Raw genomic sequence first — 68,041 nt, 5'->3', positions numbered from 1 at the left:
TGGTTACAACCGGGGAGGTTATTAATCCAAGGTAAGTGTAGTACTAAATACTCCTTCAGCCGGAGAAACCTCGTACAACAATGAATCGCAGAAACAGAAGCTTAACTCTAAACAAAAGCACACAAGTGTTGGATTACAATTCGTGAGTTCGTTGAAAAGCTTCTGGACCAAGGCTGTATTTATAGCCTTGGTCGGGGCGCCCCGAAGGGTTCCAAGCGCCCTGGGGGGATAAAACTTTATCTCCAACGTTCAGATCGAATCAAATCTCGATCTAGTCAAATATCGACTTCCGGGCGCCCCGGAGGGAAAAGTCAAACTCGTTGACTTTTCCAGCCCTGGGTCTTCTGCTTCGGCTCTGTTCGCTTGGGTGATCTCTGTCATCTAGAAAAGGGCTCACCCGAACCCAAGTTCCGATCTTATCGAGCAGGCTTCTGCTCCAGCTTCTCGTCCCTCGGAATCGTTGCATGCTTCCTTCTCATCCGCCAGCGTACTCATCCGCAATCTTCGTCCCTCAGTTGCACCCCGTGCCGACCTTCTCGCTAGCTGCGTCTCTTTCTCCCCGAGCAATCTTCCGCTCCGGCTTTCGTCTCTCGGAACCACCGCACGCTTCCTTCTCGTCCGCCGGTGTAGTCTTCTGCAGCACCTCGTCCCTCGGACGCACCTCATGTCGTCCTTCTCGCTAGCTGCGTCTTCCGCTCGAGTACCTGTGCTCCTAAGCTCCTGCACACTTAGACACAAGATAAAAAACACACAATACCTAACTTAACTTGTTGATCACACCAAAACAACCTTGAGGTTCCAACAATCTCCCCTTTTTTGATGTGATCAACCCAAGTTAAGTTAGGGTAAAAATAGACATGAAAATTAAACAATTTATATTGTAATAACGTGCAACAAGATAGAAAAATTAAATTTTTAAAAATTTTCAATTTTCTACCTTTTCTATCTCCCCCTAGACTTATATTTTTTCTTCTTCCCCTTTGATCACATAAAAAAATTGGAGTTGTAAGAAAAATCTAAGGGTTGACACTAAAAAAAATCTATTTCAATGATTTTCTGGAAAATATTTCTAAGTCAAGGAAAATTTGTAAGTTAAAAATAACTTTTGAAAATTTTCTAAGTTTTTGCAATCAAAATTACTCCTTTTTTTATTTTAACAATTGCTAAGTTTTCATCATAATTAAGAACTTTTTAAGCAGAAAACTTTATGCAAGAAAAATATTTTTGAGAAAATTTAGAAGAGAATCAAAAACTTTCTAAGTATTTATTATATATATATATAATTCTAATGCTATTATCAAAAAGTTTTAAATTTCTATTTTAATTTATTATAACTTTTCAAATCACACTTTTTCATATTTAAAGCGACCAATATTAAACATGCAAAAAATTGTATCATGTTAATTTCTATTATTAGTTTGTCCAGATTCTTTAATCGACAAGCTATTTCTTTTAACTTAATATTTTTTGTTATATTTTGAATTTCTAATTCACAAAAATATTTTGATAATATAAATTCTAACTTGATAAAATTTTTCGACAATATAATTTGTAAAACATCTTTCGGCAATGTTTTCTACTTTGCAAAATTCGTTCGAATAAATATTTTGTAATTCACAGAAATATTTTGTCATAAATTCTAATTTGCAAAAATCTGTTGATAGTAGATTTTCTAATTCGAAAAACTCTTTCGATGATATTTTGATTGAATCACTCAATTGATCAGAAGTTGAAGTCTATACCTGACTTACCTTCTTGGTCGTTGATTCTCCCCCTATTGAATTGCTTTCTTCCGAAGATTCTTCCCCTTTATTGATGCTTATTGAAGAAAAGCTTTCTATATCCTTGGGATGAAATTCGGTTGTTGGGGCTGTCGCGACACTTACCTCGGTTTCAGACTCTTCTGACGATGGATCGATGTTGGATTCAACTTTGACTTGTTCTTCGTAGAGCTTTAAGAACTTTTCCCAAAATTCTTTTGCACTTTTATATTCGCCAACTCTATCGAGATCTTCATTTGGTATTACGCTTAGAATGTGAAATTCTGCCCGGGCGTTTGCCATATACTCGTTACGTTGCTTCTCGTTCCAGAGGCGTTTATCGAGTTCTTCTCCATTCGTTGTCTTTGGTGCTTCAAAACCAGATTTCATTATTAAACAACTACCAAAATCAGTGTTTAGATATACCTCCATTTGTTTCTTCCATAAAGAAAACTCCCCCTCGAATGCTGGTGGATAGATACTATCTCCGGCCATCGTTTTGTTGCTTCAAACGGCGGTTAGTCCTTCTGAGGCGTCTTGGCTCTGATACCACTTGTAGGACCGTTGAGTCGGTTTGAAAGGGGGTTGAATAGCCTGCAAACACAAAAACAAAACCAACCATTCTCGAACTCTTAAACTAACACTTATAAAATAAAGTAAGCAGAAAGTAAATCATAAAAACGAGGCACACGATATTTACTTGGTTACAACCGAGAAGGTTGTTAATCCAAGGCAAGTGTAGTACTAAATACTCCTTCAGACGGAGAAGCCTCGTACAATAATGAAGCGCAGAAACAGAAGCTTAACTCTAAACTCAAGCACACAAGTGTTGGAATTACAATTCGTGAGTTTGTTGAAAAGCTTCTGGACCAAGGCTGTATTTATAGCCTTGGTCGGGGGCACTCCGAAGGGTTCCGGGTGCCCTGGGGGGGATAAAACTTTATCCCCAACGTTCAGATCGAGTCAAATCTCGATCTGGTCAAATATCGACTTCCGGGCGCCTCGGTACGTTCCAGGCGCCCCGGTACATTCCGGGCGCCCCGGTCAGCTCCAGGCACCCCGGAGGGAAAAGTCAACCCCATTGACTTTTTCCAACCCCAGGTCTTCTGCTCTGGCTCCGTTCGCTTGGGTGATCTCTGCCATCTGGAAAAGGGCTCACCCAAACCCAAGTTCCGGTCTTCTCGAACAGGCTTCCGCTCCAGCTTCTCGTCCCTCGGAATCGCTGCGTGCTTCCTTCTCGTCCGCCAGCGTACTCATCTGCAGTCTTCATCCCTCGGTCGCACCCCGTGCCGACCTTCTCGCTAGCTGCATCTTTTGCTCTCCGAGCAATCTTCTGCTCCGGCTTTCATCCCTCGAAACCACCGCACGATTCCTTGTCGTCCGTCGGTGTACTCTTCCGCAGCGCCTCGTCCCTCAGACGCACCGCGTGCCGTCCTTCTCACTAGCTGCATCTTCCGCTCGAGTACCTGTGCTCCTAAGCTCCTGCACACTTAGACACAAGGTAAAAAATACACATGACCTAACTTAACTTGTTGATCACACCAAAACAAACTTGGGTTTCCAACAGGGCGCGTTCCCTGAAAAGAGAACAGTAGGTATCAGTTCGACCTAGAGTTTATGTGAAATCCGAAAGTCAAACCCAGACAGTCTGGAGACTGTCAAAATTATATTTTATACTATTTGTCTATTTATTTAACTCTGTTTTACAGGAAACTAATAGTTTGCAAGTTGAATTTTACGGCCTTGATAGGCCAACTGAACCTCCGGATCAGTCGACCGAACCCTGGAGATCAGATCAGCTTCCGGCTAGGATTCGACTAAGGGATCGGTTTACTGAACCTCGGGTTCAGTCAACCAAAAGATAGATAGGAGCTGACTCAATCGGACCGGGTTAATCAGACTAGATAAACCAGCGAGGAAAGCGGGATCGATCGACCGAATGGCGGGATCGGTCGACCGAACGAAGGCTCTATCCGAAGCGACAGAATCTGGACAAGAACCTGGGCAGGTCTAGAAGGTTTGATTGACCAAACACTTGGATCAGTCAACTATCAGCGTCGAGTCAAAGACTGATCCCGAGATTAGTGGATCTGGATCAGGTCTAGCTCGGCTATAAAATGAGGTTCGACCAACAACTTCAAATAACCGAAACTGAACAACTTCTATGCTCTTGTGCATTGCTCCGAGACGATTCGACGACATCCAAATACTACTCTGACAATGAGGAATAACTGCTAATCCTTTGTTGTCGGTAAATTTTGTTGTTAATTTCAATACTTGTAATTGTTATATCTGTAAAGATTTCTCGAGCTTATAGTGATTTCCCAACGAAAACAATCAACGATCGCGGACTTTAGAGTAGAAGTCGTGACAGACTCCGAACCAAGTAAAATCCTTGGTGTCCTTGTGTTTTCTATTTTGTTTATTTTTTTCTATGTCTTACTTTGTGATTTATGAAAAACGAACGAAAATATCCATGAGTGTTATTCACCCCTCCTCTAGTACGCATCGATCCTACAATTACTATCAGAGCGGGGTTGCTTTGAATCGGTACAACTACCGTTCGAGCATTTTTTTCGTTGCTTTTTCGTCCAATTTTTTTAAAAAATAAATTCTTATGCTTTTTTTTCATTTTCAAAATTTTATTTTAAGTCAAGATTGGTCTAATAACCTCTCTTGACAAATTTACCGATTCGTCGAATTTTGTCTTGAAATTGGTGTAGCACCATTCAAACCAGTTTTTTGCTTTATTTTCCTACTGCACTACTAATCCAAGACTAAGTCTTGGAACAAGTGTCATTATTTTTGTCTTTGCAAGAACCTTTTTCTAAATGACCCACCAAGAATGTTACAACACCGCTCGTCCACCTCTTTACTTTGGTGAAGACTTCAAGTACCGGAAAAGTCAGATGGAGTACCGTCTCAAGACCCAAGTGGAAATGTAGATCATAATCCAAACCAGATTCACATTTCTCATAGAAGACAGAGCACTCATCCCCTGTGATAAGTGGGGCACACCAACAAGAAAGAAGATCGAGGCGGATGTAAAAGTAACATGTACTCTACAATGCGGACTAACCAAAGAAGAGTTGAACTGAGTCGGCCCATTTTCAAGCGCTAAAGACTTATGGGAGAAGCTAATCGAACTACATGAAAGGACCTTCGATACTAAGATAAGTAAAAGAGATTTGATTCTAAATAAATTGTATAATATAAAAATACAGGAGGGAGAGACGGCGAGCCAACTACACGCACGCATCCAAGACATTCTCAACGGTCTCCACACAATTGGCCAAAAGGTCAAAAATCACAATGTCATCAGGTATGCGCTAAATGTCTTTCCTAGGAATACCTTGTGGACATCAATGGTAGATGCTTACAAAGTTTCTAAGGACTTTTTCTTAATTAGATTATATGAATTATTTTCTGAATTTGAACTTCATAAACAGGATAATGCACTGCCAATCAAGAAAGGTATTACTTTGGTCATAGGTACAAATAGAACAAGGGAACTAAAAGCCAAGCACCGGACCAAACTCGAGTCCAAAGATGAATCAAACTTAGAAGAAAAAAAAATTACCACCGAACTAGTTAAAGTAGTTTGGAAAACACTTAAGAAGAAGAAGGTGACTCAATCGAACACGAAAGCCAAGTCTGGAGTTACCTACTATGGCTGCAACCAGAAGGGACACTAGAAGACGAAGTGTCCAAACTAGAAGCAAAGAAGAAGGAAGGCCTTGAAAGCAACGTGGTTTGAATCCTCGAAAGATTCTGATGAAGAACACGAGCAAACAATCTTCCTTGCTCTATTAACACAAGCGTACGTTGTCGAAATAGAGTTCGAATATGAAGCCGGAGCCGAATCAAAAATAGAGTTTGAAAGAAGCCATGGATCTGTATCCATTTCCAAGGGATCAAATAATATTGTAAGTTCTTTGATTGTTGTTACTCAAGTCGATGATTTACAAAATTTAATTTCATATCTATTAAGGAAGTTGGCCAAATCCAATATCCGGGTTAAGTCACTCCAAAAGGAGGTAACAACCTTTAAGGAAGTGACTAATTCAAGCTCCTTAACTGAATTGATTCAGACTGGAACTTCAACTCAAGTCCAACAACTTGAGTAAGAAAATTCAGTCTGAAAAGTCAAGTCAAGGAACTGAATGATACATTGGAACGACTCACTTTAGTTTCCAAGAATCTTGATATGATTCTGGAAAATAAAGAGTCATATACAGTCGATCCGGACTTGGGTATAAGGCTAAACATAAATTTAGATTTTACTTATCTCTTATAAATTGATCAAATAAAAACTTAGTGCAAGCATGGGCCCCCAAGTCTAACCTGATTAATCAAGTTGGACTTGATCAATATTGGATCCCCAAGGATCAAATCCACTACATTTATAGACCTTATCGAGGCTATGATCCAGAGGGAGCCAATAGAAAGACTATTTTCATTAGATAAACTTGATTAATGCTTATTTACTGCTTTTTCTTTATACATGCTTAGAATAGGATAGATAAGAACATAGACTTGATTTACACTTGACTAGTTAGAGCTAGGATTTTCAGGAATAAAATTAAATATTCGATTTCTTTAAAAGACTTTGTCTAGAAGTGGTTAATGAGCCAATACCTAAGAAGGCTCAGTATCTCGCCATAGCCTAGAAGCCAATTATTGAAATGAATATTTAATTGACTAACTATCAAATCTTAGTCTAACTCAACTGTAAATCAATCCTTAGATATTAATTAAAATTGAATAAAATTAACCTTTTCATAAAATAGATAAAGTTCCCTGATTGACAATCTAGAAAAAGGGTGAGATGGATTTAGATTTAAAATTAGTCAATCAAGCTTAAACCTAACTTAATCTTTAAATCAAAGCAAATTCAATCCAAATTTAAATTCAAACTTAAACATTTTAAATTTTAAATTTAATATTTTTAAAATTCAAATTTAACTTAAATTCAAACTTAAATATTCTTCAATATTTTTTTTCAAAGTCAGATATAAAACTAACTTAACTTCATCTCACACAAATTTATAAGCTGAATATGTTTGATAATATAGAATGGGTGAGATGAAAAATTAGGAAAATAAATAATTACTTTTATATTATTAAACTTATGTTTTTCATACTTGGACTCTAGGGTCGTAGTTATTAATCAAGACATTAATTAAATTATTTAAGCTCACTATCTCCTACAAATTACTTAAACTTTTTAAGAGAGAGAGAAATAGAGAGTTAATTTTTTAAGTTTTCTTGTGGTGTGCTATTTCAAAAGAAAATTTATAAATTAAAATCAAATACTTCTTCAAAAGTTTATCAAAGCTAAGTCTTTAGCTAATTTTTTTTTCAAAGCTAAGTATTTAGCTAAGTTTTTTTTTAAAAAAAAAGATTTTTTTTTCAAAGCTAAGTATTTAACTAAGTTTTTTTATAAAAAATCTTTTCAAAGCTAAGTATTTAGCTAAGTTTTTTTTTTTCAAAGCTAAGTGTTTAATTAAGTTTTTTTTTAAAAAAAAAGAACTCTTTTTAATTCTAAGTATTTAGCTAAGTTTTTTTAAAAGAAAATATTTTCAAAGCTAAGTATTTTTCAAAAGCATCTTTTTCAAAGCTAAGTATTTTTTAAAGACATCCTTTTCAAAGGTAAATATCTAATAAGTTTTTCTAAAAAATTCTTTAAATACTAAATATATTTTTTTTAAAAGAAGAGTAAAGTGCTATTTTTAGGGGAGTTTAAAAAAAATTAAAAAAATTAACTTCTCAGTTAAATCAAATGCCCTTTTTAATCCATATTGTAGCCTTTATTTTTTAAAACTTATCAAAATAATATTTCATCTGAAATATCCTCCGGTCTGTCATCTTGAAGCAATTTTGATTAAAATTACTTTTCACTTTAGAGTAACTTTAATTAAAATTACTTAAGATTTTAGATGATGCATCCACTACACAAAAAAAAAAAAAAACTGTAATTTAGCGACAAAAATTATTCGTCCCAAATTTGTGACAACTTCTGTGACAAAAAAAAAACTTGTCGCAAATTAACAACAAGATTTGTGACAAAAATAATTTGATTGCCAATTAGCAACAAAATAATATTTGTCACAAAATTTATTGGAAATTACCGACAAACGAAAAAATTTGTCGCAGAAATTGCGACAAAATTAAGAATCATCCAATTTTTGTGACGAACTCAGGATTCGTCGCAAAAAATCATTTGTTTCCCAAGTAGCGTCAGAAATTTCAAATTTTTATATTTAAAAAAACTCAAATCTGCGACGAATGCTGAAAATCATCATAGAATTGTATTTTTTATATATAAAATTAAACTTTTCAGGACTGGTTGAGGTACTTAGAGAGCTCGAAATGAGATGAAACCAGATCCTATGGGTTCTAAAAATCCCCTAATCATGGAAATGCCATCAAAAAAAAAAAATTACCCATTATATTTATTTCTAATTTGGTAAATCAATTATGAGCACGTAAGACTTAGTTAAATTTTTTATACGAATATGTGGATTTACAAGTCACACATATTTTGAAATATCCGAAGACGACTAAGGTACCTAGAGAGGTCAGAATGAGATGAAACTAGTTCTTATAGATTTCTATAAATTTCCTGATTTTATAAGTGTCCACAACCTCCAATTTTATGACACCGGTGATATTTTTACGTTGAAGATGTCCGGAAAATGTTATTCACCTTCATAAGACCAATACTATCAATTTATTGGATAAAATTTATATTTGAGGGCATCTCCTTCAATTAATATCGATGAGCATAGACGCAGAATAATACATATTTAACTCTTCTACTAATTTTTAACTCTCTCAATAGTTTTTTAATCTGCCACTATTTTATTATTTCTAATCCTTCTTTTAGACCAAAGATATGGGGAAAGAATCTTCATTCATTGAAACTTTCACCAAAACTTTTACAAAAAAGGGCAAGTCTTGGAGCGGGGCTAGAGCAAAAGCAATAAATGTTTGGATTAATTAAAAATATGTGTTTCTAAATTATTGTTACAATAAATTTATTTTAATTTTATAATTATAATACAGGACAAATACGATGAGCTCGAGATAGCACATAGAAGTTCATGTGCTAGTGAGGAAATTGAGTCATCTGTCGGTAATAATTTGGATTTATGGTTGGAGGCTAGTAGGGGACAGAAAGGGGAAAGGATATTGGGAATGTGTTCTTTAAGCAAAAATCATAGAGTTTCCAGTAAATCCTTTTCCACCCAACAACAATCACGACTCAGATCAATTCCTTGACTGAAGAGGTTTCATATTTAAAAGGCATAATATTAGAAAGAGATGAAGAAAGAAGAGTTAGAGATGCAGAAATGAGAGCTAGCCAGGAGAAATGAGAGCTCTGCGCCAACAACAAAATTTAATTATGAAACATCTGTTGAGACTTTCGGGCCGCAAAAACCGATTTTTGCATTGTGGAAACCCCGAAGTCTTGCCACTGGATCCATGCGAAGATTAAAATAAATTCATGTACATGTTTGTTATCCTAGATCTACCTTAGATCTACATGATAAGAGATATACCTTTGAAGCAAAGCCCTTCGCAAATCCTGCTCGTCTAAGGTTCTTCGGATCTCAAGTGTACACACCTCTAGAAGTATCCACACGGGACAAGAGATGGAAGGAAAAACACCTAGAGTGTGTTAGCACTCTTGGATGTTTCGGCCAAGGAGGATGAGAGGGAGAGAAGAGAAGAGAGGAGGAAGAAGAAGGAATGAATGAGCACACAATGCTCTTTATTCCTCAATTAAAGTAGTCGGCCACTTATTGGAAGGTTATAAACCTCCATGGAATATCAAGAGTCAAGGCTCTTGATCTCCCTCATTAGGTGGCACACCTTGATGATGTGGAACATCATGATTGGCCGGCCTATGCCAAGTGGTTTTGGTCAAGTCAAACTTGACCAATGAAGTGGCATTTGGTCAAGTCAAACTTGACCCTTCACCTTCCCTCTCAAGTCAAGTCAAACTTGACCCATTTATCTCCCATGGTTGATCAAATCCAACCATAGATTCAAGTCAATTTGATTTAATGAATCTCTAGTCATTAAATTAAATTGATTCAATGAGTCATAATCTAAATTAGATTCATTGGACACATGAATCAAATTGAGTTCAACTCAATTACTTTAATTTGGATTACTCTTAATCCAATTTGATTCATCACACGAACCTAATCCTCTTGGTTCATCATATGAATTTATTTTCCATCTAATTGCCCTTTGTGTATGACCCTATAGGTTCTTGTAACGTTAACAATGCTCCTAAACCCATTTAGAAGAATAAGTAATGAGCGGTATCTAGTAACACATCATTACTACCCAAATTATAAGAATGTTGAGATCCAACATCACCTTGTGACTACTAATTGTGACCCTTCACAATATATGATAATGTCCTTCTATCCTTGACATCTAGATTGATCAATGTAAGGCATAGACCGTGTCATCCTCTAATCAATCTAAATCTTGAACTCCAAGTAGACTCACTCTAATCAAATGAGCTCAATATCTCATATTGACTCATTTGGGCATGGTCATGCACTTAGTGGTCTCACTCTATCAAGAATAATGATGTCACTACCGTCATATAGGAGGAATAGATCTCATCTACATCACTCACATCCCTCCGCATAATTTGTTACATACCCAGTAATCGCCTTTATGGTCCACCCAGTTACGGGTGACGTTTGACGAAGTCAAAGTATGCAACTCCTTATGTAGGGAACCATGGTGACTTCAGGTCCAAGAACTGAGTCATACTAATAGTCACATGAGAAAGTATATGACACTCATATAACGATCCATGATACTTTCTCATGGCCGGTCATTCAGCATACATTCTCCAATGCATACACATGTGTCAACTTGATATCTCTATATCCATGACTTGTGAGATCAAGTCATCGAGTTGACCTACATGCTAGTCTCATCGCATTAACATTATTCCTGAATGTTAATACTTGACTAGGAATAATTAAGAGTAGTATTCTCTATATCATCTCACTATCAATTTAACCAATCAGAATCTTCTACTCAAGGACGTTATTATACTTAGTTATTTGGCACCAATACAAGTAAGTATAATAACCATAAAGAAATGTCTTTATCTATATACAAGAATATGATACAACGAGTCCATACAACAATCATCATATGATTAACTCTAGGGCTCTAGCTAACAATCTCCCACTAGTACTAGTGTCAATCAGTGTAGGCTCTAAGGCCTAATGACCTAGTGTGACCATCATGCTTTCTCTGTGCCAAAGCCTTGGTCAAGGGATCTGCGATGTTAGCCTTTGTGGGTACTCTGCAAATCTTCACATCTCCTCTATCGATGATCTCTCGAATGAGATAGAAGCGCCGTAGTATGTGTTTGATCTGCTAGTGTGAGCGAGGTTCCTTAGCCTGCGCAATTGCTCCATTGTTGTCACAATAGAGTTCAATAGGATCTACAATGCTAGGAACCACCCCAAGCTCAGTAATGAACTTGCGGATCCAAACTACCTCCTTTGCTGCTTCTAATATAGCAATATACTCGGTCTCTGTTGTAGAATCAGCAACTATGTCCTGCTTCAAACTCTTCCAGCTCACAGCACCACCATTCAAGCAAAACACGAACCCAGACTGCGATCTATAATCATCCTGGTCAGTTTGGAAGCTGGCATCACTGTAACCCTTTACAGCTAGCTCGTCATCGCCTCCATATATCAAGAAATATTCTTTAGTCCTTCTCAAGTACTTAAGAATATTCTTGACCGCTATCCAGTGACACTCACCTGGATCTGACTTGTATCTGCTCGTCATGCTTAAAGTATACGAAACATCATGATGAGTACATAGCATGACGTACATGATAGATCATATGGCTGAAGCATAAGGGATCTTATCCATGTGTCTCTCTCCTCTCTAGAAGAGGGACTTTGAGTCTTCGAAAGACTTACACCATGTGACATCGGTAGAAATCCTTTCTTGGAATTCTGCATGGCAAACCGCAGTAATACCTTGTCAACATATGTACTCTGACTTAGGCAAAGCAATCTCTTAGATCTATCTCTATAGATCTTTATGCCTAGAATACAGGCTGCTTCACCTAAGTCCTTCATTGAGAAATAATTCCCCAGCCAAGTCTTTACAGACTGTAGCAAAGGGATGTTGTTCCCAATGAGTAGTATGTCATCCACATACAATACAAGGAAGACAACTGTGTTCTCAACAACCTTCTTGTAGACACAGGGTTTATCTTCATTCTTGATGAAACCAAACTGTTTGATCGCATCATCAAATCGAAGATTCCAGCTCCGATAAGCTTGCTTTAGTCCATAAATGGACTTATGCAGCTTGCATACTCTCCAGTATGCTGTGGATCTACAAAACCCTCAGGTTGTGTCATGTACACATCCTCGAGCAAGTTTCCATTCAGAAACGCGGTTTTTACATCCATCTGCCAGATCTCATAATCATGGTATGCTGCAATAGCAAGCATGATCCGAATGGACTTAAACATTACTACTGGAGAAAAGGTTTCATCATAGTCAATACCATGAATTTGCTTGAAACCTCTAGCTACCAAACGACCATTATATATAAGTTCATCCATGTTAGTCTTTCTTTTAAAGACCCACTTACACCCAATGGGTTTGACCCCTTCAAGTGGATCAATCAAAGTCCATACTTGGTTGGTGTACATGGATTCCATCTCGGATCTCATGGCTTCTAGCCATTTCTCAGAATTTAGTCTCATCACAGCTTCCTGATAGGAGATAGGCTCATTCTCAACGAGCATAACGTCATCATGGTCAGACAAGAGAAATGAGTATCTCTCAAGCTAACGACATACCCTATCAGACCTGAGGTAGGTCTACTTGAACTGATTGTTGTTCCTCAACTCCTTGTGGAACAATCTCATCATCCACAACACTTTGTGGTTCCAGTTCAAGTTCCATCAAGGCTTCAGTGCTATGATCCATATCTTGAACTTCTTCAAGATTGAACGTACTCCCACTAGTTGTGAGATCTCGGAAAATTTAATTAATAGGGTTATTTGGAAATAGCCTTATAAAATTTTTTGGAATTTTTAGAGATTTTCTAGGAATTTTTCAGAGCTCGTATGGAGGGTTTTGAGGGGATCGATCGGCGGGCATGGATAAAGCCTGTTTGGGATACCCGTTTAAGTGAGGAAAAGTTTTAAATATAAATACTTTTCTTTTTCTTATTCTTTTCCCTAAACCAATCGCCGATCCCATTCCTCTCCTCACCCGAGCTCTTTCCCGTCCTTCTCTGTTCTCTCTCGCGGACAAGCGGCGCCGAAGGGATTAGGGCTTTCAGCTCCGGCGATCTTCCTCTACCGACATTGGCGGCCGTTGAGCTCAGATCCGGGCGGCGCTATTCCTCTCTGGATCATGGACACGGCGTTGCGTCTTCTCTAGTCGGCAGCCGACCTTTCTTCCCCGATCCGACGAACCGTGCCCTAGGTTCGTCGCCGGTGCAGATCGGAGCTCGGTTCTTCGTTCTTCTTCCCTTTTTCTTGAATTACCGTGCTTAGATCCCTTCAGTCGGATCCGATCAGTGGTCGCGACGACAAGCCGTGCCCTAGCAGCGATCCTTAAGGTAAGGCGTCGTCGAATTTCGATTGATTAAACTCTATTTCGTGTAGATCTTTCTTGTCAGGTTTAGGGAAAAGGGTGGGATCAGGTTCTTGCTGTTTCCCCCTGATCGGATTTTGATCCTCTTCTTTGTGGCTGATTTAGTTTACGGGATTGATTTCCAGTGAGGTTCTGTGTTCTGTGAAGGTGATCTGGGGTCTCCTCTTCCTTGTTGCTAACTGAGGTTCCGGTTGAAGGTGAGTTCTAGTTGGAATTATGTGTTGCTTGATTAGAGATCACCATTTCATGTTGATATGTGATCTTTGCTTGATTCCTTCTTGATCCGGGTGATCCAGCAGGTTGAGTACTGAGGGGTTTTTGGTTGGTGGTCAGTAGTTGCATCCGGGCAGAGAGGTAGATTCCAGCAGCTCATTCGGCAGGACCTCTTTCCGGTAACCCTCTTATTGGTTGAACTTCAGGTATTATATATTGATTGATACATGATTAGTGTAATTAGTTGTTGATCATGTGTAGATTAGTTAGGTTTATGTGTTGAATTGGAGATGTTATGGATTACTAGATGGTTAGTATATCACTAGTTGATATATGATTAGTGGATTAGATTTAATTGCTTAGATTAATTTAATGGAATGATTGGGGTTAGGGTAATTAACCCTAATCAACTGGTGGATTTAATTTAGGTTAGGATTACTAATCTATTGGTGGTTAGGGATTAGGTAACTAACCCTAATTAACCGTTAGATTTAATTAGGTAGGTTGAGATTGTATGGATTAGGGTTTTGCCCTAATTTAGTTTAGGGATTTTATTTAGCTATTCATTTGGATTTAGCTAAATAAAATATATATATTGTTTGATTGACACAGGACTCTGATTAGAGACAGGCGTCTCGACCTTGGATTGCTTGATTGTACCTTCTATTTGAGGCGGGTACCCTTTGACTTATCTTTTCGATATTGTCTTATGATATGTATAGTTTATATATGATTACTAGTGATTGGTAGATTATCACTTCCCCGGTTATAGTGTATTTGATATCTATAGGCGGTTATTAGTGATTGGTAGTTTATCATTTTCCCTGGATGTAGTTTAGTTGATACCTGATACATGCTTCTATTGATAACTGTTATACATTAGTCTGACATGCTTTTCTTTCTGGCTATGTTTATCTGTGTTCATAGAGATAGATGTTTTTATTGTGCTTCCCTCTATACTGGATTAGATGATAGATATGTTGGATATGTGATATTGGATTCATGCTGTTTATTATCCTTGTTATATATGTGTTTATCTTTTTGGCACCTACACATATGGAGGAGGATATGTCCAGGTATGACATACTGTAGCCGCATGCACCATATTGCATGATTGCATGCTGGGCGATTGACGACTCCATTATTGTTGAGCTCGTCGGCCGGCTACATGAGGGCCTACACACAACGTGACCACTGCATGGGTAGTGGCACAGCACTCAGGGTGTGTATGGCAGGTTGCTCGGTGGTGCACCGCTGGGGTGCTCATGGGTAGCACTATACAGCGGGGTTGCAGCCGAGATCCCTCCCCGTCATCGCGTACCGGGAGTTGAGAGCATTGCGCTCCCTCACTATGTTTGAGGTAGGAGGATAGGTGTACTCCGACAGCATCCCGTCCACTCGGTTAGTGACGGCAGAGTGCACGGTGTCACAGCCCTACCCACGCGGTCTCACCATTGTGTGTGAGATACTGACTGGCGTCAGGGGTGACCATGTCATATTGCATCATATGCACAGATTACATTTATTGTGATTGTTGCATATTGGATGATGCACTTGGGTGACTGCATATGATTGACATGCATACAGGATACATGCGTATTTGTTCTGACTATCTTTATCTGTGTATGTCCACAGTCATTCACCCAAGCCTCGCAGGTGAGTACAGTTTATTTCAGCTATGCATTTCTTATTATTCTTGCTGTAAACTGTATTACATGCTTCTGGTTACTCATTACAGTTTATTCAGCTATGCATACCTGTTATATTGTTAGGAGACTGTACTGTAGGTCCTATGGTTTAGGAGACTGTACCTTAGGATATTACTGGTAGTTATATGTTGCTGTACATATCTATTGGATTACCTGCTGAGTTCTTTGAACTCACCCCGTTGTTACTATTTTTCAGGTTGAGGCCGTCAGGAGAGATTCCAGTCGCTAGCCCCTTTATCGCGAGGATTTCTAGATATCGGTTTCTATATTCGCTTTTATACGTGTACTTGTGATGTGGGTTTGTATTGTGGACTTTATATCGAACATTCGGGTTTGTTACTTCGTTTTCCGCTGCGAATATTTCATTACTTCGTGGATTTCGTTTCTTCGTTGTAGTGGAGTAGGATGTGTACGTATATCTTTGTTGATTTCTATATCATCTTTTCGTTATATAACTGCGTGGATTGTTCATATTATATCTGTGTAGAAATGTTGAATATAACTGCGTGGATTGTTTACTATTTGTGTGTATTGTTCCGGCCGATGTGGCCGAGGTATAGATATATGTATACTGAGATCCATATTGTCACCCGTACAGGGGAGATGCTACCGAAATTTCTTCGGACAGGAACTACCTGGGGCGTGACACTAGTTTTTCTAGAAACAAAGTCTCTTTCTAGAAATACCCCAGTCTTAGCCACAACTACTTTGTGTTGATTAGGAATGTAGAAGTAATATCCCTTCGTATCCTTGGGATATCCTATGAAATAACACTTATCGGATTTAGGTCTTAGTTTGTCCGAGACTTGACGTCGAACGTAAGTCTCACAACCCCAAATCCTCATAAAAGACACCTGGGCATCTCTCCCAGTTCATATCTTATATGGTGTCTTTATCACAGCCTTGGATGGAACATGGTTAAGTATGAAGGTTGTTGTGTCTAGAGCATAGCCCCAAAGAGATATAGTAAGATCTGTGTGACTCATCATAAACCGTACCATATCTAATAGGATACGACTCCTCCTTTCGGATACACCATTTCACTGTGGTGTTCCAGGAGGAGTGAGTTGGGATAGAATCCCACACTCAGCTAGATAGTCATGAAACTCATGACTAAGGTATTCATAACCTCGATCTGATCAAAGTATCTTAATACTCTTGCCAAGCTGATTTTGTACTTCATTCTTGAATTCTTTGAACTTTTCAAAGGATTCTGACTTATGTGTCATCAGATACACATAACCATACCTACTGAAATCATTAGTAAATGTAATGATGTACCTATAACCACCTCTGGCAGCGACATTAAAAGGGTCACATACATCACTATATATAAGTCTTAACAAGTCAGTCGCTCTCTCGCTGTGTCCACTAAAGGGAGTCTTGGTCATCTTGCTTAGTAGGCATGACTCGCATGTCTCATATGATTCAAAATCAAATGAGTCTGGCAAACCATCTTTATGGAGCTGAGATAAGCGTTTGCCATTTATATGACCTAAGCAACAATGCCAAAGATAGGTTTCGTTAATTGCATTTGATTTGAACCTTTTGGTATTTATGTTATAGATGGGGTTCTCTAAGTCTAGAATATAGAGTCCGTTCATCAGAGGTGCACTACAATATAACATATCATTTAAATAAACTGAACAACATTTGTTCTTTATTATAAACGAAAAACCTTGCTTGTCCAAACAAGAAACTGATATAATGTTCTTAGTAAGAGCAGGCACATAACAACATTCATATAATTCTAGTACAAGCCCAGAGGGCAGAGATAGATAGTAAGTCCCTACAACAATAGCAGCAACCCGTGCTCCATTGCCTACTCGTAGGTCCATCTCGCCCTTCATCAATGTCATGCTACTTCTCAACGCCTGCACATTAGTACAAATATGAGAAGTACATCCGGTATCTAATACCCATAATGAAGAAATAGAGAGATTAACTTCTATAACATATATACATGAAGTAGAAGTCTCACTTCTCTTCTTCTTAAAAATCTTCTAGGTAAACTTTGCAATTCCTCTTCCAATGTCCGGTCTGACCGCAGTGGAAGCAGGTAGCATCCTTGGCGACCCCTCCTTTGGGTTTCAGTGTCTTGCGTTTGCCCTTGGCTTGGGACTTTCCCTTACCTTTAGACTTGTCCTTGCCTTTGTGCCTTTGCACCATCAAAATGGAGTTGGGCTTAACCTTCTTAAGGTTGAGCTCAGCAATTCTCAACATACTCAGAAGCTCAGACAGTGGCTTGTCAATTTCGTTCATGTTGTAATTCATGACAAATTGACTGTAGCTTTCTGACAAGGATTGCAAGATCAAGTCAGTGGCCAGCTCTTGGCCAAGTGGGAATCCCAACCTCTGTAGGTTCTCTATGTACCCAATCATCTTGAGTACATATGGGCCTACGGGAGTCCCGTCTTGCATCTTGCACTGAAATAGTGCCTTAGAGATCTCGAATCTCTCATGTCTTGCTTGTCCTTGATATAGTTGACGAAGATGTTCAACCATATCATAAGCACCCATCAACTCGTGTTGCTTCTAAAGCTCAGAGTTCATGGTTACGAGCATAAGACATGATACAACTAATGCGTCATCTTGATGCTTCTTATAAGCATCTCTGTCAACTCGCGTGGCAGCGGCAGGAGGTGCCTCGAGAATGGGTTGCTCCAGGACGTACAGTTTTCTTTCTTGAGTGAGAACTATTCTCAGATTCCTGTACCAGTCTAGGAAATTAGCTTCATTGAGCTTGTCCTTATCAAGGACAGAACGCAGAGAGAAGGTGTTCGTGTTTATCGACATGACAATCTACAACAGAAAAATGCAGAAAACAAATATCATATTCCACTAATCATTTAATTAAACCTTTAATTAAACGATGCTCCCACTAAATTATAGAGCTTTTGTAGAATCGAGTCATGGATGTGGTCAAACCACATTCACTAGATTCTAACCAACTAGCTATAATTCTTGTGGGACAAGATCCACATCATACTATGCCTTGAGTTAGCTTTGGCTAATTTGCCCAAGACTTAGTATGATCGGTAGGTAACTAATTACCAATTACATCTCTATGCAACTCTTGTTTATAGGATTAAGATCCGCATGTATATTAAAACTTGAGTTAGCTTTGGCTAAATCGTCCAAGAGTTAATATAAATGTGATTTTGACCTATCTTCCAACCATTGGAAAAATGTCTATAGTTAAACCCGATTCAATTGAGTTAACTAGTTTTACTCAATCTAATTGAGTTTGTACTCACCCAAGTTTTGATAGGCGGGACCAAGATTGTCCCTTCGCACTCTACCAAGATAATATGCGTTGCTCTGCTTTAGCAGATTCAACAACAACATGTGATCAAGGTAGTGATGAGTATCAAAACGTGGTAGGCATTTCGAGTTGACGCGATTAAGATCTAATCTAATCGTTAATGTATATCATATACGCGATTAATATTTAATCCAATCGTTAAGATGTATCATATATGTGATTAAGATATAATCTAATCGTTAAGGCACTAATTAATTACTCTACTCTAGCATGCATCACATACACACAAACAATTAATTAAATTTTGATTAGGTCATGGCCCTACTACGATCTTCTCAAGCCAATGAGAAAATCGGACGGTCAACCTAGGGTCATCAGCTTCTCCAAGCTCCTCCCTTTGACCACCATGTGTTGCTCGCACCCTCCTCGTAACTCCGTCTCGGGTGGACCTTCCACCGCTTCATTTTTTTTATACATTACAAATTTGAAACTCGAGTTACATTCGAGTCTAAAATCTATTTACAACAAGAATTAAATTAGAAAGGCACGACGCGTAGGTCGCGTATCAAATATAACACACACAATCACACAAAAAATGGCACGACTAATTTAAATATAACACGCACAATCACACGCATGCCAAAAACCTGTTTAATTTAAATTTAGACTTAGCATTTTCAGCAAGGAAATTAAACGACTAATTTCATTATGAGGCTTTGTCTAAGGAAGTGGTTGCTACTCCAATAACCAAGAAGGCGTAGTGCCTCGTCACGACCTGGAAGCCAAGTATCGAAATGAAAAGTTTAATTGACTAACTGAAAAAGCATTAATTTAATTTACCTTATGCTTTAAAAGAGTTATTCAATTTGTGTTAGAAAAATATTTAAAATTAATTTATAATTTTTTAAAAAAATTTAGAAAATAAATTTTTTTTTACTTAGAAAATTTCTGAAAATTATTGACTTAGATATTAACTTAGAAATTTTTCTATGAATATTGTCTTATACATTTTCCTTTGAAAATTGCCTTAGAAATCTTTTATGAAAACTAACTTAAAAATTTTCTGAATATTGACTTAGAATTTTTATGAAAATTCACTTAAAATTTTGTTTACCTTAGACTTGTTTAAAGAACCCCTATTTTTAATGTGATCAAAGGGGGAGAAGAATGTTAAGTCTAGGGGGAGGTACTATAATTTTTCAATTGAAAAATATTTGGACTTATTGGAATATAAATTGTTTTTATTGCATATGGCTACCCTAACTTAACTTGGGTTGCTCACATCAAAAAGGGGGAGATTGTTGGAACCCCAAGGTGTGTTGATGTGATCAAACAAGCTAAGTTAGGTCCTGCGTTTGTTTAACCCTTGTGTCTAAGTGTGCAGGAGCTTAGGAACACAGGAAGTCGAGCGGAAGACGCGGCTAACGAGAAGGACGGCACGGGGAGAAAGCCGACGGGCTCGGTGCGTCCGAGGGACGAGATGACCGCGGAAGAGTACACCGGTGGACGAGAAGAACGTGCGCGGCGTTCGAGGGACGAGAAACCGGGAAGGAAGGCTGCTCGAGGAGAAGACCGGAACATGGGTTCGGGTGAGCCCTATTCCGGAATGCCGAGATCACCCAAGCAAACGGAGCCGGAGCGAACAGACCCGGACCGAGATGAGCTGGATCGAGACGAGCTGAACCGGAGTCGAAAAGTCAACTTATGTTGACCTTAGGGCTCCGGGCGCCCGGAATCGACTTTTCAACAGGATCGAGTTTTGACTCGATCCGACCGTTGGGGGATAAAATTTATCCCCCCCCAGGGCGCCCGGAACCCTTCCAGGCGCCCCGACCAAGGCTATAAATATAGCCTTGGTCCAGAAGCAATTATCAATTAAGAACAACTACTTGTAATCCAGTGCTTTCATTTGTGTTATTTCTTTCTGTGCTTTCAACGCTGTAAGAGGCTACTCCGCCCAAAGGAGAATCAATTAGTGCGCCTTCTTTGCCTTGGATTAGCAATCCTCTGATTGCAAACCAAGTAATTCCTCTGTGTCTACTTTCTGTCTTAATTAGTCTTTGTCGTTTTAATTACAAGTTCTTTTAAGTTAGTTGAATATCCGAGAAGGGTTTTTGGTTTTATTTTATAGGGCAATTCACCCCTCCCCTCTTGCCGGCCTCCAAAGGGACCTACAAGTTCATCATATGAACATATTCTCCATCTAATTGTCATTTGTGTGTGACCCTATAGGTTCTTGTAACGTTGGCAATGCTCCTAAACCCATTTAGAAGCATAAGTAATGAGAGGTATCTAGTAACACATCATTACTACCCAAGTTACAAGAATGTTGAGATCCAACATCACCTTGTGACTACTAATTGTGACCCTTCACAATATATGATAATGGCCTTCTATCCTTGACATCTAGATTGATCAATGTAAGGCATAGACTGTGTCATCCTCTAATCAATCTAAATCTTGAACTCCAAGTAGACTCACTCTAATCAAATGAGCTCAATATCTCATATTGACTCATTTGGGCATGGTCATGCACTCAGTGGTCTCACTCTATCAAGAATAATGATGTCACTCCCGTCATATAGGAGGGATATATCCCATCTACATCACTCACATCCCTCCGCATAATTTGTTACATACCCAGTAATCGCCTTTATGGTCCACCCAGTTACAGGTGACGTTTGACGAAGCCAAAGTATGTAACTCCTTATATAGGGAACCATGGTGACTTCAGGTCCAAGGACTGAGTCATACTAATAGTCACATGAGAAAGTATATGACACTCATATAACAATCCATGATAATTTCTCATGGCGGGTAATTCAGTATACATTCTCCAATGCATACACATGTGTCAACTTGATATCTCTATATCCATGACTTGTGAGATCAAGTCATCGAGTTGACCTACATGCTAGTCTCATCGCATTAACATTGTTCCTGAATGTTAATACTTGACTAGGAATGATTAAGAGTAGTGTTCTCTATATCATCTCACTACCGATTCAACCAATCGATTGATATAGATAAGAATCTTCTACTCAAGGACGCTATTATACTAAGTTATTTGACACCAATACAAGTAAGTATAATAACCATAAAGAAATGTCTTTATCTATATACAAGAATATAATACAACGAGTCCATACAACAATCATCATATGATTGGCTCTAGGGCTCTAACTAACAACATCTTCAGTTAAGTTTCGCTCCTTTCGGTTTTGATGATATTGGCAACGATGGTGACAATGGTGGCGATGGATCTTCTTGTATGAATTTTATTTCTCATAATTAGTATTTTTTAATATTAGTTATTCTATTGTAAACATTTCTTTTTTTAGTTAATATTACTAATTTTTTTGAAACAGAATTGGTCAGACACAATGAAAATCAATGTTGGAATAAGTAAAAAATTATTTTTTTGTTCATATATAGTAATTTCTTTATTGTAATCATTGATATTGTTTATATTATGCGAGAAGAAGATGGAGAAGATTTATTCATGTTTGAAATTTTGTTGAAATATGGATGGTTTAGAACATCTTATGATGTTTGGATTGTATGGACATTAGATCTTTTTGTGATGTTTGTATTTTGATGTATTATATGTTTGGCTTGTAAGGATATTAGATCATGTTTGTATTTTGATGTATCATATGTTTTGATTGTAAGGATATTAGATGATGTTTGCATTTTAATATATGAAATGTTTGAATTTTATGGATATTTTGTGACATTTGGATTTGATCTATATAAACTGTGATTTGACTTATGTATAGTTTTATTGTTAGATATGATGTGTTAGATAGGATGTGTATTGATTAGATGTATATTTGTGTATTAATCAAGTTAAATATAGAAATAATAAAATCTTGGATGAGGGTCGTTATGTTTTGCGACAAATTTTATGACGAAAATATTTTTATTGCAAGTCTATCATAATATATCAAAAAACAGTACGGGATTCTGTGATGAATTTTTATATTTGTTGTAGAATTTGCGACAAATTATCAGATTCATCGTAGATTTTTGCGACAAATTTGGAAATTCGTCGCAGATTCTGCAAAAAATCTGAAAATTCGTCGCAGAATCTAAATCATGCAGGTGTTTTGCGAAGTTTTTTTATTGCAAAATTTGTCGCAGAATCTGCGACAAATTTTCGGAATCGTCCCAAAATCTACGACGAATTTGCATATTCGTCGCAGATTCTACAACGAATTCTGCGACAAAAAAAACTTCGCAAAAAACGTATTACATGATTTAAATTTTGCGATGAATTTTCAGATTCGTTGCAGAATCTGTGACGAATTTCCAAATTCGTCGCAAAAATCTGCGACGAATTTCCAAATTCGTCACAAAAATCTGCGTTGAATTTCTAAATTCGTCATAAAAATTTGCGACGAATCTGATAATTTGTCGCAGATTCTGCGACGAATTTGAAATCGTTGCAAAATTCAAAATTCGTTGCAAATTGAATTGGCTAAGGTTTGTAATCTTCCAACTAACTCTGCGACAAAAATAAAATTCGTCGCAAATTTTGCGACGAATTATTTTTTTTTGTCGCAAATATCAGCAACGAAAATAATAATTCATTGCAAAATCTGCGACGAATCATTAGTTCGTCACAAATAATTTGCGACGAATACTGTGACGAATTTTATTTTAATCACAGATTTTGAAACAAATTATTTTTTTTGTCGCAAATATTTAGGGACAAGTTTTCTGCAACGAAAAATATTTGTCGCCAATTTCGTCACAAAAAAAAATTTGTGATGAATTTTTTTAAAAATTTCGTCATCAAATTTGTCGCAAAAGGCAATTTTTTTTTTTTTTTTGTATTGATCGCTTTAAAGTGTAGTTTTTATCAAATTTTAGTCAAAGTTGCTCGATCATGGAGTAGTTTTGAGTCAATTTTAAATTGCTACGATTTAAGATGTGCAACTTTGATTAAAATTGTTCCAGGCTAATACAATTTTGATCAAAGTTATTTCAAGATGAAGTGCAATTTGTTTTTAATAGGTATCAAATATTCAGCTCTGACTCATAAAAAAATTAAAAAATGTTCCCTTTTTATTTTCTGTCATCTTTCAATTCAAATATTTTTTTAAAAAATAATATCCTAATATGTTTATTATTACTGTCTACACACTCAAGTTGTTAAAATTGTAGCTATAGCGAGTTGATTTATAAATCTGGTTGCGACTTCAAAATTGGGTAAAATGCATGTAAACTAGCTCACAGATTAATTCACAGTGAATCTTCTTTATTACAATAAACCTTTTAGATATTTACAAATTCAAGTTGACCACAATGTAGTATACAAATTAACTTATCACTTCAAAATCAGCAGACTGTGTGATGAATTTTGACCAAAGCGATTTTTTGTTTCTTTCCAAAACTGATTTACAAAATGGATACAATTTTATGGCAAGCTTATTTACAAAACAGCTTGCGACATCAAAACGTGCAAGAATATTTATGGATCTATATTTAAAAGAGAATTTTAGTTAGGAATCCATTATTTATTTATTTATTTTAAACTCAGGTCGTCCAAAGCTCAGCCAATAGATTTTTGCTTCCTGCTGGTTTTTCCACCCCTGGGTTTCCCTTCCCTTCGCAGCCATATAACTCGCTACCTTCAACAACTGAACTGACCTGACATTCAGTAACCTCAAAAAGATCCCAAAGCTAAGCTCACCATCAAGACCATGTCGTCCCTTAGGTTCTTCCGCGACAACCCCGCCGCCCGCCTGCCCCACCACTTCCTCGACGCCTGCTTCCTCTGCAAGATGCCCATCGCCCGGAACGAGGACATTTTCATGTACAGGTTGGCTCAAACAATCGACTATACTGAGATTGAGGAAATTAATTAATATGCCGAGGAGTGACATATTCGGATTATGCTTTTTTGTTTTGCAGAGGGGACACTCCTTTCTGCAGCAGGGAGTGCCGGTGGGAGCAGATGGACATGGACGAAGCTCTCGAGAACGATCGAGTGAACTCGTTGCCATTGTCGACGTCGTCGTTGCCTATGAAAAGGAAGCCGACCTTGATCGGTGTTCCTTCTAACTGTGAGGAGAAGAACTGCTTCAGGGCCGATGCTACTGCAGTTGTCGCTGGCTAACTACTTAGATCAGAAATGAAGGAATCGATCGAGGACTCTTGGACCATGTTTGATGTGCACCAGAGGAGTTTCTTGTTAAAAAAAAAAAATTAAAATCATTCGTTTCTTGGCAATTTCTTTTGTCAGGAACTGGTTTTCTTCAAGCCGTCGAGTGTGATTCGCTAATTAATCATTAATCACTATTTGTTCATGACGGATGTAAATATGATGTACCGCGACCGTTTGAAATGTAAATGGAAGGAGTTTCAGAATTTAGTTTAACGTTCGGAGTCTTATTATTGTAACAGGTGATTAAGTTTGATCATGTGAAAAGAGATAAATTATAAGATGAATTTATAATGGATCATCAATTTTCCTAAAGGACATATGCAATCAATATGAATTGATCTATTTATCCCCATTTGTAGCAATATGAATTTATAATGTATAACAAATATTTAACTTATTGGAGTAAAATAGGATAATGCTACAAACATTTAAGTTATGATGACAAAAGGTGAATATGTTCATCCCAGTACCTTCGTCAATCCGTCTCAGGATCAACATGGAGGAAGTAAATCATAGGCGGCACCCCGCCAACCCGTCCCAGGGTCAACACGGAGGAGGTAAATCACCTCATCATGGCAACACCTCATGCACTAGCCACTAGATCCATTTGAGGGGACTACAAACATTTAAGTCATGAATATATTTAGGGAGAGTCAATGATGGAGCCAACCCGGATGAATAAAATACTTAGATCAGGCGATCAGTAGAGAAGAAGAATTTAGAATTTGGAAATGTCCAATTCAAACCTTCCATTCTCCATTGTGTAGGAAAATTTGCCAACACCTTTGAAGGTTGTGCGGTTTGCACTCCTATTAATTTGATACTAACTAGTTTATGTCTATGAGGTTGCACATCTTTCTTCATTGTCCTGGAAAATTCTCAAATAATTGATTTATATCATGGCAACGACTTTTTGCAGACACGCGCACCCACTTTTAGTCGCCTAGAGATATTATTGAGCTTTTTTTTTCAAATAACTAGAGATATTATTGAGCTTTTTTCATAATTATTTGGAACCAGCTACATAAAATTACTTGGGAAAAAAAAAGATCTGCTACATTAACGGTTCTACAGACATAGAAAAAGGTAAATATAAGTGTACAGACATTAAACGTGAGATAAATTTTAAATTGTTCTTTGATCATTACGTCAAAGATGTCATGCGTTCATTGTTTGCACTATGTCTTGAGGCTACATGAAACTACTTGAAGACTATATGCAACTTGAACCATTTGTCTAGTTTCTCCATATAAAACAATTTAAAATAAGGTGTTATTTTAGTGCCGACTTATCTAATATCTCCTTGTAAAAGAATTTTCAATGAGCTTCTAGTTTAGAGTAGTTATTAAAATGAAATATAATTGATTGAGACAATCCCTTGAGTTAACGTCAAACTCATTCTCTTGGAAATTACTCACTTGAAAAGTGTCACTATGTGAAAAATGACTTTTTACTTCGCCACAATTTACTTCGTCAATTTAAATATACGAAGTAAAAGTGTATAAGCAACTTTGCTGCAAAAACCGACGAAGTATATACAAATATAGACTTCGCAGATTTAAAAACACGGGCTTCGCTTTAAACTGAAATAAGCTATTACTACGGAAATTTGTTAAATACCGAAATAGTAACGTCGTGAATACATTTTTTAGTGTTTACTCTGAAGTAATAGTACAAAGAGTTAACTTTTATTTTTACAAAGAGACTCTGACCACTTTTATTTCCCCCCACTTCCTTTCGTTTTCTTGGGTTAGGGCTTCCGATGCTCCTCTTCCGAAATTGAGTTGTTGGACCTCCTCTTCCTTCCCCTTCATTTCAGTCCTCTCCGTTCCCCCTCGTTAGGGCTTCCAATTTGGAGTCTTAGGCAACAGAGACGAAGGTTTGCAGCAGTCAGCCAAAAATAAGGTTTGACAACTTGAACTTTCTTACGCAGGGTTTAGGTTGCAAGTGTTTGAGATATACCGTATGTTTTCAATTTGACAGAGCTAGCGGAAGGCTGAGGTCCAGGTTTCTTTCCTTCGATTTCTTTTTCTTATTCTTCTTCTTTTTCTCCTCCTTTATTTTGCAAAATCATGTTTTAGACGGTCTCCAATTTGTTGTAGGTTTGGTGTTATTCTTCCAACAAAGACAAGTGTTTGGAAATTTTTTTTGCTTTTTTTTTCAATCTCTATGTTTACGAGGTCATTACCTAAAGGGCTGATTCATGATGCTTTCTTGGAGTAGATACTTCTGTTTTCGGTTGTTCTTTATTTGGTTTGTTGTTGTGGATCATGTATTGTGGGATTGATTTCTGTTGTGAAAGTTTATACCAATTAAAATTGTTGGTTTTTGATGTAGAAGAATGCATTTCAGCTGCACAAATATAGATTTTTATTGAGCACTGACTACACTTCATGAGATTTATGAGTCATCCCATGCTTTCGTTCTTTATATATCTACATATTGTACAAAATACGTATTATTTTTCTTCATGATGAGTAGAAAATATTGACAGCTGTTGGAATGAGTATAAAATATGGAATTGTGCTCGATATGAATTTGACAACCTTTTTGCAGTCTTACTCTAACTTTTGCTTAACATATATGTAGTATATTCAGGTTGTGATTAAAGAACACATTGAGCTAGCGGTAAATAATTTTAGCACGATAATTCTGAAGAAGCTTCTTGGGATTCTGTTGTACTATAATGGATAAATCCTGGATTTACTTAGATAGGAGGTCCAAAGAGTATGAGGAGGGTGTGGAACAATTCATTAGAAGTTGTTTGCAGAATCCATATATCGACCCCAATTTAATTCATTGTCCTTGTTGCAAATGTATGAATCTTAAAAAGGGAGCGGTTATGTGGATTCGGGAGCATCTTTACTTCAATGGTTTCAGTAAAAATTATTTGAATTGGATTTGGCATGGCGAGGCTGCGGAGAATGATAGATTAAATTTGAGTGTCAACCAAGAGCCAACTGATAATTGTCATGATGATTTTGAAATTGTTAATTTGTGTGAGGCAGCGTATGATAACCATACAGAAAATCCAGAAGCATTTATGAAGTTTTTGGAGGAAGCAGAGAAGCCACTATATAAGGGATGCAAACGTTACACAAAGTTGAGTGCACTTGTAAAATTATACAATACCAAAGCAAGGCATGGGATGAGTGATGCTCTATTTTCAGATCTACTAGCAGATTTTGGGGACATGCTGCCAGATAACCACAATCTGCCATCATCAATTTATGAAGCAAAGAAGACGTTGAGTTGTTTGGCTTTGAGTCATGAAAAGATTCATGCTTGTTCCAATGATTGCACCCTTTATAGGAAACAATATAAAGACTGCGTAAGCTGCCCGAAATGTGGCTTATCAAGATGGAAGCTAACCAAGAAAAATGTTGAGAAGAAAGGTGTTCCTGCCAAAGTGGTTTGGTATTTCCCTCCCATACCAAGATGTAAGCGCATGTTTAAATCTTTAGAAACTTCCAGAAATTTAACATGGCATGCAGATAGCACAAGAGTTGTTGGTCAGTTACGCCATCCAGTTGATTCACCGTCATGGAAATTGGTGGATCATATGTGACCCGACTTTGGAAGTGAGGCAAGAAATATTCACCTGGCACTTGCAGCCGATGGAATTAATCCTCACAACAATCTTAGTAGTCGCTACAGCTGCTGGCCAATCATGCTGGCCACATATAATTTGCCTCCAGACATGTGCATGAAAAGGAAATTCATCATGCTAACGATGCTCATTTCAGGGCCGAAACAGCCTGGAAACGATATCGACGTCTATCTTGAGGTTCTGGTTGATGATTTGCAGCTGTTGTGGGAAGGAGTTGATGGAGTTTATGATGCTTATCGAAGGGAGGTTTTCACTCTTAAAGCAGTTCTTTTATGGACCATCAACGACTTTCCTGCATATGGTAACCTTAGTGGATGTACTACACATGGTTATTACGCATGCCCAATATGTGGTGAGGATACTTATGCAAAGCACTTACAAAATGGGAAGAAAATGTCATTTGCTGGGCATAGACGATTCCTACCACGATTTCATCCATATCGGAGGCAAATAAAGGAGTTTAATGGCATGGAGGAACTTGGTGAAGCAGGTAGGCCATTATCTGGAATTAAGTTGTTTGACAAGCTTTCAGACATAACATGTGAGTTTGGAAAGAAAACAAGTGTGAAGGGGAAAATAAGGAAAAAAGCAAAGGAGAATATTGTGGAAGACATTGAAGAAGAAAAGTATGTTGGAGCTACAAATTTCAGTAAATGTTGGAAGAAGAAGTCAATTTTTTTCAATCTTCCATACTGGAAATACCTACATGTTAGGCATTGTCTCGATGTTATGCACATTGAGAAAAACGTTTTCGAGTCTCTGATTAATACTTTGATGAACATCAAGGGAAAAACCAAGGACAATGTGGCAGCTAGGTTGGACATGGTTCAGATGGGAATTAGGCCTCAATTGGCTCCTAAAATTGGTGAGAAAAGAACATATCTACCTCCTGCAGCATGTTCATTCACAAAAAATGAGAGATTACAAGTATGTAGGTCATTAATGGATATAAAAGTTCCGGAAGGTTTCTCATCAAACATGAAGAATCTTGTCTGCATGGATGAGATAAAGCTGAGTAGCTTGAAATCACATGATTCTCATGTTATAATGCAGCACTTCCTGCCAATAGTCATACGTAATTCTCTGCCAAAATATGTTAGATATGCTATCATAAGATTATGCTTCTTCTTCAAAGATATTTGTTGCAAGATTATCGATGTAGCCAAGTTAGATAAGCTGCAATCTGACTTGATCGTTACACTCTGCTTATTGGAGCAGTATTTCCCCCCTTCTTTCTTCGATATTATGCTCCACTTAACAGTTCATCTTGTTCGTGAAGTCCAATTATGTGGACCAGTCTACTTCAGATGGATGTACCCATTTGAAAGATGCATGAAGGTGTTGAAAAGTTACGTAGACAGTCGAAAATATCCGGAAGGTTGCATTGTTCGGAGATATGCAGCAGAAGAAGCAGTTGAATTTTGTTCAGAATATCTCAATGACCTTGATCTTGTTGGGGTCCCTAAATCACTACGTGACCCAAACACAAGCATTCCTGGATTCTCACCAAGCAATTCATCAATCATCGTCCAACAAATTGATCTCCAACAAGCACACTTGACTGTTCTAGAAAATACAGAAGAAATATCTCTATACATTATGTAAGTGTACTGCATAACTAATAATTATATGTACTTGACAGTCCATATGTATTCATGAAAATAAAACTTTAGAACTTTATTTCTTCAGTGAACACAAATCCTTCTTGAAGACAATGTTTCCCAAGAAACAGAAAGATGCAAGGTGGATACAAGATGCTCATAATAAAAGGTTCATTGACTGGTTTCGTGCAAAGGTGATGTAGAAAATGCTAACATACAATATTTGTTAATCATTGTTTTGATCACACTAATTAATAGGAATGCATGTCAGGTCGCTGCTGAAATCGATATTGAAATGGTGGAATGACATCGTCATTGAGATGGCTGGCCCATGGACCACGTGTGCGAGTCTTAAAGTGTGATAGCTATGTCATAAATGACAATTTATACCAAACAAAAGAGCGGGATGATGAGAAAGTTTGTCAAAATAGTGGTGTTTCTCTACTTGCCAACACGATGCTTGTTTGTAGTGTCAAAGATAAGAATCTCGTGTTAGAGAATGTGACTTTTTATGGAGTTATTGAAGAGATATGGGAACTAGACTATCATCAATTTCAAGTTCCTCTTTTCAAGTGCGCATGGGTATCAAATGACAAAGGAATACAATACAATGATGAATGTGGCTTCACCTTAATTAATCTGAATAAACGAGGGCACCAGAAGAATGAATTTGTGCTTGCAAGTCAAGTTAGACAAGTATTTTATGTTGCTGAACCACTGAACAAAGGGTGGTCAATAGTGCTTCTAGTTCCAAATAGATGTTACGAGGGAGAAGAGGATCTTTGGACCAGAATTCCCGAAGCTCGACCAATTGATAATGTTGATATTCATTGTATTCCTACACGTGAAGGATATTTTAGATCTTCTAAAGAGGGTTTCTTTGTAACAAACAAGAAAAAATAATGTTTTTCACTTTTATGTCATCTGTATTAATATTTATTGTTTTTACTAGTATTATTTTTACTTGTTCGTATGTGTTAATGTTATTATTTGTATCACGTCTTCTTTTATTATATTGTCACTACAGACTTTATATACCGTTATCTCATCATTTATTTTCCTATATGCAGGGAAAAGAAAAATGCATCCTAAAAAACAGCGAAAAATAGCAAAATATGATGAGCCACGTGTTGTTGAGGACACCGAACTACACCAAGATGCTGATGGGTTAGCCGTTGCAGAGCTACGAGGAGAGACTGAAATAAAAGAACCTTCTATTACTGGGCAGAAGAAGACTCGGGGGCCTACATCAATGTGCAGACTTATTGCTGCTGCAAGATGGGGAAAAAAGTCGACGATTGAATATGATGACATGGGACGACCTGTGTACAATGAAAATGGGAAGGCACTACAATCTTTCATAGGCTCTGTTGTTAGATCCATGGTGCCAATTAACATAAAGTCATGACACACTGTTCCAGAGAACACGAAACAGAAAGTGTGGGAAGAAATATCGGTGAGTATAATCCAATAATACACTTCCTTATGAGATTGCTTATGTTTTTTTTTCATTGTGATTTTTTCAATATACAAACTGATAGCAATTACTGCTGTGTGTTACAGAATGTCTTCGACTTAGCACCTCAAAGCAAGGCGACAGTGATGAGTTCATCAGGCCAGAAATGGAGAGACTTCAAAAACAAACTCAACAGTAGATTTGTCTGGCCATATAGAGATAATCCTGAAAAACTGAGGTCACCACCGGAGCAGTATCAGATCCCATCTGCAATTTGGAAAGCTTTTGTCAATGAGAGGCTACATCCATCTTGGGAGGTACTTGATGATATTATCATGTTATATTTAAATTATTATATGCACCAAGATTTAAAACATTTAGGGCATTTAATTAACAAAATGAAGTTCTTTACAGCAGGAATATATATAATAAGTTCATGTACAGCAGGAATATATATAATAAGTTCATCATACTCCATCCTATTGTTTTTAAATTCTAGCAATTCTTCTATAAATTTACTTTTTTTTTACGTGATATAGGTCACTCATGAAAAACAAAAGGAACGGACGAGCCATTGCAAGTATCATCACAAAATGTCTCGCAAGGGTTACATTAGCTTAGAGACTGAATTGGTAATCCATGGAACATTATATTATCCTTTTCATGTAGTACGTCATGTTTTAAATGATCATTTTTTGGAATTGTAGAGGCAGAGAAAAATATTCAGGGAGGATGAGGAAGTTGATAGGTCATTACTTTGGCGTAAGGCCCGCGAGGACAAATCCGGAAACATCACAAATACAGAGACTGCTGAAGTTGCTGAAAAAATTGTATTATTTTAGTTTTATTTCAAGTTCATTCATAATAAGTGAAAAAAGTGTTTTCATTGGATATTTAATGTTACCTCCATATTTTTAGGACGATTTGTTGGACAAGAAAAAGAGGGGAGAGTTCATATCTTCTGGAAGCAATGACGTATTAACTACTGCATTAGGGAGCCAAGAACATTACGGAAGGGTTAGAGGTATAGGGGGATTTGTGAAGCCCCAAGTCTACTTCAAAACTCCAAGGAAGAAGAGGGAGTTGGTGTCAAAGGCTTTGGCTGAAAACTTCAAAGAGCATGCGGAGGAAACAAAGAGTTTGAAAGCTGAAGTTGAAAAACTCAAGGCTCTTCTTGCTCGATTTATGCTAGAAACAAGTGATCGAGTTTCTGAACGTGTAGCATCTAACAAGTCATCGCACATGGCAGTTCAAAGATTGGAAGATGATGTGGAAGTTTTTGAATGCGGCAGTTCATTCAATGAGGTTTTATATTATATTTGGTACATTAAATTTGTTTTCTAGCTTTAGATACTAAAACATAATATCTTATTGTTCAGGGGAAAAAATATCATTTGGCTCTGAATAATAAGGGGAATGTGGTGGCATATGGCACGATAGTATCTGACGGAGACCCAAATGTTATGCTGCACAATGCTCCACTTGGGGAAGGCAACTTAAAGGTGTCTGTTGATGTTGTTTTACAGGAGGAAGCGGAGCTTCCAATTCCACTTAAGTCGGGACCAACAGTAATGGTAGATGCTGTTGGAACTGTGGTTGGCTGGCCAAAAGAGTTGGTGACATTTCCAACGACAAAGGTATTTTCAGTTCACTTTTCTATTGCTATAGTTATATATTTTGCTACAATTATTTAAAATTACAGAAAAAGGAGAAACCTGCACCACCATTTGCTATTTTGGAGGTTCCTGATGAGAAAAATAAATTCAAGAAAGTTGAAAGCGCTCTACCAATGCCATGCAAGTTTTTGTATTCTTATGTTGTTAGACTGATGATTGAGGAGGAGACCATTCCTATCGAATTTGATGAAGCCATGTTTGGACGTAATGTGAGTACATCGTTGTTGAGAGAGGATGTCATGCGCTGTATGGAAATGAGAGAGATAGGGTGCAGGCAAATTTTGGTTTACATGGGGTAAGTTATGTCTTATATACAATTCTTCTCTTTGCATGAGTTCATGTCTTAAGTAACCATGTTTTTTATTACTTGAATGCAGTTACTTGTACAAGTACTTGAAGGAAACAAACAGGGTTGAGTATGTGTCGTTTGTGGATCCCAACAAAATACCAGCCGCTCAAGATGGCAGTACCTCTTCACAACACATTGCAAATCAGTTGAAAGCATCAAACGAAGACAGCATATGCCTTATCCCATACAACACTGGGTATATTTTTAATACCTGCTCAATTCCTAATACATAGTAGCTTAACTATATATTGACAATCGTGCAGGTACCATTGGATCTTGATCGTTATAAACGAGGACAAAGATACAATTTATTTGTTGGACTCAATGGGTAATAGGAACCGAGATAACGCTTGGAAAACTACAGTGTGCAAGTATGTTTTAGATTATGTAGATTGTGAATAGATTGATTAGCAAATATGAAATGAAATAAGTTCTATTTTTACAATGTAGTGGAGTGAGGACGTACCTTTGTATGAGGGGTAATCCAAAACGACCAACTTTCAAACAGTTGACGGTATGTCTTATTGAAAACATGCATTTCTGGTTCTTATATATTTGGTTTTTCACTTTGCATTAACTTTGATTCATTAGGGTAATCTAAAACAACAAGGTTGTGTTGAATGTGGATATTGTGACATGCGGTACATGAAAGAGATTGTTGAATGTGAGGATCTACAGTTGGAGAGGAAGGTGTGTGAATTTCTTCCATTTTGAACAAGAATGCATATACTGAATCAAATCGATATAGTGTTGCACACTGAATCAAATCATTCACGCCCTGCTACTACTTTCTTCTCATGCTTTGATATGGCCTCTTTCCTTCTTTTTTTTTCCTCGCCCTTAGATGACACCCTGTTTATGGTTTTATACAAAACTGTGTTATGCATAGTTCTATTAGTAGCTGGGGGAAATTAGTAACTGATTTGGGGCTAACATGCGTACTTTCCTGTGGGAAGAGGGGAAAGGTGAATAGGGGTACGTTTTTTTGAGTTATTTGTCTATACAAAGTGTGTATGTGCTTAGTAATGGGGTGTGCGTGTGCTTAGTAATATTTTGTGTGTGTGTTGGGGGGGGGGGGGTTGAGTATTCTGCAAAATCCATTCCAAATCGGGCTTCTGTAGCCACTGAGCTTACTTCAAGCATCCAAGTTGCTGGGTTATACTTCTCTTTGATTTTTAGGATTCCAGAAATTGCCTATAAAACATAACAGATTTTTTGCAAAAGTTAGCTACAAATATATTAAGCAACCTAAGCATCACACAACCTGAGCTTACTTTAGGAAGATTTTTTTAGGATTCCAAAAATTATCTTTTGTGATAGATAATGCTTACTTCAGTTAGCTTACTTCAAGTATTGCTGGTCTCCAGTTAGCTTACTTCAAGTGTTGCTGGACTTCACACAACCTGAGCTTACTTCAGGCAGATTTTTTAAAAAATATTCTTTTGTGATAGACAATGGCTCAACTTTTAGTCCAGTAAAATAATGAGCATGTAAGACCCAAATTTATTTAGGCTTCTGTGACCCACATGTTATAATTCGAACAAAATTGTTACTATAAGAGTGCATATAAAAATACATATTTATTTGTCTTATCATGCTTTTGTTAATTTAATTCATGATTTTTTTGTCAACTTACTGTGTTTTGATTTAAAGGTTTCAGTTACAAAACATAACATGATGGTTCTTTCTAAATTGCAGTTTGCAGGTTGTGTGAAGAATCAGTACTATACGCAGACACAATATGATGAAGTGAGAATTGAATGGAGTGAATTTGTGTACTCGTTCTTGGAGTGAATTGCAGGTTGTGTGAATGAACCAGTACATGTTTTTGATTTTTTATGGCTTATTTTGACCATATTTAGGGAGATTTGTTTTGTATAAACATATGCTGAAATCAAGGCTTATGAAGTTACCTTTTGTGATGCTCAAAATTACTGAAGTTTAAACATAATGAAGTAAAAAGAGAAAAAATACTTCACTTTATTTATAAAATCCGAAGTAAAATCTACTTATAACTTCGAAGCAATACACTTTGTTGTTGTAAAATAGTATCAACTACTTCGGTTATTACCAAAAATTCCGAAGTAGTATCTATCTATTACTTCGATCCAGAACAAAGCTAAATATAATTTAATCGATAATTACTTCAGGAATTAACGATATATGTCGAAGTAAAAGTAATCCATTACTTCATTTTTAACTGAAGTTAAAATAGGTATATTACTTCACAACAAATACTAAATGATGAAGTCGAAAAGGATTAATTACTTCGGTGTTTTTAAAAACCGACGAAGTTAAATGCACTTTTTACTTCGTAATATGTCCGAACCCGACACCCAATACGACTTCGTTTTTCTGGGCCTACGACTTCGGAGTTTATCCGAAGTAAAATGAATCTTTTTACTTCACGCGTGTCTATTTCGATAAAAACAGATCTTTTACTTCAGGTAATCAACAAACTAAAAAGTCGTTTTTCACCTAGTGCGTCCTTAATTAAATCATGGCTATACGTTCATGTCACCTATTCATTCTTCTTCTTCAAAGGCCATTTGCAATTTGCAAGTTTCGCAACTAGTTTGCAACTTGCCCTGGTGATTCAATCCAAGAAACACAATTTGGAGGTGGGGCATTGCATTGTTTCAACGAAATCGAAATAATAATAATAATAATAATAATATAATAAGCTGACCAGATTGATTAGTTCAACTACGTACCAAGCTAGTTTAGTAAGTTGTGATTGTTACAAGTAAAAAAAAAAATTTACTCAAAATAAATGCGAATGTTGAATTTTACTAAAAGATGTATATTCCTAATTAATTTTCCCCCAAAAATATCTTTTTAAATGTTATTTTCTTTAAAGAATATCCACAAGTCAAATCAAATGCCTGTTTTTATTCATATGGTTAGAAGAGCGCTTGTTTTTTTAAAATTTATCAAAATAATATTTCATTCTGAAATATCCTCCAGTGTATCATATTGAAGCAATTTTGATTAATTAAAATTACTTTTCACTTTGGAGTAACTTTAATTAAAATTACTTTGAGATTTTAAGATGATGCATTGCTCTAAAGTGTAGTTTTTATCGAATGTTGGGCAAAGTTGCTCGATCATGGAGTAGTTTTGACTCAATTTTAAATTGCTACAATTTAAGATGCGCAATTTTGATTAAAATTGTTCCAGGATGATACAATTTTGATCAAAGTTATTTCAAGATGAAGTGTATTTTTTTTTAATCGACATCAAATATCCAGCTTTTTTAATCAACTAATAAAAAAATAAAACACATACTCCCTTTTTATTTTCTGTCATATGCAATTCAAATAAAATTTTAAAAATAATATCCTAATATGTTTATTATTAGTGTCTACACACTCAAGTTGTTAAAATTGCAGCTATAGCGAGTTGATTTATAAATCTGGCTGGGACTTCAAAATTGGGTAAAATGCATGTAAACTACCTCACGGATTAATTCACAGTAAATCTTCTTTATTACAATAAACCTTTTAGACCACAATCTACTTTACCAATTAACTTATCACTTCAAAATCAGAACACTGTGTGATGAATTTTGACCAAAGCGATTTTTTGTTTCTTTCCAAAACTGATTTACAAAATGGATACAATTTTATGGCAAACTTATTTACAAAACAGCTTGCGACATCAAAACGTGCAAGAATATTTATGGATCTATCTTTAAAAGAGAATTTTAGTTAGGAATCCATTATTTATTTATTTATTTATTTTAAACTCAGGTCGTCCAAAGCTCAGCCAATAGATTTTTGCTTCCTGCTGGTTTTTCCACCCCTGGGTTTCCCTTCCCTTCGCAGCCATATAACTCGCTACCTTCAACAACTGAACTGACCTGACATTCAGTAACCTCAAAGAGATCCCAAAACTAAGCTCACCATCAAGACCATGTCGTCCCTTAGGTTCTTCGGCGACAACCCCGCCGCCCGCCGGCGCCACCACTTCCTCGACGCCTGCTTCCTCTGCAAGAAGCCCATCGCCCGGAACGAGGACATCTTCATGTACAGGTTCGCTCCAACAATTTATGATTTGTCATTTTCTCAAAAAAAACTTATAATTACCTGACAGTCTATTCTAATCAGAAGTTCAGTTTTATCCAGGAAATATATTTTTAGTGCTTCCATAGTGTTCATAACAGCATATAACTCAGTGTCTATTGTGGATTTAGGTGGATTAAACTTGCCACTAGAATATGCACAAATCTTTTCCGAGGAGACAGGGTCAAATTTTTTCTTTTTTCCATTTGCAAATACCGCCCAAACCGTCCATGCAACCATCTACTTCTAGAATCATATAGCATTCTGGTGGAGGTATTTCAAGGTTCGGTAACTATCGTACCTTGGTCTTGAGTTGATGGATCAAATCTCAGTCCTGTTGATTTAATTTTATTTCTCCATTTGGGGATGTCTTTGCATATAAAGGCCCAAGTAGTTTACCTAAATTAGGTATGTAATTTCTGGCATAATTCAGGAGTCCTAGCAAAGATCTCATCCCTTTGGTTGTCTTGAGCTCATTATCATTGAAGTCCGCAATCTTTGTAATCACATGGGGTTGAAGTTTAATTCTACAATTTCCAATAATAGCCCCCAAGAACTCAATTTCAGGAACTGCAATTATCATCTTCGTAGGGCTCAAGATCAATCCATTCTTCTGGCAAATGCTCAGCATCCTTTGAAGATGTTGCTCATGACTCCTTTCATCCGGAGAAAATACTAGGATGTCATCTATATAAACAGCAATAAAATCTTATGTACCTTTAAAGCATGCGTCCATCTTTCTTTGAAAAATTGCTGGTGCATTTTTGAGTCTAAAGGACATGACCAGTCATTCATATAAACCATCAGGGACCCAAAATACAGTCCATTCAATCGAATCAGGATGCATAGCAACCTGGTGGAAACCACTTTTTAAATCAAATTTAGAGAAAATACAACTATTACTGACCTTCTTTAGGATGATATTGATACCCGGTAGACTGTATTGGTGATATTATTAAGACGTTTATAATTGAATACCAGTCTTTATTTTCCTTTCTTTTTCTTCTTTTGTAATGGGGTCAATAGTTAATATACCGAGGAGTGACATATTCGGATTATGCTTTTTTGTTTTGCAGAGGGGACACTCCTTTCTGCAGCAGGGAGTGCCGGTGGGAGCAGATGGACATGGACGAAGCTCTCGAGAACGATCGAGTGAACTCGTTGCCATTGTCGACGTCGTCGCTGCCTATGAAAAGGAAGCCGACCTTGATCGGTGTTCCTTCTAACTGTGAGGAGAAGAACTGCTTCAGGGCCGATGCTACTGCAGTTGTCGCTGGCTAACTACTTGATCAGAAATGAAGGAATCGATCGAGGACTCTTGGACCATGTTTGATGTGCACCAGAGGAGTTTCTTGTTAAAAAAAAAAAAATTTAAAATCATGCGTTTCTTGACAATTTCTTTTGACAGGAACTGGTTTTCTTCAAGCCGTCGAGGGTGATTCGCTAATTAATCATTAATCACTATTTGTTCATGATGGATGTAAATATGATGTACCGCGACCGTTTGAAATGTAAATGGATGGAGTTTCAGAATTTTGACAATTATGATCCCAATTATTTGATATTTTTAAGATGAATTGTGTCATTTGTAATGTTCAATTCTAGAAAAATCCTGAATAGGTTAATTCTGTCTTTTATTTTTTGATTGTTGAATTGATTATTAAAGTTGTATTTTATTATCTGATATGTCGGTTTAATTGAGTCTTTAGAATGACACAAAACATAAGACAAAGTTGTTTGCTAACTACACTTGCTTTTTCACTCACTCACGTATAAACTTGTATTTATGGTTTATTTGATAAGATACTAATTATAGATTCCTCTCTATTTGAGTGAAATACAAGAAATGAAAGTCTATTTCACACCTTATATATTAACAAAAGAGTTGGAATCTTAATTCATAAGAACCCATTTATTGGAATCGAAATTTTTATATAAAAATTCTCTTTCTTAGGAATTAGTTTTAGACAACCTCTTTACTAGATATAGGAGTTTAGGTCACCTCTACTGTATGACTGAAAGCAACACTTAGCACTCTTGTTTTTCCATTCGAATGGACAGCCGTCACTTAGCACACTTAACACTGAATTGCCATGGAACTCACAGGAGAAGTTTTAAGAATATCTGAACCGTGAGGGCGAGAGGCTTCGACAGTAAGATAGTGCCAAGATTGAAGCAAACAGAGCCTAATGGAGTTAGAACCCAAATGAAGCTAAGATGAATCGCATTCCTAGCCGTCTTTATTTCCCCTACTGTTGCCGTTTCAGGTCCAATAAATGTTGTCAATCGTCACAAATTTCCACTACAATTTGGTCTCCAGGTGTGGTCCAATCCAAATAAAACGAATATAATACAATTTGAAACTTCTGATGCCTCGAACTGTGTGCTAAATTTTGGTAGTTTGATTTTTTTTTTAAAAAAAAATTGTTTCTAAGCAAATTGTTTACGTTTAATATGGTGATGGGATGGCACCATGAATTAAAGAAAAGAAACAATGAGAATCCTGGAATAATATAACACTAGTTGTGAGTCCTTTTATATTGGTTTTGCCGTGTGCGCGGGTGGAGGGAAGGAGAATGATTGTGATATTTGTTTTCTTTAACAGTTTGGATGGTACTTTTCTCTATACAAGAATCCATTAGCACCAGGTTTAGTGGAATGGGAAAGTGGTTTTAATTTGCTTGCGGGCGTGAGACCAGTCCACATCATATTGCCGTGGACATTCATTCATTTCATGAAGGAAATACCTAGATCAGGCCCTCAGTAGAGAAGAAGAATTTAGAATTTGGAAATGTCCAATTCAAACCTTCCATTCTTCATTGTGTAGGAAAATTTGCCAACTCCTTTGAAGGTTGTGCGGTTTACAAAATGGTTTTAACACATGTATATATTGTGCATCAAAGATTATATTCATTGATTTACTCCTCTCATGGTTGTACATGTTTCTTCATTGTCCAGAAAAATTCCCAACACTTTTAGTCACCTAGAGATATATTGATCTTTCTTCATCTTACTATTTTATTAAAAATCTTCCTCTTTTACTAATTAATTTTGATGAAATCTAAAATGAATTTATGTTAATATCCTTTTTCTATTCACACTAAAAATAATTTCAAGATTTATTAGTAATTCCACAAGCGAAATAATCAGTGATCTAGAATTCGAGACTCAACTGCGACGTATTATTATGAATTTTTCTCATCATTAATTTTCTCTGATTTTAATTAATTATTTGGAACTTGCAGCTACGTGAAACTACGTGAATAGTATATTACAACTTGAGCTGTTTGTCTAGTTTCTACTTAAAAAACAATTTAAAATAAGGTGTTATTTTAGTGTCAACTTGTCTAATTATTTCTCCTTGTAAAAGAATTTTCAGTGAGCTTCTAGTTTAGACTAGTAGTTATTAAAATTAAATATAATTGATTGAGACCATCTAAATTGAATATTTATGAACAAGTTTAATATTCGGTTTGGTAAGAATTTATTTATGATATAATGCACACAAAATTAATTAAATAAATAAGCTTGAACAACTCGTTAAACTAAATAAATAAGTTTGAATACATAAGTGTTTAGCTCGTTAATGGTCGTGAATCATGAATAATGTTCATGAATAATATTTATGAACTATGTTCATTAATAAAACTATTATCAACTTATTAAATAAATAAATAATCTTTTAAAATGAATAAACAAATATGAATTATCAAGTTCAATAATCAATCAAATAAGTAAAAGTTTTAAATAATCAAACAAAACTTGAATTGAGAGCTCGATAACATCTAAACAAACTAAATTCAAACTCATAAAAAATGAATTAAGCCACATTTGAACAAATATTTTAATGGTTTGATTCATTTTATGCTCAACTTGACTTGACTCGATTATCTTATTAAATAAATTTGAACATACTAAGAGGGTGTTTAGCTAAGTTTATAAGTTCTCTAAAGCAACTTATAAGTTGTTTTGGAGCTTATAAACTCTTCAAATTTGTTTGATAATTTTTTTTTTCAAACAACTTATAAGTTGTCAAAATAAGTTGTTTTGGATCTTATAAGTTGTTTTTAAAAATGTATGAAAGACACTACTTTTTAGAAAAAAAAATCTTATTTTAATAAATTTTTTTTTCTAAAATATCCTTATATAATTTTATAAATCCTCATCTTATCCTCCATAAATTTTTATAAACCTAATATCTTTTTATCTCAGTCGACTTCTTTTCCAGCGCTGTGTCATCTTTTTCGCTAACGTCTCTTTCCAATTTTCTTTCCTCCGGTACAGAAATTCGTCCAAAACCCTCTATTAATAGTATTATATCCTTTTTGATAATTTTATTAATAAAAAGATTTTATAATACCAAACGCATCAATACCTTTAAGTTAATTGTAATAAGTTCACTCAAACACTTTAACAATTTATTTTTAAAATAAAACCTAATAATTTATAAGCTCCTAAAATAATTTATAAATTGTACGAGCTTATAAGTTATTTTTAATAAGTTTAGTCAAATACGCTTTAAGTTTTGGCTTGACTACTTAACTTGACTCGATTATCTTAGCAAATAAACTCGAACACACTAAGTTTTAACTCGACTTGACTTGTTTATGGTCCTAATCCCCTGAGATCGCTAGAACTTAACGTCAAATTCATTTTCTCTTGAAAATTACTAGGCGCTTGAAAAGTGACCTCAATGATATTATGGCTATCTGTTCATGTCAACTATTCATTATTCTCTTTCAAAGGGCATTTGCAAATTGCCCCACTTGTCTGCAACTTGCCTTAGGATCAATCCAAGAAACACAATTCGGAGGTGGGGCATTGTATTGTTCCAAAGAAAGGATATTTAGAAAAAAAAAAAAAAATCTGCCCAGATTGATTGGTTCAACTACCGAAAAAAAATTAATTAGCTTCATTTACTTGATTTGGATGACCAATTCAGTCTTATAACATTTTTTCATTAGTCATTAGATAAATTTGAAAGTGCTGAGATTGAATCATAGATATCTGGATGGTAACCTAAATACCTTATCATTATACCATAGTCCCAGCGCAGGATCATATAGGTTAATGTTGAATTTTACTAAAAGAAGTATATTCCTAATTAATATTCTCCCCCAAATATCTTTGTAAATGGTATTTTCTTTAAAGAATATCCACGAGCTTATTTTTTAAAATTTATTAAAATGATGTCTCATTCTAAATATCGTTCTGTGCGTCACTTTGGAATATTTTTGATCAAAATTATTTCAATTAAGAGATTTTAGTTAAAGTTATTTTAAGACAATGCAATTTTGGTCCAAGTCGTTCTAATTGAAACAGTTAGTAATAAGTTTTCGTCAAAATTGCTCGACTAAGGAGTAGTTTGATTCAATTTCGGTCCGTGGTTTTAAGATGGTGCAACTTTGATTAAATTTGCTTTAATATATAGTTAAAATTTTATTATTACTAACTATCACCCAAACACGTTGTATATATAATATAATATATGAATTGGACATTTTATCTTAGCCAAACGAGTGAAAAAAAAAATATATATTTTCTAATATCATTAGTCTAAAGTATTCATAAAAATTTCTTCGCTTATGGTATTGTCAATCTAAGAACTATGGTAATATATATTTTTTATATAAAAAATAACTAGAGAAAATTATTAATAAATGTTAAAATTATTTTTAATATGAAAAAATAGCATTAACTAATTTAATTTTGAAATTCACTAAAATTAATTATTAATTAAATAGTAAGATTATTATTAATTTTATAGCAGACATTAGATATTCAATTTACTCTAACTAATTTAAAAGATGATTAATTCAGTTTTATAGAAGTTTCTTATCGATTACCAAAGTAAAATAGAAAGTGTTTACAGCAGACAACTAATCAATCTAGTATTTATAGACCAATCGCCCGTTAATTAAGAAAATTCATATGTTATTTTATTAAAACTAAATCTTTATATATATATATATATATATATATATGAGAAAATGAGACATCATGTAATTGTACCATTACCATCGGAGCAAATATATAATCAAAATTGTTCTATGGTGAAGTACAAACAGTTATTTTAAGAATCAAATTTAAATTAGGTATAAGTTGTTGTATTAATAATTAAAAAAAATCCTTTTATAATATGTTTATTATTAGTGTCTACCCACTCAAGTTGTTAAAAATAACTTTAATAACAAGTTGTTTTTTATTCCATCTTTTAATTCAAATAAAGTTTAAAAAATAATATCCTAATATGTTTATTATTAGAGCGATTATGGATATCCTTAAAGAGCTCCTTTAATATCATATTAACACCATATCAAAAGTTTAAAAAAAAAATCCCTCTATTTTTTTTACTATCAAAAAATCTTTCAGCAACTTCTTTACAGGGTCCCACATTTTTTCATTATATATATATTTTTATCTCTCCCCCATATTTTACTTTATATATAATTAAATTTTTATAAAATTTAAATCCATAAATGACTAACACCTAAAATAATATTAATAATTAAACAAATATATAAATATTACCATACATTAAATAAAAAAATATAAATTATAATAATATAAAAAAATAAACTTAAACACATCTACTCCACTCCAAGTCATGCATTGTTTAATTTTTCTAACCATTTTCTCATATATCCAAAGTTGTTTTGGTGTCACATCACTAGTATCCTTCATAAGAATTTCATAATCCTTATTTTTTTCATTTGATATTCTTTAATATTTTACTATTCTTTGTTGAGGATTTGTTCCATTATGTCACACTCTCTGACTTTGGATTTGCCCTTCTTCTTCGATGCCTTTTGAAATATTGGACGAATGCGGGCTTCAGAATCATCCACATCAACACTCGTATCTAGATTTAGATTTGATGATAAAGTGTTCCCCCTGATTCGAATGCCCTTGCTTTCTTGTTAGACGAATGAGCAACTGATTGTGGAACATGTTTCTCATACTCTTTGAGAGCCCTCCACACATGCATATACTTGAAATCCTTGTTCTTCTTATTGGCTTTCTACATATCCAATGCGTTCTCTAACATATTCTTATCACTCCATCCGCTTTGACGATGAATATACAAATGATTATAGGTGGCAGAAAATTCATTTACAATCGACGCAAACTTATAGTAGTGTGATTTTAGCACCTGGTAGCTTCTCTCCATAGTTCTAACGGGTCGATGTTTGTTATAGTAATCAGCTATACATTTACATAAAACTTGATTCTTCTTGTCATTACTAATGACTGCATCGGTGCTGATAATTGCTCATGACTTCCCAAGAACCATGTCTTCATCAAGAAATCAAAATCTTCGTTTCGAATCATCTTTCTCTCGTTCAACTTTATGCTCTTCTTGTGATGACTGTGGTGACCACTGAGATGTTGGAACAAATAATGACATTAGAGGTTCTTTGTCGCTGATAGATGGGTCGATAGTAACCCTTCTTGTTTCATTCGAAAATATTGGTGATGGTTGAGGAGGTGAAAATAAGAAAGGGAGAGAAGAAATCCCAAATTGGTTGCTCATAGCTGACCAATCTTGACGTGAATATATACCAAATGGAATTGGGGCAGTGTTACTTTGAAAGGGTAGCAAATAATTTTGAGAACTTTAGGAAATTGAGAAATTTGGAAGACCATGTGGAATATATGAAATATTTTAAAAATTTGGACGGTATTGCATGTGAGAAAAAAATTTGAGGATATTGTGCATCATGGTTTGGAGGAATGAGGTATTTGAGGAATGGAGTATTTTGAGAAGATGTATTTTCTGCTTCATTTGAAGAATTTAAAAGATTTATAAAAGAAGTATTGAAACTTTTATCCATCTTGCATACAAATTAAGAAGAAAAGGATGAAAGAAATGGAGAATGAAATGATGAATGAAAAAAATAAAAATTCATAAAGTATTAAAAAAAATTATACGTTGAACAACGATTATAAAATTAACCGTTGTCTTTCCTCAATGTCTCTTTTTTATTTCAATATTACTCATATTCAATATTTTTTTAATATAAATATATAATAATAATAATAATAATAATAAAAATGACAGAGCGGCTCAGTAAATGCAGAGCCACTCCGTCAATGAAATGATCACCCCTCCCTCCACGTCATTAGTGGGAGCTCCGAGATGCTCTTAGCGTCTACACACTCATGTTGTTAAAATTGTTTTTTTTTAATTGAAAGTTGATTTATACATCAGGTTGTGACTTCAAAATTGAGTAAAATGCATATAATTAAGCTAATGTAGCTGATCAGATTAATTTACAGCGAATCTTCTTTATCAAAAGAAACCTTAATTCTAGATAAATTTTCATGTGGTTCTTATCATGTGGTGCCCAGTTGAGTTGACTAGAGGTTGTAGATATTTACAAGTTCAAACTGACATCACAATCTAATTTGCAAATTAACTTATCACTTCAAAATCAACACACTGTGTGATGAATTTTGACCCAAGTGGTTTTTTTTTCCCTTTGTTTTGATTTACAAAACAGCCTGCGACATCAAAACGTGCAATGAATATTTATGAAGGGATCCATTTTTATTTTATTTTATTTTATTTAAAAAAAGCACAATGTGAAGGCCTTCAAAGCCCAGCCAATAGATTTTTGCTTCCTGCCAGTTTTTCCACCCCTGGGTTTCCTTCCCTTTGCAACCATATAACTCGCTGCTCCTGGCTCCTCCTCTACCTTCAACAACTGAACTGAACTGAACTGAACTGAACTGAAATTCAGTAACCTCAAAGAGATCCCAAAGCTAAGCTCACCATCAAGACCATGTCGTCCCTTAGGTTCTTCGGCGACAACCCCGCCGCCCACCTGCGCCACCACTTCCTCGACGCCTGCTTCCTCTGCAAGAAGCCCATCGCCCGGAACGAGGACATCTTCATGTACAGGTTCGCTCAAACAATCGACTATACTGAGATTGGGGAAATTAATCAATCAATTAATTAATTAATATGCCGAGGAGTGACATATTCGGATTATGCTTTTTTGTTTTGCAGAGGGGACACTCCTTTCTGCAGCAGGGAGTGCCGGTGGGAGCAGATGGACATGGACGAAGCTCTCGAGAACGATCGAGTGAACTCGTTGCCATTGTCGACGTCGTCGCTGCCTATGAAAAGGAAGCCGACCTTGATCGGTGTTCCTTCTAACTGTGAGGAGAAGAACTGCTTCAGGGCCGATGCTACTGCAGTTGTCGCTGGCTAACTACTTGATCAGAAATGAAGGAATCGATCGAGGACTCTTGGACCATGTTTGATGTGCACCAGAGGAGTCTCTTGTTAAAAAAAAAAAAAAAATTAAAATCATGCGTTTCTTGACAATTTCTTTTGTCAGGAACTGGTTTTCTTCAAGCCGTCGAGGGCGATTCGCTAATTAATCATTAATCACTATTTGTTCATGATGGATGTAAATATGATGTACCGCGACCGTTTGAAATGTAAATGGAAGGAGTTTCAGAATTTAGTTTAACGTTCGGAGTCTTATTATTGTAACAGGTGATTAATTAAGTTTGATTGTGTGAAAAGTGATAAATTATGAAATCAATTTATAGTGGATCATCAAATTATTTAGGAGTGGAAGGGAATTTTTTTCCTAGAGGACATATGCACTCAACATGAATTGATCTCTTTATCCCATTTGTTGCACGCAATTATGCTACCCTTTAGCCAACTTAGCATCACATTGAGAGTTTCATAGTTATATAGTTAATTTATAATGTATAACAAATATTTAACTTATTGGAGTAAAATAGGATAATGCTACAAACATTTAAGTTATGAATATATATGGGGAGAGTCAATGATGGAGCCAACTCGGATGATCTATCCGTACTGATTCCAAGTTGTGAACAATGGCCTAATTCCTCTTACTTTCATGTTTTTCATTTATTTTCCACTGTAAATTTAAGATTTAACGTCTACAGGCCGAGTAAGCCATAACCTGGTTCTGCCCTTGGGGAGAGTATCTTTCACGTGCGTGCCCACGGGAAGAATCAAATATCTTGCCCAAGCGAGGCACCTTTGTTCCCCCTCGTTTCTTCATATCTGCCGTGCAATTTACTCGGCGGTACAAACTCGATTCGTCGCGATCAACTCGTGTTTGAAATGATCAAGTCATTGATAAGTATAAATTGGATTTTTATGATTTGCAATTCCCTGTAATTCCGACAAATATATGTTAAGAATACGGAGTATAATCCATGCTTAGGAGAGAACGGTGTGCGGCCTCCGGAATTTTTCTTCTGGTATTCTACGTCAGATGCGGCCTGCGGGCAAATGGGCAATTTTGTTTGTTTCTGGAATTTCGATTTGGACGTTTCAGTGAGGAGAATGACAAAAGGAAGAATATCGGGACAAAAATAAAAATAATAAAAAATAAGTCGTTATTATTATTATTATTAAATTTAAATTTGATAAACAGTAAATCAAAATAATATAATTTTTTATTTTAAAAATAAAATTTTAAATTAACCAAACTTCTTAATTCGATCAATTATTTTAATATTTTAATATTTGTAATAAAATAATCCTTTTTAATGGAAATAATACATAAGAGGTAATCTTTTAATTTTTGCCTAACAATAATTTTTTGGAAAGCTTTTTTGCATGTTTCGGTTGCAAGAAGGCAAGATAAAGTAGGAAAAAAAGAAAATAATAAAAAAAAAAAATAATAATAATAAAGTAATTATGATAATAATAAAATTATGATAACCTACATTTGTTAATCGAAATCAACGGCGATTTATCTTTTATTTTCGTTTTTTTTGTCATTATGATGATTTTTTTTAATGGATAATTAACTTAAACGTTAGCCGTCCATTATAAACATTTTCTGATTTATATCAATAAGCTTTAAATAAAATATCTATTGTCAACTAAAACAATAAAAAAAATAAAATGAATGACGGTCCTTGAGTCCGCAATCGCCGCTCCGCACTCCCTGTCGATGACGTGTCTTTCATCGGAGCCGCGTTCAAGACAAACTGAACCACATCTCCGCTCTTCGTGTCTCGAAGGTGCTGATGACGTAGTGCGTCCCATCGAACGGATATACTTTGGAATTGCACGATTCCATTTACAGGATGCAATGGATAGGATTTAGCGCACACACAGGGTGAAAAAGGGCACGCACGGTTATTTGTACGCTGGATCCGATCGAACATTGACTGCCCATTCCATTTCTGTGAATTATTATTTCTTTCGAGCGGTCGCTGTGCGATTCTTCGATCTCCTCTCCGCCATGGTGATAAGGGTTTGCGCCGTCCTACTCGCGCTTCTACTCGTAGGGGCCCCTCTCCTTCAAGGTATATTCTTCCCGATCCCCGATCCAACCCTTCTTCTTGGTTTCTCCGATAGCTTGAACCTGTCGATCAGCTGTTGCAAACCTTCATCGAACCCAAGGGGGCTGATTGTTTCTATATATATATATTTTTTGCCTGCGCACCTATTTCGATATCGTAGTTGTTTCCTGCTCATGGAGATTTTGGATCTGTATAATTGGGCATTACGTAGATCTGTTTCATTTTCTCGGCACCATGGCTCATGTATGGATTCTAAGGGGAAAAGAAAGGTTTTTAAATCTATTTTATTTTATTGTTTTTAATATAAGACAATGGGACACGAAAGGTTTCCTTTTTTTGGATGAATTACCGAAGGTTCTACTACATCGCCCTTTGAACTTCCAGCACCAGAAGAAAATTCTTCAGGCAAAATTTTTTTCAGCATCTGTACATGCAATCTTTAACCTGATTTCCAACCGTGTTTCTATGACAAACTTTTTTTTTTTATCAGTATGGCCCCACTCATGTTATCAAATAATTGTTTTCGGTGAAACTAGGAATTGTTGGATTTTCATGAATTCTAAAAATACATTTCGCAAAATCCTTTCTCCTAATGTAACAGTTTGATTATTCTTAATGGTTAATTGCCTGCCACTTGCGAGGGAAATGTGAATGAAGTTTTTAATTTTATTTTATACCAAAATCCTATGACAGATTTGTGAAGTGATCCGAAAGGATTGAGCAAAGAGTTAAATCACATTTTCTTGACTTACATCCCTGAAATGAGTTTTTAAGTTCATCGGTTTTCTTCTGGTCAAGGATCACCCAGTGTGAAACTAACTCAGATTCTGATTTTTTACCTTTAATGTTCGTATATAAAGTTTTTACAATGTTTATTAACCAATTAAAATTCTGGACTAAATTAGGAGGTACAAATTTTCCTGTTAATATACTCTATTTGCTAACTTTTTTTCTCTATGAAGGTATGGTAAACGTGTGGCATTAGCAGATCTTTTACTGACTATATGTTTACTGTGGCAGTTCGATGCCAGTCAGATGAAGATTTTGCTGCAACTGAAGTTATTGAAGGAAGTGATATTGGGATAGTTGGTGATGATACCCACGTTTTTAGTGATGTTGGTCCAGCTCCTGGAGTGGATACTGTTTGTGTATTTCCAAAGAATGCTGGCAAATGTAAGTATTAAGTTAGTGAAGATCAATCATTACACAAGTAATTGGTATGGTAGTTGTTTTGAAGCATTATAACATATATATTTATCTTTTTCTCCATGCAGTAGTACCAGCTGGAGAAGAAGCTGAGTTATTGGTTGGTTTACATAATGATGGTGGGTTTCTAACAACTTTAAAATTTAAACATAATATAGTAAATAGCTTTTCTATTTTTGTCCTATGAGTATTTATTTTACTTTCTTGTGTTGTGTATTCTTGTGTGATGCCTACAAACATATTATGTAGTAGTAGGAATATCCCGTACTCATTTAAATTAATAAACACACTTTCCCTAAATTGTTTTCCTATTTTGACAGATCTACTTCTGCCATTTCTTTGACGCGATAGATTTATTTCCCAAGATTGTTGTGGATTGCCTATGTTGACAGTTTTAATATATAACAAACTTTTCTACTTCCAGACAGTATCCATTTGGGAAATTGCTGAATCTAAGCATAAGCATAATAAAAAAATTCTCTAAATTTTACTTGTATTTGTGTCTTCTGCATGGAAATTATGTTCTGTATGATGGTATATTGATTTTATGTTAATGACCTTTTCATATGCTATGCTTTTACTGACATCTGCCTTTTTATGCAATTTTTGGTGCTTTTTTCACACTACACTTGCCTTCTTATTGTTGATGTTGAATTATGTGCATCTAATGTGATGCTTTGTTCTGGAAAATACAGTTGAATCACCACTTAATGTGGTTGCTATACATGCTAGCCTTCATCTTCCATTTGATCATCGGATGTTGGTGCAGAATCTAACTGTGCAGGTGTGTATCCATTGATACCTATTATGCACTCAGACTATACATGTTTTTTTTTTTTACAAATTAAAAGTACTATTGCTGTACTATGCCTGTCAAATACATTTTTTTTAGCTATTTGATCCTGTTATGGGTTATCCATGACACTGAAGAATGGCGTATACACTATTCCATTTCTTCAATTTTTGTCTAGGTCTCATATTATTTTTGAAGGAGAGCCTTATCGCAACGGTAAAGTTGTTGCTTTGTGACCTAAAGGTTACGGGTTCGAATCCTGGAAACAAAACAGTCTCTTGCAAAAAGCAGGGTAAGATTGCGTACAATGGATTCTTCCCTAGAACTCCGCATAACGGGAGCTTCGTGCACGGGCTGCCCTTTTTTTTCTCAGATTATTACCTCATGATGCACTTTTTTCTTCTCCTCATTGTGATTGTATGATTCACTGCAGGGATTTTTCTATATGTTAATTCTGATTTAAAAATACTCTCAGTTTGGTGGAAGCTGATATATGCTTAGACTAAGTGCTTACAACTGTTGCATAAGTGAAAAATTGAGTTGATATTATGATTGGGTCAAATAGTAACAAAAATTTAAAACCTGGTAATCTTCGTATTGCAGTTCTTTTGTAACCAAGGAAAAACCAATCCTGTGCTGATGAAGTTAACAAGTCATATCAGATAGTTGTCTTCTTTGCCTTTCTATTATTGGATTTAAATTTTTATGTCATGGAACATCCTCATTTTGGTTTAGCTTGTTTTGATCATATATAGTTTCTAATAGCAATTATAGATCTTATATTCTTATGTAGGTTGGTTAATGTGGATTTTATCTATTAAATGCCCTCTTAATTGTCATTCTGTCATCATTAATCGATTTTTGTAGATATGATAGTTCTGTCTATAAATAGAACTATTAAGGTCTCTTTAGAGACATCCAGTGGCCTCTTTAAAACTCGGTTTTGAGATTTTTTTTCATCTTAGATTAGTTCATGAAATAAATTCTTTTGTTTATGTATAAATCTGACAGCATTTTTAATGTTCAGGAATAGCTATTTTAATCTTCATTAATAACAAAACAGACCTGGAATATCAATTTCTGACGGATGTTATTCCCCCTTAATCATTTTATTTTTTATCTAGTACATTTATTAACCCATCAACACTAGAGTATTTATGTTATTACACTGTACTTAATCTATTCAAAAGCAAGTTTCTAGGTGTAGAGGTAAGTGCCGGTGTTGGTGGAGTGGGTATGCCAAACAATAAGGGAAGGGGGAAAGGGAAGAGGGAAAGGGAAGAGGAAGAAGATAAACTATTTGACTGTTTCGAGATGCCATGGAAGGCTTACAAATTACAATCAATGGTAAGAGAAGCTGCCTGAAGCTATTGTCATCACTGGATCTTACAGAGAAGTTATTTCTGCCATGTGAAATCTTCATGGCTCTTTCACAGAGTCATTGCTGACCTCGTACCACATTACGAAAGCCTTATGTGGATCCGGGAAATCCTTCAACTGAGTTAGCATTGTTTTAGAGCTTCATGACATGTGTTGTTGTGTTGTCTCATGCTATGCTGTGTGTCAGTTAGAGGACGGAAAGAATGTGTCACCTTTGTGGAGATTATTCCATCTAATATTACACAATTTCTGCAAATCAAATGTATAAGTGAGTGGGAAATTCATACATATTCCTACTACATTCCTATTTCATTTCATTCCCTAGAATTTCCGATTCCCTATCAATTCCTCCTGCTAATCAGAGGAAAAAATAGAGGGTTTCAATGAGGTATTTTTTTCATGATAAATTCAATTGATGAATGAACTTATCAATATTCTTCTTGGTGTTCAACACTTATGACAGCACCTGGTAGCCAGGTTGTATATGGGCTCCAGTAAGCGTTGAATTAAATTGTTCAATAATTTTGATTAAAAAGATTGTTCAACATTTTTCAATTGTGATAACTATCTGCTTTACTCTGGAGTAGGATTTTATTGAATAAATAAGGTTTTTCTTGATGTGTTACTGAATTGTTATGTTAGCTTAGCAGAGTTATTAGAACACCTTAATGATATTATAAAAGCATCTTAAAGAGCCATTGTTCTGTGCTAGTAATGGTGTCCATCCTTCAGTAAGGTTGGCAGTTGTTTTTTTCTTGAAACTGCTAAGCGCTTTTTCATGCTATTTTATCCTGCATGTTCAAGTTTATATTTTTCTAAATCATATAGTTTCTTTTCTTTACATTGATGTTCTGTACACGATGAGTATTCTAATTATTTTCTCATGCAGGAATTTTATAATGCCTCAGTGCCTGTTTCTGCTCAAGCTACCTTCCCTTATTTGTTTGCTGTTAGCAAATACCTACAGGTAGTTTTCATAAGTATACCCTTTTTCCATAGCTTTACAAATTGATTACATGTGCAGCCAAGAAGTCAGATTCTTTTTTTTTTTCTTTTTGAGAAAAAATACTGATGTTAGGAAAAATGCACTTAAGGGAAGTTTATGACATGAATGCATACTGAAATTTATTTCATTTCTTTATGAATCTTATGCTTTGTTTCTTGTGCAGCCTGGTTCTTTTGACTTGGTGGCAAGGATAGACTATGAGATTGATCAGCAGCCATATCAGAATGTTTTCTATAATGGTACGATTGAAGTTGTCGAAGCTGGAGGATTTTTAACCATCGAGTCGGTTTTCCTTGTGACCCTTGGAGTCGCTCTTCTCGTCTTTCTAGGATTGTGGGCATATGGTCAAATTCAACAGTTCTCAAAGGTACATCATCATTTGACAGTATTTGAATCCCTTGATTGACTATGCCACTTTATCAATTTGACTATTCTAGCTGCCTAAGTTATCTTCCCATAAAATAAAATAGAGGACGTGAGGTTGATGATATTCTGTCTTCCTCATTGTCAACTTGTGTGTTTGCCCACTAATTATATAGGGTCAGCTACATGAATCTTATCTTTCTATTGACTTGAATATTTAGAATTCTTAAATAATTTTTATTATAGTTATTAATGTTTTCTTTAATCTCCCTTTATTTTTCCATCTTTCATTTTAACAGAACTCTTTTCTCTTTAAAATCTATTGGGCTTTTAGCATATATCATCTCAACCTATTTTCTCTCATGTTATCATGGATTGAAGTTGCACCTAATTGCTCTCAATTATTATTATTATGTATCTTATTTGATATAACATGAAAAATTACACAGGAAAATCTCTGAACAAAACTTAATGAGAGAAATCATTAAATTGGAAGATAATCCATTATAGAAGATCCTAACCCTTTTTATAGTTTTGAAACAAGTCCAAGTCATCTAAAAACTCCTATCTTATCTCTAAAAATTTATAATAAACTTTTAGCAGGCTTAATTTATCTTTAAAAAATACAACAAACTTGTAACAACTTTTAAAATTTTAAAAATATATTGAATTTTTAAACTCTCAAATTTCAATCCAAGTTTCTAAATTGATCTCAAATTTTTTGAACATCATTCTCCTATCTGAGAGCCTAACTCACACTAAGCCTTGTCAGTTGTCAGCACTTTTCTTTATTCATTGTTTCCAAGAATAATATAATACTCATTAGTGTTATTAAATATGCTTTCTTCAGTATCTTTTCGTGGGTGACCTCTTTTTGAGTAAGACTAATGGATCTTCATTTTTGCTTTATTTCTTGGTAAGGCAATCTTTGCTATTGTTCTTTACTGTAGACGTCATTTCTAGTAAATCAGAAAACATTGCCTCTGATTTTTATGTCGAGGTACTCTTTTGACTCTTGTGACAAAGTCAACACACAAATATTGAGGTTCGAATATCTCAGTAATTTAGTATACACCCTAATTTGAAAATTAAATTAAAGTTTAAATAAATTGGTAAATTGAATAAACACGCATTAGTCAATTTTTCTCATACTAACAATGAATGTAAATACTTTCGTAAAACTCATGACAATTTTAGGGCTAATGAATGGATAGGTGTTTTCTATTTTTGTTATCTTTGAATCTATAAGGTCCATCAATATATTTCTTATAATAATGATTAATCAATTCAATCTTTTGGCAGATAAAAATTGGCAAAGGAATTAACTTTAAACTCAGGAGCTACATAAATGGATATATACCCATAGATGTCTTTAGAGAGTTATCAAATGGTCGCTCCTATTGAACACGATGTTCCATTGCACAAGTCCAAAGTCCAGTTCTACTAGAGTGCCTCTATTGATCCAACTAGATCAGATTGACTTCCGTTCCACTTTAAGTGGTTGGGCCAGCTGATCCGCTGATTCCCAAAAACATAGGTTGCATTCTAATCCTGGCACATAGTGTTTCTAAACCTGGACCAGGGGTTTTAAACAATCATCACTTCTGGTCATGATTCACTCATTTCACAGGCATGAACTCCAGTTCAATCAGAGAGTGCCTTTATAGATCCAACTAGATTGGGTTGACCTCCATCCTAGTTTAGGTTGTTGAGTTAGCTGATCTAGACTGATTTTCAAAAACATAGGTTATATTTCAATCCTCAAAGAGTGCGCTTGAAAAGCTTTCCTCCTACAGTGCCCTCTTAACAGTCTTCTAACTCATGTTCATAGCATGAATATAAGATCAGTAGGTCTATCAGATCCGAGGGTAGAAGACTTGCAACTGCATTATTGATCAAGTACTTCTTTCTCCTATTGCAAACATGTTCTCAACAAGATGAGTTCAGGCCTGATGCGGTACAAAGACAACCATCTTAGAGAGAAGAATGAAATGAATTTTCTTTAAAAAAGTCTATTTTGAACATGGACACTCTGCTAACAAATAAGAAGAAAGCCTTCTGTCCCTTGATGATAGATGTTTTGAGAGGACCTTGTAATTTTCAGATTTTAGAAGAGCATGCTTTTTATATATGCTCATACTGGTTTATGTTGAGGGCCTTATTAATTTTTTTCCTTCTCCAGAAACCAAAGAGATCGACCAAGGTAGAAGTGGGTACTAAAGCCACGGAAGCGGATATGGATGAGTGGTTGAAGGTAAATTATTAAGTTGCTCGAATGAAGGATGTTCATCTACAGTTGTACCTTCATCCGTCACATTGATCTGCTGATCCCTTTTCACTTCGTTTTTGTTGCTCAGGGAACTGCTTATGCTCAATCACTGTCAAGCAAGTCAAAGAAAAAGAAGTAGACGCATGCTGCTAAACTGGTGCATGGCTTCGTAGGAAGAGCAGACAGCTTCTGACATTTCTAGGTTTGTCAATTGAGGAAAAAGTATGGAGCCTTTGAGGTAGTTTTCTGTCGTGTTTAGACTTCTCGGTTAATCATTATTCGACATACTAGGGCTGGGGAAAGTGTTTACAAACCTCAATTTTGGCTAAATCATTTTCTGTACTGATTGCTGCCGGAACGAGGTACTATTCATCCGTTTCTTATCTGTTTTATCTTAATCATCAGTGTCTTTCCATTTGCTTATCGTAACGTGATGAATGGATCGTTCTTTTAGCAGTGATATTTGTGGGAGTTTGGTAGAAATTTTTCAAGAAACAATTATCCTTATAAATTTTTTAAAATCTTAGTTAACTTTGATGATTCGTTAAATAGACCTGATGTATGTTATATCTTGAATCTTTATATATGTAATCATGAGGTTGGTTGTGGATGAGCTCTATCCTTAGGCACGTGGAGACTGGGAAACCATAATGTGGTTGGAGTATCCTAACATGATTTTTTTTTTTAAAAAAATTATGTATTTTATATAATAAAAATGTTATTTAACTAAATAAATAAAAATATTAAATAGTAACAATTAAAATCTTATTCCAATGTAAAATGTCATATTATGCATATACATAAAATTGTGTTTTATTTTTAGAGATTAATTTTTGAGCGTCCATAAGTTTTGAGACTAAGCCCTTGTTGCCCTATAGATTAGCTAGACTTGCATGACATGACACAATAAGCAGGGCTGATCTTGACATCTGGAGGCCCTTGACGAAAAGAGAAAAAGAGGTCTTATAAATTTTTTTTTACTAATACATAATTTGAATAGAGTTTAATAATAAAATTTAAAAAATAATATATTTTATTTAAAATATGACGAACTTCATACAAAATATATTTATCAAGGTTTTTCAAAAAATACAACATCATACAAAATATATTTTCCAAGTTTCTCCAAAAAGTACAGTTCCTACAAATACAAAAACAAAACAAGTATCGAATAATCATTGAAAAAATCTAGATCTTCAACATTTTGGGAAGCAAATCATCAATAAGGTCTTTCAAATCAAGTTTTTCTAACACTTCATTTTCAATGCATAAAATTACCAAGCCATTTAATCTGTTTTGAGACATAGTTGAACGCATGTACGATTTTATCAATTTCGGTTTAGAAAAACTTCTTTTTGCTGATGCTACAATAATGTGTATAGTTAACAATACTCTATAAGCAATGGAAATATTAGGAAAACAATATAAGACTTTTACAAACTCAAGAACTTCAAAAGCTGACTTTATTTCTATTGGTAAACACATTTGTAGCACTTGCAATTTAGAAAATAAATCATCAGCATCAATATCAGACTTGTCATTATATTTTAAAGCAACTTGAAGATTATTACAACACTCATACAATCTATTATCATTCATTGAAAGAAAATTTTTAGGATTGAATAGAAAATCAAAAATGTTTTCAAAGATTTCTAATTGTTCAAATATACTTTTTAAAGAGGAAATAGCAATATTAATGACAACAATAAAATAATTAATCCTAAAAGATTCTTCAGCAGATTGTGAAATCTCTTCCTAATAATTTTCATCGAATTATTTTTTTCTATGAATTGTACATTTTTTTGAGGAAAAATAGGATCAATTTTCATTTTAGATGTAATCTCTTTTGCTAATGTCATAACAGATTGGAAACCTTCCTCCCTATATCTTTCAAAATAAGAAATCAATCCTCTCAAAATCTTTATTGCAATATCAATTTGCATATCTTTAGATTGCAACTTTTTACTAATCAATTCAATTTTTTTTCAAAATGTTATGCCATATAATCATAGCCAACAAAAATTCAAAACTTTCAAGTTCATGTGTTACTAAAGATTCAACCTCACTCCTAGTCTTAGCATCTTCACTAACTTTCGATAATTCATATAAAGCTTCTCTTATCTCATTTGGCTTAGTTATTATGGCTGTGATACTATTAACATGACTTTCCCATCTTGTTGTTGACAATGACTTTAGAGTTAATTGATCTACATGTTCTTGTAAAATCTTCCATCTTTTTGTAAAACTAGCAAATAAAGTATACATGCGCTGCACAACTCCAAAAAATGACACAACCTTAACACAAGAATTTGTCATATCATAAATTGTTAAATTAAGAGAATGACAAGCAATATTAGAACCATATAAAATGCTCTTGGATTTATTTCAAGAAATCTTTTTTTGTACACCTTGATTCTTACCTTTCATATTAGAACCATTATCATAATCTTGCCCCCTCACATTATCAATATCAAGTCCGAAGGTTTCTAAAACAGATTGTAATTCATTAAAAAGTCCTAATCCAGATGTATCATCCATTTTTAAAAACTCTATAAAATACTCATTTACCTTAATAGGACAAGCTAAGACATCGACATATCGAATTATCAAAGTCATTTGCTCATGGTGACTTGCATCTGAAGCATAATCAAGTATCACTGAAAAATATTTTGCCTCTTTTATTTTTTCAATTATAGTACTTCTGACTTTAGAACTTAATATAAAAATCGACTCATTTTGAATCTTATGACTAAGGTAATGATAATGAATCTCATTATTTTGAATGCATCTAAAATGCTCTTGCATTATCAAATCAAATTCTACAATTAATTCAAGTAACCCCAAAAAGTTACCATTACTACTTTGGTAAAATTTTTCATTATCCCCACGAAAAATCAAAATACGTTTAGCAAGACATTTCACAATAGAAATAATCCTAGCTAAAACAAGTTTCCAATGTTCTTTCTCTTTTTTAATTTGCACTTGGATCTCTTTGTCAATTGTTTCATTCTTTTTCAATCTAATTTCCAAATCAATCCAAGTTCTCATGTTAGTAATATGCTCAATACCATTCTCATGTTGTTTAAGTCTATCACTTAAATGTTTCCAATCATTCAGACCTTCATTTGCTAGCAAACTTTTATTTTTCACTGATTTAAACAATTTGCAACAAAAATAATATACTTTGTTTGCATCTTTCGAGTATATAAGCCATTTTCTATCTTGATTCTCTCCATTTGGTAATTTTCTTGTGTAATAAGAATATGAAAAATGTCTCGAAAACTCATCTACAGTGAACTTAAGATTAGATCTTGGATCATATATATCCAAAATATCACTAGTTTTCTCTAACTCATTTTCATTCTCAATTATATTACCAACTTCTACATTCAAATCATTATCATCATTTTCTTTTAATTATTCTTGCTCATTCATTGCATGATTATTGTCACATTTTCTATCAATTCTTTCTGTTTATTGATTATTTGATTATTAAGTTCTTCTTGATTACTCAGTTGTTGCTTATTTGTTGCATAATCATTTAGTTCTTCTTGATTACTTAGTTGGTGCTCATCTATTGCATAATCATTTAGTTCTTGATTTTCTTCTTGTAATTCATTAACTGAATCTTCAATTGAAAAGCTAGTTTTTAAAAATTTATGAAGAGCATGTTTCAGAGTTTTAATAATTTCTTCTACTCCTTTTCTTTTGTTTCTTTTCTGACTCCCAGATAAATATTTCTTTGAAAACATGCTTGTAATATAAATTTTAAGTGTAAAAATAAAACATACAAAACTAGCAACAAAGCTAGCAACAAAGCTAGCAAGTAGCAACGAAATAAAGACAAGTAGTGAAAATAATAGTAAAAGAGCAATAAAACCTGATTTGTGCTTGAATCAATCGATAGATGTCACTTTTGTAATAATTTCCAGCTAAACAGCATGTCTAAGGCAAGGATCACTGAAAGATGGAACTCACAATAGTTTTACTCTTCGAGCATAAATCCAAACACTTCTTCCCTAGAGGAATTCAAACATAAGTCACTGACTCGACCATCCAGAAACCAAAGTCAAAAGCTATGAAAGGGAGAAAGAAAATTAGTAAATCACTTTCACTGTGGCTGAAAATTCCCAAAAATGATCTCTAAATCCTGTTGACACTTGACAGTGATCAAATTCAAAAGCTGACGATTTTTATTTTTCAGGCATAAATCCAAACTGATTTTTCCTAGATGAAATTATGTTCGATAACTCTTCTCCTTCAAAATTGACAACTTTCTTGATCAAGAAGATCTTCGACTCCTACAGGCTACAAACTGCAGCCGTGCAGTGTGCGGACCTACAGTTGCGAGGATAAAATCACATGACCATGATCGATCAAGAAGATAGACAGAAAATTTTTGCAAAATAATTGTGCGAAAAGGATAAAAAAAAGGAAACTAGAGATAGTATCGAAGCTTCCTTCGTTTTTTTTCACAGCACCTTTATTGCTACTTCAAAGGTTCAAAGCAAGGATTAAAGTTGCTGCTTCAAAGGTTCAAAGCAAGGATTAAAGGTCAAAGGTGCTGCTTCAAAGGTTTAAAGCAAGAATGAAAAAGTGCTACTTCAAAGGTTCAAAGTAAAAGACTTTCAATATTACTGTGCTGCCTTGGCAAGAAAAATTTGTCTGGGAAAAGAAACAAGCTACCCATTCCTTTTTTTCCTTTTATTTTTTAAGTATTTTCTTAAATTATATATATATATATATATATCAAATTTGGGATTCCCAAAAATCGGGAGCCTTGAGCCATTGTCCTTGATGACATGTCTCAAGACTGGCCTTACAATAAGAAATGGATCGTGCTAGGCATGACTTAGATTTTGCTCAAAAAGGGTATTTAGCCATCGAAATGGAAGGGTTGGTACATTCAGTCGTGCCCAACACACATGCCATGCTTGACTTGTCTCGCAGGGTGTGTTGTGCCCACAGAAGTTTCATGCCTAACTTTGACCATAGGTCATACTTGACACGTTGTGGTTGGCATAATTTTGCATTGTGATTCTCTACTATTATAACAAGATTTCAGTTGCTCACGCGCGACGGTCAAAGCAATTGCTTACCAGGAATTTCGTGGTTGAACATGCCGACTCTCTTTCAATGACTTCCACGTTGGCAGCGGAGGAGATAGAGGACGGGGGCATCTCATTCTAAATATCACACCACAAACTCACGATGAGTGCCGCTCATGGCGTCCAATCCAATGCCTTGTCCGTGTGAGAGCAGAGATACGGATAGTTTATTTATTTATTTTTTAACCCGAAGGTTAACAGTTAGTTAATAAATCTAAAGCCTAATTTTACGACCTTTAAAATATTAAAATAATTTAACTGGATGGATATGATAAAAGATGATATGCTGATTTCGGATGCCCCATTCGATCCCATAGTTGTTTACATAGAGGTAATCAAGAAACTATGCATGCCACACTGTATGAGAGAGTATTTCTATTAATTTTATCTACCCTTGTTTCATTCGATAATTCTAGATAACCAATTCAATCAACCCCTGGGGCAATTTTATGGACCTTATTGATTAATCATCACATCATTCAATCAAGATTTATAAGGATACCTTCCTGTGCTAAAGATGATTCGTTTGTCTCGTCAATCTTTCTTTAGAGAGAAAATAAATCATGAATTATTACATAGTACAAATAGCCAAAGCATAAAGAAAATTACGAGCTCCATAAGAATGCCACCGACCTATGAGCTCCATAAGAATGCCACCGACCTATGATATGGTAGTGGGATACTCATCCATTCTCTCAAACACCAACCATTCGATTTCTAATTACGACGTGCTACCAAGTATTTTTATCCAGTGGAATGGCTAATATACTTTCAGATTTATATTGATCATTTTCAGGTTTAGCCAATCCGCAAAATTGAATATCCAATGCTAGCTTAAAAAAAAAGTCTCCAGATCGATCAGATTAATCGAAGAACTGAATACCCCGAAAAAAAAAAAAAATCCAGATCGATCAAATCATCTAGACCAATCGAACAGGTTGACCTAGCAAACTTAAGTATTAAAAACTAGAAATTTTAAACATATTTTCTATAAGAATATTTAAACAAATCCACAGAAAACAGCCATGAAATAACCACTACGAAAATTCAAAGAACAAAATTCCATCTTATGAATAAATACTAGTTGCTCTATTGCCCGCTCTTCAACTTGTTAGAGTATTTGTGAGATATACAAGCACTAGCCTTCCACCACCACCAGGTGCTGCACACCGATAAATGACAATGGAGGCATTCATTATGAACAACCACCAAAACCTACAACAATCAAATTTCTTGTTAGGACACCTATAGACTTATTAATTCATCCATCTCTTTCAAAGAGCCACATCCTCTCTGGTCGGCCCTCCATGCTCAAGCTCCAGATTAGTAACCAACAAACTACTTGGTAATCGATCAAGAGGCCGCCTCAGCTCCAATTGTTCCCCCCCTCCTGAAAAAATAGAAAAACTTAAGGCCTGGATGTCATCCGCTTGCAACCATTTAGAGGAGGCAGTGGCTCCCACCCTGAGTCTGGTTCTTTCCGCTTTAATGGCGTTACAGAAGTAGAAGGTTGGGTTTGCTCTTCCATCCAACCTCTATGCCCTTGCAGAAAGAATTGATGTTCAAAAATGCTGCCTCTGATTCCACCTTCTGGAGGTGCGATCCCGTTGTTCGAGCTCAAACCAACAGGCAATGCATTGCCATAACCAGACATGTAGGGCATGCTAGATGCACTGAAGAGAAAGTGTGGTGGCCTGGATGATGTCCCAGTATGTCCTGAGCCAGTGCTGGAGCCAGAGACGTGCGTTACAGGTACCATGCCTCTAGTCTCTGCAATGTAAGGAATGCTCCTGGGTGAATAATATGCTGCTGGAACTGACATAGAAGACCCAGATGGTAGTCCACTGAAGCCATAAGCAAGGGTTGGCATGCTCGTGCAAGGTAGCAATGGCCTGGCAACCATGCCAGGTTCCATTTGCAGCCCATTCGGCATGGACAAAAGCTGCCCCTGATCCATATTGCTTGTCCGTGTGATAGGAATTTCTGCTCCCATGATCTTGACGATCGGCTCATGTGGTGTTTTCCATCCAAAAGATTCCAGAGCTTTATTAGATGATTGCCTGAAGCTGTGAGAACCAGCATCATTTACAGATGGGTTGTCATTTAGGTCAAAATCTCGAAAGGAAGACTGTTTATGGTATGATGACGAAGCTGAAGATTGACTCCGTTCTCCATTCCGAATATTCAACTTCCAAGATGAGAATGGAAGTATAGACACTTCCTCATCCCCAAGACAATTTAAATCCAAATTCTGCTTCTCTGTTTTAGAACCAAAGGAAGAAGGCAACTGTTTCACTGATGCAGCTTCATCAGTGGTCCCATCCACCCTTTCAGCCACATTCAAATCAATTTCAAGGAAATTCGGTTTCTGCTTTGCACAAGAAATCCTTTCACTATCAGGAGTTCTTCTAGGAGATGCTGGTCGAAAAGCACTGGTTGCAGCAGAACCCTTCCAACCCATCTCACCTCCAAAACATAGAGTAGCAGGCACTCCTGGAGCTCCTTTTGAAGAAGCAATAACAGCTACAGGAGCAGACACATTAATAGGCATTTTGGGGCTGACCTTTGTTGAGCACTCAGGTTCATCATTGCAAATGTTTGCATTTAGATCAAAAGTGCACCCGTCAAGGTCAGCCTTGCAAACTGATGCTTGAGCAGAAACTTTTGGCTCAGGTGACACTAAATTTTGATCAATGTTTTCTTGATCAGAACTGATATTCTGTGTGATCTCTGATCCCTTATCAGGAGATGATGGGTCAGAATACTCAGTTCCATCTGATAAACGGTTCCTCCCTACTTGCTCAGCCAGTTCCTCCTGTTTTTCTTCCTTAGAATCAGGGCTATGAGAACCATATGCTTCCCTGGGATTGCCATTAGGAGAACTGCAAAAAGCTTCTCTATAATCAACCACCTCCTTCTCCACTGCTATAGCCACTTGCCTTGCAACCTCAAGAGCATCATCCAAACATTCAAGTTCCAGTCCAGATTTCTGGTTGATCTCTTCATTAGCTATGGCAGTTGGCACAGCTTTTAAAAAATCAGTGGAGGCTGAAAAGTGACTTTTGCAATACTTGAAATTGAGTTCGCAATCAAGATCCTTAATGACACTACTAGTGGCCTCCTCCTTCTGATCAGGTAACTGAGGAACACTGATGTTGTCATGAATGCTAGCTTTATGAGAAGGATCTTGAAAACAAGTAGTGAGATTTGCATCTGGCATGGACTCCTTGGTTGTCATCAAATCCTTGTCCAGCCCATGGTCAACTGCCCCAGCCACTGGCTGATGTTCCATCACCCTTGAAGAAGAGTCGCCAATGTAAGAAACTGGCATGCATGAGATAACTGGCTCTGTAGCAACCGCTGATGTCACCTTAGATACATGGAAAACAAGAGGCAGAGAATGAATACCACTTTCTTGGATAGATTTGCTCGGTTTGACTTCCTTAGCATCAATATCAATATCTTTCACATCAGAAAGAATATCCTTGGATCCTGATGCATCACATTGATCGTCTGCATCTCCTTTCAGACAAAACTGTGCACAAGTTTCAGCAGAGAGTTTTCCCTCTACATTGCAAACAGGAAGCTCTTCTATGACATGCAATCTCTCTTGACATGAGTTTGAGATAAGTGATGATGCCGATGAATTCTCACCAGCTAAAACTGTATTTGAAACAATTGTGTTCAAAGATGTGGAATGAAACTGATCACATATTGGGCCTCTCTCATTGTTTCTGGACTCGAGCAAACTTATGCCAGTCAAGATCTGTGATTCAGTCATGTCAGATTGTACTCCATCTTTACCTTCACCAGACGCGAAGGAAGGAGGAATACTGACAGGAAGATTTCCTGAATTTGAACCATTTTCTCCAGTCTGCACATCCTCAGCTGGTATATGTTGATTTTCTTGACTGATCCCAGTATTATCCTGATCATAGGGGCGTGCATGATCATTTTCTGCATGATCCCATCTATCATGCAATATTTTAGCTTTCTCCATAATTTTAGTGCTTCTGTGATCAAGGAGATGTTCAATAGTAGCTCCAATTTCAGAAGCAGTTATTCTTTTATGGTCAATAGGAAGCCTCTCAAATGCAGTCAATAATGAAAGGATCAGTTCCTCAACAACAATTTCATTCTCATATGTATTACTATCTAGTGCTTGTTGAAGCCACTTTTTCAGAAAAGAAAGACCATTTAACTCAACAAATTGACTAAGACATTCTTTGTTAGTAGCTGCCAAAACACTTGCAACGGTAGACCATTGTCTTGCTGCATCACCCAAGTTATTTATAGCATGATCATTTAGCTTTTGAATCATAGAGAGCAGCTCTTCAACTCTAGCAAGACTTGAGATTCCATCTCTCATCTCTGATAGAGTAAAGAAATCCTCAAGTGTCATTCTGACTCACGGGTAAATGCACTGGTAAAAAATTCAATGCTTAGTTCCTTGCACTATGTCATTGCCAAGCCGGTAGGAAGAGGATAAACAAGTAGTAGAATTTTACTGCAATATATAGCACAGTTCAATCAGAAATCAACTCACAAATCTGCTTTCAGAAGGGAAAAAAAAAGTTAATTAGCGCAATGCAAAATTTAACAAGTAGTATCAAACATTTCCAATGTCACTCAGGGAAACCTCATTTTTCAAAGAGTTTCATAACCATTTCCATAAAACAACTTGGTAATAGATATTTCAATCTCTCCCATGGCTATTGTAAATTTCTAGTAGTATACAGCAGCTAAAAATTAAAAGAATTCTTAGAACAATACTTATTAAGACCCATACTGGGCAATTACTGGCCAAGCTTTTAGTCATGACAGGTGAGTGTAACGATCAGCTGATAGAATTGCAGATTTAGAATATATCTATAGTTAATATCCTGTTTATTGTTCTCATAATCAAACAAACCACCCAAAAAAAAAAAAAAAAAAATGAAACCAAATCTCACAGAAGAAGTTTGCGAAGCAAGAAAACTGGGTTCGCGGATACCTATACAGCCAAGTAGAAATCCAAGTAATGCCCAATGGAACCAATTGTACTCACTGGGTTGGACAAAATAAATAAAGGATACAAAATTTATCTAAAAAATGAACCTAAAAGTTATCCAAATACGATAAACCCACTCTCGTAGAACACATTAATCGACAATAAAGGTGCAGTCAATGCTTGAGTCCTAATTGTGAATGAGAGAACAATATCTTAAGCTAAAATGATTGAGAAAAAACCTCAGCACATAGAATTCATCCTCTTCTAATTTCCATGTAGCAACTTCGTTGTCTTCCACTTCCTCTACTCAACCCCATCAATCCCATTGAGACCTAAAGTTGACTATGACAATGAAGTCGACAATGATTGTTCTATTTCTAAAAGCGGTGGATGATTCACGATTCAACTTGAATCGCTTTCGCTTATTCCATTGTTTTTTTAGTTGAACTTCACAGCCAACGTTTTGATATGATTGACGATTCTAAAGTTTGACAAACAGATTGCTAGTATAAATCAGACTCTGACAACCATATTTAAAAATTCTAGTTACAAAGATATTATATGCATATACTGGGCATATATGTGTCAATTCATAAAAATTGATTTTATTGCTAATGATCCAGTTTTTTTTTTTTTTCTTTTTGAGAAACCTTATTCGAAAATTTACTTCTATTCATCTAAAAAAAATTAACAACCCATCAAGCAAGAAAAGATCCATAATTAATTAATTCCACGTGGGGGACAAAAGCAATCACACAATTCGACGATAATACAGAAGGATTAGAGATCTAAAAAAAACACCAACCGAGTGAATGAAAACCTAATTCGCCATTTCCTGGGATCGCCAAAAACAACTCTAAATGGCCGAAACTAGCCAATAAGATTAAATCATTAAGAAAGAGAGATGCGGGACAGATCGGATCGAGGTCGAGGCCAGAAATTAGAAAGCATCACACGGAAATTTGAGAGAAGAAAAATTTCAGGGCTTACCGCGACCCATGCGCTGGAGAAGTCGAAACCCTAGAGCCGAGTCAGAACAGGAGGGGAAAGAGCTTCTGATCGCCTCTCTGATATCTCTCTCTTGATCTTTCTACTCTCGTCGTCTTCGTCTCCGTTTTGGCTTATCTTCTCCGACGTGCGTGCTTTCACTTTCTAAAGCGGGGGAGGCCGCTGCGCTAGGGGTCTGGCCTCTGAGTCTGAGCGCAACCCCTCTGTTTCTTGCTTTCTTTCTTTCTGTCACTGTCACAATTCCTGTATTATTTTTTTATTCGTCACGCCGATCCGTAGGAGTCGTATGACAGCAATTTTTTCATTCCATTTATTTGATTTATTAACGATAATAAATTAATAATCAGTTTCATTCCCACCACGTGCGACGGGGACCACCAGCGGGGCAGGAGAGCGAGAGAGACGGCACGTGCGGTTGGGTCTCAGTTATCACTCAGAATACTATAAAACTCGGTTTTATTATTATTATTGTTATTATTATTATTATTATTATTATTATAAAAAATCAACTAACAAAATTTATTAACATAATAACATTGAGCCCAAATTATATGAATTTTATTTTGAGTTCGATATGCATAGGAGTGATAAATTGGCATTGTCAAACGTAAATATAAGTAAACTAAAATAAACAGGGTCGTCTCAACATTCTTGCTCTTAAAAAAACAAAATTAAGGTCTTAATATTTTTTAAAATAAATAGTAATCTATTAAAAACTAATTTTTTATATAAAATATTATTTAAAAATATTTAATTTTATTAGTAAATTTTAAAAATAGTGTTTCGTACATTGCAAAAACTTATTTTTCCAAATGGAATGGTCAAAAAAATTATGTTAAATTTTCTAGTATAATTTATTGAAAATAATATATTTATCTAATAAATATTTCTAATTAAATAAATAAAGTTAAATTTTACAAATAAAATGTTAAAAATACTAAGTAATTTGGTAATTAGTATTAAATTATTGTAATATTATTAATATACATTTTAATTGTTATTTGAAAATTTTTTATTAATCAATTTTAACTTGGACGAAGAGAACT

The 68,041-nt window shown here is 35.5% G+C and overlaps 6 protein-coding genes across 8 annotated transcripts; 5 read left to right on the top strand and 1 right to left on the bottom strand.

The window, feature by feature from the left end:
* Nucleotides 1-24,276: 24,276 nt before the first annotated feature.
* Nucleotides 24,277-25,039, top strand: LOC122021359 (FCS-Like Zinc finger 2-like). Its single transcript, XM_042579480.1, has 2 exons — nucleotides 24,277-24,458; nucleotides 24,551-25,039. The coding sequence occupies exons 1-2, from the start codon at nucleotides 24,340-24,342 to the stop codon at nucleotides 24,753-24,755; spliced, it is 324 nt and encodes a 107-aa protein (XP_042435414.1). The 5' UTR covers nucleotides 24,277-24,339; the 3' UTR covers nucleotides 24,756-25,039.
* A 2,606-nt stretch (nucleotides 25,040-27,645) lies between these two features.
* On the top strand, nucleotides 27,646-30,321 carry LOC122019082. Its single transcript, XM_042576592.1, has 5 exons — nucleotides 27,646-28,243; nucleotides 28,418-28,977; nucleotides 29,200-30,014; nucleotides 30,103-30,208; nucleotides 30,286-30,321. The coding sequence occupies exons 1-5, from the start codon at nucleotides 27,646-27,648 to the stop codon at nucleotides 30,319-30,321; spliced, it is 2,115 nt and encodes a 704-aa protein (XP_042432526.1).
* A 7,023-nt stretch (nucleotides 30,322-37,344) lies between these two features.
* LOC122020737 (FCS-Like Zinc finger 2-like) lies at nucleotides 37,345-39,154 on the top strand. The gene is made up of 2 exons (XM_042578756.1): nucleotides 37,345-37,529; nucleotides 38,636-39,154. Exons 1-2 carry the CDS (start codon nucleotides 37,411-37,413, stop codon nucleotides 38,838-38,840), a joined length of 324 nt encoding a protein of 107 aa, XP_042434690.1. The 5' UTR covers nucleotides 37,345-37,410; the 3' UTR covers nucleotides 38,841-39,154.
* Nucleotides 39,155-46,190: 7,036 nt separating this feature from the next.
* Nucleotides 46,191-47,064, top strand: LOC122020840 (FCS-Like Zinc finger 2-like). The gene is made up of 2 exons (XM_042578867.1): nucleotides 46,191-46,464; nucleotides 46,573-47,064. The coding sequence occupies exons 1-2, from the start codon at nucleotides 46,346-46,348 to the stop codon at nucleotides 46,775-46,777; spliced, it is 324 nt and encodes a 107-aa protein (XP_042434801.1). The 5' UTR covers nucleotides 46,191-46,345; the 3' UTR covers nucleotides 46,778-47,064.
* A 1,652-nt stretch (nucleotides 47,065-48,716) lies between these two features.
* Nucleotides 48,717-56,304, top strand: LOC122020536 (translocon-associated protein subunit alpha-like). The gene is made up of 8 exons (XM_042578500.1): nucleotides 48,717-48,875; nucleotides 49,893-50,045; nucleotides 50,147-50,197; nucleotides 50,774-50,862; nucleotides 53,141-53,218; nucleotides 53,421-53,624; nucleotides 55,803-55,874; nucleotides 55,978-56,304. The coding sequence occupies exons 1-8, from the start codon at nucleotides 48,812-48,814 to the stop codon at nucleotides 56,026-56,028; spliced, it is 762 nt and encodes a 253-aa protein (XP_042434434.1). The 5' UTR covers nucleotides 48,717-48,811; the 3' UTR covers nucleotides 56,029-56,304.
* Nucleotides 56,305-62,043: 5,739 nt separating this feature from the next.
* LOC122018971 lies at nucleotides 62,044-67,219 on the bottom strand. Of its 3 annotated transcripts, XM_042576470.1 has the most exons (3): nucleotides 66,978-67,218; nucleotides 62,461-65,504; nucleotides 62,044-62,387 (listed from the first exon to the last, which is right to left on the bottom strand). In XM_042576470.1, the coding sequence occupies exons 2-3, from the start codon at nucleotides 65,397-65,399 to the stop codon at nucleotides 62,351-62,353; spliced, it is 2,976 nt and encodes a 991-aa protein (XP_042432404.1). In that variant the 5' UTR covers nucleotides 65,400-65,504; nucleotides 66,978-67,218; the 3' UTR covers nucleotides 62,044-62,350. The 3 variants fall into 3 exon arrangements, with proteins under 3 accessions (XP_042432404.1, XP_042432403.1, XP_042432402.1); XM_042576469.1 differs by having other exon boundaries at nucleotides 62,044-65,420; nucleotides 66,978-67,219; XM_042576468.1 differs by having other exon boundaries at nucleotides 62,044-65,504.
* Nucleotides 67,220-68,041: the final 822 nt, after the last annotated feature.

Source organism: Zingiber officinale, chromosome 9A (genome assembly GCF_018446385.1).
Source record: "Zingiber officinale cultivar Zhangliang chromosome 9A, Zo_v1.1, whole genome shotgun sequence".
Lineage (NCBI taxonomy): Eukaryota > Viridiplantae > Streptophyta > Magnoliopsida > Zingiberales > Zingiberaceae > Zingiber > Zingiber officinale.
The sequence above is the reverse complement of the archived record's forward strand: the minus strand, read 5'-3'. Positions and strand labels throughout refer to the sequence as shown.

Bases quoted from the DNA above. Each gene is read 5' to 3' on its own strand.
- LOC122021359 (XM_042579480.1), top strand. From the start codon at position 24,340: ATGTCGTCCCTTAGGTTCTTCCGCGACAACCCCGCCGCCCGCCTGCCC. The intron at 24,459-24,550 runs GTTGGCTCAAAC...TTTGTTTTGCAG, and splicing joins GAGGACATTTTCATGTACAG to AGGGGACACTCCTTTCTGCA.
- LOC122019082 (XM_042576592.1), top strand. From the start codon at position 27,646: ATGTGGATTCGGGAGCATCTTTACTTCAATGGTTTCAGTAAAAATTAT. The intron at 28,244-28,417 runs GTAAGCGCATGT...TGGCACTTGCAG, and splicing joins TTTCCCTCCCATACCAAGAT to CCGATGGAATTAATCCTCAC. The intron at 30,015-30,102 runs GTAAGTGTACTG...TTATTTCTTCAG, and splicing joins GAAATATCTCTATACATTAT to TGAACACAAATCCTTCTTGA.
- LOC122020737 (XM_042578756.1), top strand. From the start codon at position 37,411: ATGTCGTCCCTTAGGTTCTTCGGCGACAACCCCGCCGCCCGCCGGCGC. The intron at 37,530-38,635 runs GTTCGCTCCAAC...TTTGTTTTGCAG, and splicing joins GAGGACATCTTCATGTACAG to AGGGGACACTCCTTTCTGCA.
- LOC122020840 (XM_042578867.1), top strand. From the start codon at position 46,346: ATGTCGTCCCTTAGGTTCTTCGGCGACAACCCCGCCGCCCACCTGCGC. The intron at 46,465-46,572 runs GTTCGCTCAAAC...TTTGTTTTGCAG, and splicing joins GAGGACATCTTCATGTACAG to AGGGGACACTCCTTTCTGCA.
- LOC122020536 (XM_042578500.1), top strand. From the start codon at position 48,812: ATGGTGATAAGGGTTTGCGCCGTCCTACTCGCGCTTCTACTCGTAGGG. The intron at 53,625-55,802 runs GTACATCATCAT...TTCCTTCTCCAG, and splicing joins AAATTCAACAGTTCTCAAAG to AAACCAAAGAGATCGACCAA. The intron at 55,875-55,977 runs GTAAATTATTAA...TTTGTTGCTCAG, and splicing joins ATATGGATGAGTGGTTGAAG to GGAACTGCTTATGCTCAATC.
- LOC122018971 (XM_042576469.1), bottom strand. From the start codon at position 65,399: ATGACACTTGAGGATTTCTTTACTCTATCAGAGATGAGAGATGGAATC.